The 57,779-nt window shown below is 38.8% G+C and overlaps 4 protein-coding genes across 4 annotated transcripts; 2 read left to right on the top strand and 2 right to left on the bottom strand.

Moving 5' to 3' along the window:
- The first annotated feature begins 3,732 nt into the window (after nt 1-3,732).
- On the top strand, nt 3,733-8,464 carry LOC148083408 (fibroblast growth factor 4B-like). The gene is made up of 3 exons (XM_087786621.1): nt 3,733-4,359; nt 4,678-4,781; nt 7,665-8,464. Exons 1-3 carry the CDS (start codon nt 4,023-4,025, stop codon nt 7,839-7,841), a joined length of 618 nt encoding a protein of 205 aa, XP_087642747.1. The 5' UTR covers nt 3,733-4,022; the 3' UTR covers nt 7,842-8,464.
- A 5,493-nt stretch (nt 8,465-13,957) lies between these two features.
- On the top strand, nt 13,958-16,211 carry fgf23 (fibroblast growth factor 23). Its single transcript, XM_087785744.1, has 3 exons — nt 13,958-14,171; nt 14,232-14,335; nt 15,765-16,211. The coding sequence occupies exons 1-3, from the start codon at nt 13,958-13,960 to the stop codon at nt 16,209-16,211; spliced, it is 765 nt and encodes a 254-aa protein (XP_087641870.1).
- Nucleotides 16,212-19,079: 2,868 nt separating this feature from the next.
- On the bottom strand, nt 19,080-22,042 carry tigarb (TP53 induced glycolysis regulatory phosphatase b). The gene is made up of 6 exons (XM_087785743.1): nt 21,979-22,042; nt 21,730-21,767; nt 21,476-21,597; nt 20,033-20,110; nt 19,836-19,946; nt 19,080-19,758 (listed from the first exon to the last, which is right to left on the bottom strand). The coding sequence occupies exons 1-6, from the start codon at nt 22,008-22,010 to the stop codon at nt 19,354-19,356; spliced, it is 786 nt and encodes a 261-aa protein (XP_087641869.1). The 5' UTR covers nt 22,011-22,042; the 3' UTR covers nt 19,080-19,353.
- Nucleotides 22,043-23,884: 1,842 nt separating this feature from the next.
- On the bottom strand, nt 23,885-35,253 carry LOC148083405 (G1/S-specific cyclin-D2-like). Its single transcript, XM_087786619.1, has 5 exons — nt 34,884-35,253; nt 34,152-34,367; nt 31,486-31,645; nt 28,157-28,305; nt 23,885-25,766 (listed from the first exon to the last, which is right to left on the bottom strand). The coding sequence occupies exons 1-5, from the start codon at nt 35,076-35,078 to the stop codon at nt 25,602-25,604; spliced, it is 885 nt and encodes a 294-aa protein (XP_087642745.1). The 5' UTR covers nt 35,079-35,253; the 3' UTR covers nt 23,885-25,601.
- Between the last annotated feature and the right edge of the window lie 22,526 nt (nt 35,254-57,779).

Here is a 57,779-nt window from a genome sequence, read left to right as displayed (position 1 = left end):
GTTACAATTATATATAGTTATAATTGTTGTATTTGACTAAGACATGTCTCTAGTTCAACACGACAGAAAACTGACCAGAAACTGTTTCCTTAAACTGAGAAAAATCTCTAAATTTAGGAAAATGTTGTCACAACATGATCTGGAGCTTGTAATCCATGTGTTTGTGTCTTCTTGTTTAGACTATTGTAACAGTTTATTTTCATGTCTTAACAATAGGATATGTCTCGCCTGCAGTTGATTCAGAACTCTGCCACAAGAATTCTGACCAGCTCTAGTAGAAGAACTCACATTTCTCCGATCCTTAAAACTCTTCACTGGCTTCCAGTTTCTTTCAGGATCAACTTTAAAATTGTGGTTCTTACTTTCAGATCTATTCATGGTCAGACTCCTCCTTACATCAGTGATCAGTGAAATCCTTCCAGGCTGTTGCTCCTAAGCTTTGGAACGATCTTCCTCTGTGTTTGAACTTGAAGGATCTACTGACTCCTTTAAGAAACATCTTATGACATTTCTATTTGTTCAGGCTTTTCCTTGATTTTCTGGAACTCCTGTTGTGTTATCAGTTTTATCTTGACCTTTAAAGTATATACTTTATTGAATATTGTTTTGATTGTTTAAGCGCTTTGTGACCCTGGTCTGGAAAAGAGCTATACAAATAAAAATTACTTACTTACTTACTTACATGATTACTAGTTTCTATTTTGACATTCAAATTAATTGATTATAGTATAGAAGAAAATTAATTAAATTATATAATAATTAATGTTTTAATTGATTAATGAAACACTTAAATAAAACAAATATACAGTGTATAAAGTGAGTATGTGCAAATTAATAATTTAATTAAATGTATTAAATAAAATAAATGAAATATTTGACTTTTAATCCTTTTACAAAATAAATATTGCCTGAATAAATAATTCCAAATCATACTTTTTTCAAAAAAAATGTTGAGGATAAAAAAGAAATGTTTTGTTTAAAAAAAAGTTCTCATATAAAAATATTTTATAAACATCCAGCACTTTTACATGCCACCCTGTATTACAAAGACACTGTTTCTTTAAGTGACCCCATATGTAGTAAAAATCGCTCAAATTGTTAGTGGCAGTGGAAGTTTGCACAACGAAGGTTCGCTTTTCAGTTAAAGTGAAATGTGTGTTACTTATATGAATTTTTTTTTAATTCATAGTGAGATTTATTAAGATTAATTCAAAATAATTCAAAGATTAATAACTGTCAACACTGTCAAACTATTTATAGTGTTATAAGTATTTCAGTCAACGCCGTCGTCACGAATACTATTTTGTTAATTTGTTTACGTTACTTTCCACAAATGTGTTCGATCGAGTTTGAGGCTGGTGTTGTTTTTCAGCTGTGGTGTTGTCAAGTCATTGGTGTTGATCAGCAACAAGGTCTCTCCAGTTGCTAAGGTGGGTCCAGGCAGCTCTTCGCAGCCCCCCGGGCCTGCTGCTCGGTGACGTTCTGGGAATTCCCCCAGGCCTGCGTCGCCAACCATCGCGACTACAAGCGGATGCGATGTAAAGCGTGACCCCGGCGACCTTTACGTTCACCAAAAAACATGTGAATAATGAGACTTTAAAGTGTAATATAATTATTCATGATTAATCTTGGGTTCATTTGAAAAGGCAACATCTATCTAAGCATGACAGACAAAAGTGTCTTGGTCTACTTCTGGTCAAGAGTTTCGGCGAGCGACACCGTGATAAGACGCAATACGACCGGGCGGAATATTTGGTTGTGTAAACTTCCTGAACTAACAGCAAAGGAAGTGTCAGACGGTCGTGCCACTTGCTCTCCTGTGACTGACTGGGACTGTTTTTACACCTTCCCTCTAAATAAGGCCGCAGGCTGCCAGGACATATGACCGGCGTCCCGATTTGGTTCCTGGACACAGTATCCATCTATCCATCCCATGATTGCTCAACGCCAATGAAAGTCAAACTCACACGCACTCCCTCCCCTCGCTCAGGTCTCCCATGTGAGCGAGAGCAGCAGCAGGGCCGTGACGGCCAGCGAGACTTGAAGCATCTCTTCAAAGTAAGAGCCCTTTTTTAAAAAGCTGTATCAACGCATTTTATAATGACATCGCCTGTCAATCAATCAAACATTCAGCTGGCAAAACAGTGGTTAAGATTTGATGCTTTTGATCCACTGTAGAGAAATAACGATAACATTTTTATAAACATAAATATATATATATACATCTTTATATATATATATATATATGTTATGGGTTTATTATTATAAAAAAAAGTGTCACTATAATTCGTTTTGTTGCTGAATTGATTTTTGTTAATGTGGTTGTTATGTATTTTGATTATTACGTTAATAAAATGTTATGGAATTTTTCTTACATTTTCTTTTATTTAATTACTTTTTTGAGTATTTGAAATATAATTGACAGCAATGATCTCTAATGTTAAGCAGGTGGCGATAGTGTTTGGGAACTCGTTGCACAACACACACACAGTAGGAACCAGCAGGAACCAAAAGCTCAAACAACAGCAGCTCCTTCTACGCCACAGAGAGTGACAAACAAGGGGTCGGTAGTAACATTTCTTCATGGCTCACAATATACCATCATGCTGTAATTATTTTAGTACGATAAAGGCTTGTTTTTTCAAAACATTCAATTTACTTCAAAATTCTATGGATGATTTTGATTATAAAGTTATATACTAGAAAGGACAAAGAAAATGAAATTAAATAAATAAATGAAAATCAAGTTGTTCATTAGCTTTCAGACGCTTGACTGGTTAGATGTTCTGAACTTTAACTTCATGAGGGCCACATAAATGCAGTCGCTCGGCCGCATGTGGCCCCCGGGCCGCACTTTTCTCAGGTCTGCTCCAGATAAATGATTGTCTCACAAGAATCATCTCACTGTTATACTAGAGAAACCAAACATGCTTGATAAAAATGTGTTACACTTATGACGGAATATGCGGAATTTTGACTGTATTTATTTGGCCCTGAAGAGGTGAGAGTAAAACATGAAGAAAATGTTTCTGACAGCTAAAAACTTGATTTTGTAATTATTATTGTATAGGCGCGTAAAATTGGCTGCTTAGTTCTGTTTTTCTTTTGCTTGTTTTGTGTTATCTTATATCATTTTTTTATTCTGTACTGCCACCACAAAAACTATGATGTGTTTACGACACTGGAAATACACGTTTCTGATTCAGATTCTGAATTAACTCTCAATAATAAAAATAAATATTAAGCACGTTTTTGACTTTTTCCTTTTTTTATGTTTTACCTCAAAATAATTACAGTGAATATTGAAAAAATAGTTAATTTTCTATTACTTTCTTTTGTACGAAACTATTACACATATTTTATTGCCACATTTTGCCTCATTTTATATGATCTTTTTTATTCCTGCTTGCTCTGCTTTCCTATAATATTGTATCTATTGTATCGCTCCTCTCTTTTGGTGTGAAGGCCCCTCATGACGAGTATAAACTGTGGCCCCTGAGGAACCTCCTTGTCCATCCCCCTTATCTATGACATCATTGAAAGACTTTGAAACTTCCCTGGACTCTATTTTTATTTTGAAAGGCTTCACAGGAAGCGCCCCTGCCGGCGAGTATCTTTCCAGTCTCTGGTGGTGAAGGTGCAGTAAACCCCCCCATCACTCTTCCCCCAGACCCGCCGCCGCCGCTGCTGCCGGACTCCCCTCGCGGAACCCTCTCTCCTCTCCTCCTCCTCCCTCCTTTCCTCGCACCCCACTCCCGATGGGGGGTGTCGTCGTCACAGTGATGTCACGCTAGGATGGGAGCGCGCGGGCCCAGGTGAGCTTGCCGTAGAAGTGTCCCGAGCGCGAGGCGAAAGATGGTCATCGCCACCGGACCCACTTCCAGCTCGCTCCGTCCCTCTCCTCCTCCTGCGCCGTCCCCGGGCCGCGGGGCCTCCTCGACCCTCCTGCTGCCCCCCCACCATCATGCCAGAGGACTGAAGCCCACAAGAGTTCTCGGGGCAGGTGACTCTGCGCTTCTTGGATGGCCGTGGCGCAAACTATGTTCAGGACGCGCCGGACACTGACGCTGCTGCTGGTCCTGATCCTGTGGACGTGTCTGCTCGGGGTGGTCTCGTCCCGCCCGGTGCCCCCCGGCGGCGGCAGGACTAACGTGACTCTGTTGGAGAAGAAATGGGAGACTCTGTTCACGCGCTCCTATCTGGGTATATCTGGCGGCAGGTCGGAGCTCAACTGGGAGAGCGACTATTTGCAGGGTATCAAGCGTGTGCGGCGGCTCTACTGCAATGTGGGCATTGGGTTTCACCTGCAGGTGGTCCCGGGCGGCAGGATCAGCGGGTCGCACAATGAGAACCCTTACAGTGAGTCCCTGAAGTTTGGAGCGGCTCACTTTTCATGATATTTAATCGGACGCGCGGTTGAAAGTTTTTCAAGAGCAAAAAAAAAAAAAACACTGCTAAGATCCACGCGGTGCCAAAGACATGTCACGAATGCTTGGAGCCAGTTTGGTCCAGCACTTTATTTTTACCCCCCCCCCCCCTACCCTCCCCACCACACACACATATATATAAACCACACACACACTTCGATAGGTGAAGTCGCAGTGCACCTGCAACGGTTCCACCCATCAGTGGTGCAGAGGCCGCGCGCGTGGATCTCAACTCTGTGTCTGTGTGTAGGTCTGATCGAGATCTCCACCGTGGAGCGAGGAGTCATCAGTCTGTTCGGCGTCAGGAGCGAGATGTTTGTCGCAATGAACCGCAGGGGGAGGTTGTACGGGACGGTACGTTCATGCCTGCAGAGAGAGAGTGATGATGATGAGAGCACGTTCTTGACATTTGTGTCTTTTCTCTGCATGAACCACTCGAGGGTCTTTTTATATATATAAAATAGGGGTCGAAAAGTCAACTTAATTGTTGTGAATCATGTGATGCAATTTTTTAATTATACATTGTATGTCATTGTCTTAATAAAAAGCTTCACTTTTAGTCATTTTAACCTAAGAAACTGATATTTCTCTCACTTAAAAGTACTGTCTGACTTAATTATTATAAATGAGGGAACACAATATAAGCATTAACCCATTAGCCTGTTAAAATAAAAAATAAAAATCATATTATCCTATTATTATGCTTGATGTCTCTTGACTGGTAATTATTAAATAATCAATACGATGTGTTACAAAGGATATTGTTTATCATCGACAATAATTTATTTTCAGGTTCATTCATAAGTGTGTAACAAACTAATGGTAACACTTTAAGGGTCAAACTTGCCTTTTAAGCGGCTCACAGTTGCAAAAAGGTTTGGTTCTATTTCCTTTTAACCAAAATTCCATTATCAAAATAAATCCATTGATATCTTTCTTTTTTATTTTATTTTATTTTTTTTAAAGGGATAGTAGAACAATAATGACGTGTGGCTGCCCAGCAATTATATATGCCATATGTTCTGGCTATTACAGAGACACTGTTTCTTTAAGTGACACCACTAACAATAAACACTGTCAACCCCTATTGTAAGCAGGCAGGCTCCTCCAAAAATGCTTACAAGTAGTTTTTCTTTTTGTTAAACTTGCTAGCTTAGCTTCTCAATAAATGTGCTACCTAAAGTGTACCACCCTGTTATACTTTGTATATTTTAAAGATTAAAATCTCAATTCTGCAAATCTTGAATAAAAAAATCTAACTTTCTAATATTAAACTAAAGGCAGTTTTATTGCTAGGAAAAGTGGAATAATTTAAAACAAATGACACCTGGTTCACAGTAGAATAATCTAATATCAATGATTTTTGCCTGCTGAAAAATGACCCCCCTGACTGAGGTCGACCCACAGCGTTGGTTGAATAAATATGTTACATGTAGTCCGACTTCATCTATCACAGTAGAGGTGAAGATCAATCAACGATACACTTTTCAACCTAAATGTGTTGATTTGAAACAACAAACATCTTGCTCATTGTTTCATTTTAAAAGTCTTAGTTGTGAAACTGGAAATGTGTGTTCATTCACTCAATATAATGTGCCTGAATGTGTGTTAAAGTATTTTGGTTTTATGTAGTTTATGTAGTTTAAGGATGCAAAGTAAAAACAAGATATTAACAAACATTATTTTTTAATTATTAGGACATTGCCACTGTATTCATGTGATATACTCAGGAGTAGACAAGAGTCAAAAGAGTTAATTCTTTCAGTTGTCAGCAGGTCGGCTTAGACTATCGCAGCTGTCAATTAAATAATACTTGTCTTTCTCATCTAATTCTTAAAATGCTTTTTTGAATCATCTCTTTTTAATTGTTTTTTCTACCACAAAACATCTCCTTCGTTTGATGTGCTCTATGGTGTTATACCTTACTTAGAGGACATGGATCTACTGGTATGTTTCGCCCATTCACGAAAAGAACCTTGTGTTCTTACACCTCATAATTGTTATGGGTTTCTTAATCTTTTTTTTATTCGTTCCTCCAGGAAGTCGTAAAAATGAGATCTTAAAAATGGACTGTGCTGCTAGGGAGGTTATGAAGACATCATTGAGAAACACTTACAATCATACTGGGTCGTGGGGGCAGCAGTCAAAGAGGCCTTGACTTCCCTCTGCATAAGAACCTTCAGAATCTCTTTAAGAAAAGCGCTCATGACCAGAGAGGCATCATCACTAAATAAAAAACAATCTTGTCCAAAGCGTTTGGCCAAAGTTTAGGGTAGGAATGTAGATCTAGTTCATCAAGAGCTCTGCCCCTCAGCTCAGCTCTTATTCAGCAGAATATAACAAGGCTTTTCACAAGACTTACAGTAGCTAATTGTAGCTACGTCACTCTCCATCTTAAACTTGATTTGAAGTCAGGCTCTTCAACAGCCAACAAATACGAGGATGTGTTTGAGTCGTTATCGAACCAAACTCATCCACGTAACAGGCCAAAATATAAAATAAAAAAAGTTTATTGGGATTGACCACAAGGTTTTGCTATCGTTCGTATGTGCAACAAGATGCTGCTAATGAAACATTTTCAGTGCCTTCTTTCCCACGAGAATCCACTTGAAAACTAAATTGCTTTACAATATATAGTATTTATATATGTAAATAACTATAACCTGACACTGACACAATAAGAGCATTTATATATTTTAATTCGCACAAACGAAGGAGTTAGGACATTACACTTACACTGTTCTGACACACGGGGTAACCAGAGACAACATTTTTTAAACGATCGTATTTGCAGGAACGTGTCACGATACAGGGGCCACAATATTGCGATATAGTTCGATACTGTAGGAACAAGGAGATATTCGTTGTATTCCCCAAGTACTTGACTGCGTGACTCGTGACCATAACTATTTTCATTTCTATTGAAAAAAGAAAAAGTCCAAACATCAGCTTTAAAAGCCATTGGAGTCGACTGTATCCTCACGTACCCAGTCTGCCCCGTGATCTCACAGGTTTTCATTGTTCCTTTAGCGGCCAGAAGTTTAATTGAAACACAAACATTTATTCTTTAATTTTATAGACACTTTAATAGACCATACAAGAACTATTTTAAAAAATGAAACTTGAATCGTTGTTAAATATCGAAACAAAATGGTGGAAAAAATATTGTAATATTCAAGTGTATCGATGTTTCCTTACACTTTGAAATTTGACAGAAGTGTCGTCTGCTTCTTCCAGAGGGCCTTCAACGACGAGTGCAAGTTCAAGGAGAAGCTGCTGCCCAACAACTACAACGCCTACGAGTCTTTTGTTTACAACGGCTCCTACATCGCCCTGAGCAAGCACGGCCGCACGAAGAGAGGCAACCGGGCCTCGCCCGCCATGACGGTCACACATTTCCTCCCGAGACTTTGACGCGAAAATCATCGGCAATAAATCCTCATTTGCACACGTGAATGATCTTCCAGGTAACACGACAGACACACACACACACACACCGACGGAGCGGGCGGAGAAAAATATTTATTCTGTTTATATAATATATGTGTATATTTGGAGAGCTATCTTTGTATATGTATGCCATCCTGTGCTGCTTTTCATTTTTATGGTCTGACTGGCTGTAACTGAGAATGTGTCTAAGATAAGAGGACGAGCTTGATTCTCAGCTTTAAAAAGTGAAACCAATACTTTTTATTACCTCAAACCACTTGTACTCGATGACGGGATGATGCATGGACTTGTCGCTGCTGTTTCCTCCTTTCTTGAAAAGAACTCGTAACCCGCTCCGTGTTGGACAGAAGAAGAAGAAAAAAAAAAAGAAAAAACTTAAAATGCACTACCTTTGCTGCACGATTTTTTTAAAGGTGCCTTCCCACTTGTGGCCCCCCTTTAACTTGCATGTAAGAGACACCCGGCGGAGTCAGAAATAGGGCTGACACTTACAGAGGGCCTCAGAGAGAGAGAGGGGTGTGTGGGGGGGAATATCTGGTTTATTTTCTTTACTTTAATTAGATCGATTAAGTCATTTACAATCTGCGGTCGAGACCAGAGAGGAGTCGGCCATGTTTTTGCAAGTCGAGGTTCATCTCCGATGATCAGTGAATGTATTGACCTCGGCGTGTCGTGCTGCAGCGCTGCAGTGGACGCCGCGAGGCCGGAGATTTAGACGCAATTACGAGCTGGTCATGTGACCCCGGAGGAGTGAAGGACAGTGCAGTTTGGGACGGACGCCAAAAGGATTTCTGGTCTCCCTGCGTCACCGTGCGACTGTGGTGCTGATGCTGTCACTGTGGGTTAATGGGGATGAAGCTGAGAGTTGGCAGCAGGACTCGCTCACTCCCATGGTGCACTTGGTGGACTCTCGGACGTCTTCCGGTGACGTCGTGTCTTTTTGTCTCTCGCTGTTGCCTGAGTCAGTCTCAGTCTCATGGCTAATAGACTTTTAGCCGAGGCTTCGTTTCCACTTCCAGAATCTTCAGGAGACAGTGTGATGGAGCTTGTTGACTATACCACTGATTTATTTTGAAGAAAATTGAGCTGTCAATCAAATCAATTGCTTCTTATAAATCATTTGCTTCTACTAATAACATATTTGTCAATTGTACGAAGGTCGAAGAAGAAATATAATATGTTTTTTTTGTCCGAAAAGCAGCTCTTAAAAGTACTTTTTTGGATAAAATATTCAATACCCTAGTGTTTGCATTGATACAACAGCTGAGATTTTGTTTTTACGCATTGAATTGTTTATTTATCGTCAGTTTTAGTTAATGTACTGTATGTGTTTTGTACAACCATTTTTATCTTAATTTAAACCATTTTTACCTTCATTTAAACCATTTTTATGCTCATTCAAACCATTTTCAGCTTCATTCAAACCATTTTAACTTCATTTAACCATTTTAACTTCATTTGAACCATTTTAACTTCATTTGAACCATTTTAATCTTTATTTAAGCCCATTTTATCTTTATTTAAACCCATTTTATCTTCATTCAAACCAGTTTCATCTTCATTTAAACCATTTTTATTTTCATTTAAAGATTTTTTATCTTCATATAAACCATTTCCATCTTCATTCAAACAATTCTCAACTAATAACCAACTATTTTCACCAAAATTTAAACCATTGTCATCTTCATTTAGACCATTTTATCTTCATTCGAACCATTTTTATCTTCATTTAAACCATTTCCATCTTCATTCAAACCATTTTCAGCTTCATTCAAACCATTTTAACTTAATTTAACCATTTTAACTTCATTTGAACCATTTTAACTTCATTTGAACCATTTTAATCTTTATTTAAACCCATTTTATCTTTATTTAAACCCATTTTATCTTCATATAAACCATTTCCATCTTCATTCAAACAATTCTCAACTAATAACCAACTATTTTCACCAAAATTTAAACCATTGTCATCTTCATTTAAACCATTTTATCTTCATTCGAACCATTTTTATCTTCATTTAAACCATTTCCATCTTCATTCAAACAATTCTCAACTAATAACCAACTATTTTCACCATAATTTAAACCATTGTCAGCTTCATTTAAACCATTTTAACTTCATTTAAACCATTTTAACTTCATTTGAACCATTTTTATCTTTATTTAAACCCATTTTATCTTTATTTAAACCCATTTTATCTTAATTTAAACCCACTTTATCTTCATTCAAACCAGTTTCATCTTCATTTAAACCATTTTCATCTTCATTTAAACCATTTTTATTTTCATTTAAAGATGTTTTTATCTTCATTTAAACCATTTCCATCTTCATTCAAACAATTCTCAACTAATAACCAACTATTTTCACCATAATTTAAACCATTGTCATCTTCATTTAAACCATTTTATCTTCATTCGAACCATTTTTATCTTCATTTAAACCATTTCCATCGTCATTCAAACAGTTTTCAACTAATAACCAACTATTTTCACCATAATTTAAACAATATTCTGCTGTAACTTTTTTTCCAACTAAATCCAACAATAATTGTCACAAAACTCAAGCTGTAAGTGATGATGCTCTTGACATTAGATTTGATCTTGAAGCTTTCGTTCTCAATGAGATCAGGATCGATTCGTAGCAGAATCTTTAAATCTTCAAAAAACTTCTGAATCATTATTTGAGGCATGTCAATGTTTTAATGGGTCATATTCGATGCCGAGTAAGAAAAGAAAAGGAGTCATAATATATTGTGAAACTAAATAAGCTACATTTGTTTCATTTTGATTGTAAATTATTTTTAATGTATAGTAATGTAGTATATTTTATATAGTTTCAGATCGTATTAATCATAAAATTGACAAAATCATATTAAGAAATATGATGTAAAGTCACTTTAAATGTATTTATATACTTGCAAAATCAGACAAACGAAAAGAAGGAACTGAAAGAAAGGAGTGCTATATTGGACTATTTATAAATAATTAAAACATTTCTACACAATCAGTTTTATAGTTTTGATCTCTCCAGGGCCAGACGTGACCCTCAAGCCTGACTTTACCCAAGTCTGGTTTAGAGTAATAACATTTTTATTTGAATTTATTGAACATAAATCAATGATTCAAGGAATGATGGACAGATGAATGTCTGCTAGACTTTATGTTTGAGTTTAAATTGGATTTATGTCTCAATTTATAAACTTCAGCAACTGTCAATCATGTTTGGTTGATGATCTGATCTTTTATTCATTAAAAGTGTTAATGAAGTTCGTCAACGTCAGACATGACTTGACGAGATTAAATCTCATTTATTTATATTTAATGTTTCACTTCTTCAGTCTACATTTCTGTCCATTTTATTTGCATCAACACTAAAGTTTTGTTGGTGTGTTTTACTCAACTTTAAATAGAACCTTTCCATTGTTTAATTATGTTTATCCTCAATTTCATCAAGTATTGAGAAAGCTAGTTTGATTGTATTATTTTATTATTATTATTATGTACAAGACTCTGTCTAGCATAGAAACATGAAAAAGAGTTTGACTTGTAATAAATAATGAAAGTTTATATACAAAATAATATATTTTCTCCGTCATAAATATGCTTTAATAAGCTTCACAGCTGAACTCTGACCTCTAAATAAACTCAATGGATCTGTTTTATGTAGTATCGTGGAGAGACGGCTCTCTCTGCAAAAATGATTTAAAATCCAAGTTGTGTTGCAACAGCTGTCGCTCGACTATTTCAGTTGCATGATGAAGCTCCTGTCTTTTGTAGTTTGTTGGGAGGAATGTGGATCTGTCAGGATGACAAGCATCCTTCCACATACCTGAGCTGCATCCCGGCCCACCAGCCTCAGCGCTCGCGCTCTTGGGTTTCCTCTGTAACCCGGGAGGTCCTCGCTCTCGAGGTCAGAGTCGCCGTCGTGTCCGGCGAGATGAAAGGCTTGTCACGTCAACAACAACAACAACTTGAAGCCTCTTTTTTAAGTGTAATATTGACTTGATTCATATCAGCTTCATATAAAACCAAGCTCCGCCTCACTGTCACCTCTGTCGTCAAGATTCTGCTGAGTCATCATTAGAAGCTCTACTACGGATGATGAGTCAGCACATTTTTAGTGGGAAATTAAACAAGTGGTCGCAGCAGAAAGACAGAAGCAATAGATGATGTTTTGACGTTGGTTTTGTTCCACGTCTTCCTGTAGTTGCATCAGCTGGATCTAGTTTTCTGTTTGTTTGTGACTCAAACATTGACTTTGAGGGACAGACTCTCGCTCTGCAAGGCTCTCCCGGGCGTCACGAGTGGGATGAAGAGAAGGATGTGGAGTCACTATGGGATGTCGCCTCTTTTCTTCCATTTTCACCAAAAAAATATGTGGTTAATTTGGCAGCTATGTGACGACGTTCTCTTGTGTTGCCACTGCTACCGCAACAGCAGAGACTTCTTTTTAAAAAAAACTGCTTAGATCAGCAACAGGCGTCCATCACTATATCGTCGTATCCCAGATGTGTCGTGTCAGAAGTAGCACCTTAAGGTTCCTGAAGTGGAGCCCCTCGAAAAAAAAAAAGTGAAGGAAAAAAAAAAAAATCAACATCTCTTTGACCAAAACTGTTCGCACGTTTCTTTCCAGATCAGATGGAATTCTTACTGGAGGTGAGCAAAAGGGTTTTTATATATTTACTTACGACGACGATTGATCAGCATGAACGGGTCCCAAGGTTCTGGTTCTTTTTGGGAGAGCTTCCTCTCGTCTCTGTCCTCATATACCTCACCTGCTGCCTTAGACTTTCATTTGCTGTAGAAGAAACACTCGTCTCAGACAGGAAATGCTATTTTTTTCCTTTTATTTTTGTACGTATGTGCTGTGCACAGCAGACGACTGTATTCATGAGATGATAATAAAAAGTGTTTTTTTAACATGCCACTGAGTCATTCTTCTTATTATTATGGGTTGGATAACTAATGTTTTTGTTTGGCTCATGCGTGTGTTCTTGTTTTTCATGTGAGAGAAAATGGGTCCGAATGGAATGCATTATTACCTCTGCCAAGGAGATCACGTTGTTGTCAGGGTTTGTCTGTCTCTGCCCTGCTGGAAAACTACCTTTAAAACATGTTTAGATGAACACAAAATACTAGTAAATATTGACTGTGTCGTGCAAGTGGGTTCTGTGGTATTACTGCCACCTGCTGTCCAATGAGGTGATTGCGATCAATATTTCAAACACTAACAGAAATAATTATTTTTGATAAAATACATGGGGGAAAAATATAGGGTAAAGTAAGTCTATGTTTTGAGTTATTATTTAATTAAGTGTTAATTGAATAGTATCATTTCCCTCCCTCATATTAAGTAAAAATTAAAGAATATATACAGTATGTATATATGTATTGTTCTATAGATTTTCACCTTTAATTCACATTTATTGCGACTTGCCTGTTTCTTTTTCATGTCATTTTCCTTAATTGACCAACTAACTTCTATACTTGTCCACATGCACCATTCAACTATTATCAATCTAAAAACTGTATTTTAACTCATTTAAATGTGGGAAGGTTTGATTTGTTTTGCGTGTTACATTGTTTTTTTTATTCTGTGCTGCCACCACTCAAAAAGCATATATTGTGTTTACAATACTGGCAATAAAAGTGTCTGGTTCTGATGATGATGACGAACAGGTCGGAGTTTTGTATGAATTAAAAAAAACAAAAAACTCGGCGGTTGGCTCCCTCTGGTGGCTGTTAGCGGGTGTTGCAGCTGGACAGGTGTAAACCAGAGCTTTATTTACAATTCAAAACGTGACCTTCATTTGTAGTTTTTTAACTCATTAATGAACTTAATTGTGTCTCAACTCGTCTGAGATGTTGTTGACGTCATTGAGGTGGAGTGTAAACATCCAGATGTGGCTCTTCCGCTGCCGCACACCCGCACATCTGCTAGGGGGCGTAGAGGACGCGAGCAGGGCTGGCACTGGGGTCCTTAAATAGGACCTGGATCTCAACTTCTGGGACAAGAAGCGTCCAGAATCCTCCTCGGCAGCAGCAGCGGTGAAGACAGACAAAAAAAAACAGAACCAAGGATGTTTCGGGACTTTGTTCTGACCACTCTGCTCGCTGTCGTCCACGGGTACCCTCTGGGGGGCTCGGTCTCGAACCCATCACCTCTGGTCGGGTCCAACTGGGGGAACCCGAGAAGGTACATCCACCTGCAGACGTCCACGGAGCTTCACAACTTCTACCTGGAGATCCGGCTGGATGGGAGTGTGCGCAGAGGAACCAGCAGGAGCTCCTACAGTAGGTCCATCTGCGCCGGTTCTGACCGCAGCCGGTTCTGATCAAATGTTGTCCCGGCAGGTGTGATCGTTCTGAAGGCGGAGACCCGGGACCGCATCGCTATATATGGCGTGAAGAGCAGTCGGTTCCTGTGTCTGGACCTGGAGGGGAACCCGTTCACATCTGTAAGAACCGAACCTACATTTATTTTAATACATTTTTATTTTTGCTCTTTTATGTTTTTTATATTTTATGAAATATGACTTAAAACATTTCAAATAATAGATGTTTTTAACATTTGTTTTTAAGACATACATAAAGTCGTTGTTGTCTATTTTAAGACGTTTATATATCAATACGTTTAAATGCAAAAAAAAAGTTTATGGAATTGATGCTGCGGGTTAAATTACATGTTCTTTAGTTAATTTATCATGTTTTTCTACTTTTGTGTAATGTTTTATTTTTATAATCTGGGTTCCTTTATGCTTAAAAAAAGGACTTATATGCGTTTAAAATATTTTCATCAATAAAAGAGATTTTTGAAAATTAGTTTTGCAGACGAAAAATAGAGCTAAATGTCAATACAATTCCTTTTTTGAAAGCGACTTAAAGCGAATAATAATAACTTTATTCTTAGTTGTTATTAGGAAATCTATTTTAATACGTTCTTCTTTTTTTTTTTACATATCAAGTTTGAAGTTGAAACTTTATGAAAATAAAAGCTGTGTGTTAAATGTTGTATTATTTTGTTGATGTATCATTTATTGCTATTTTTATGCGATACTTAATTTTTTTAAAGCAATAAAACGCTATATTTTGACACGTCTTGATCTGGGGTTGAGGGATTTAAAAAAACAAAACAACAACATTATTTGCAAAGAAATGGCAAAATAAATACATTTTTAAGCGATTTAAAGCAACAATAATACAAAAATGTTTTAATTGTTTTTTAACACATCGTAAATTAAACATTAAAATGCACAAAGAAACGCACATTTTCCCCCGTTTTCTGTTTTAAGAATTCACTTTTAAAACGTTGAATGATGTGAATGAATGTGTTACATTCTTCAGTTAATTTATCATTCATAAAACGCTGTATAATGTAGTTTATTAAAGTTACTGTAGATACATGATGAGAATTATGTGCATATATTAAAGTAACTTTTAACAAAGAATAAATGAAGAACACAAATACAAATAGTAACACTATATTGGAATCACTTGTTGTTTCTGAGTCTCTAAAACCCATTCGTTTTTTAAAATAAACTATCAAACGAATGAAACATTTAAATCAAACCCCAGGCTGTGTAAATGTAACAATTACAGCATGTATTTATTTACATTATGTTGATTTAAATGTTTTATTCAAATGATCAATATTATGACCACTTTGAAAATGTCATGGATTTCAAATATTATATTTGAGAGTTCAATTTATTAAACCAGGAAAAACAAGTGAATACAATTTAGTGTTTAGTATTTTTATTTTTATTGATATTAGTTACTGTAATATGATTGTAGATACATTGTATTTCTTTTTCAACCGTTACAGACTATTGTGTGAATGTTCAATAGAAATAAAATGACCTTAAATGAACATCTGTTCCTCCTCAGCACACCTGCCTGAGAGACGACTGCCTCTTCAACCACAAGCTCCTGGAGAACAACAAGGACGTCTTCTACTCCAGCAGGACCGGCATCCTCTTCAACCTGGAGGGGTCTCGTCAGGTCTTCCTGGCGGGTCAGAACCTGCCCCTGACCTCCCTGTTCCTCCCCAAGAAGAACACGGTGCCGCTGGAGCGCCTGGTGCTGCACCGGGAGAAGAGGAACCAGCTGGTCGACCCCTCCGACCCCCACAGGGTGTACCTGGGTCAGACCGAGGAGGGCTCCGACTCGCAGGCCATGCCGGAGGACGACGCCGACCTGGACCTGGAGGTGGAGCCGGGGGACGTCGAGCGGAACGTGTCCCGGGAGACTGTGCCGGATCCGGACCCTCAGGATCCGTGGAGCGCCCACTCGTCCAACATGGCGAGTCCTCGGGTCTCTGGAACCATCGGCTGAACTTTTGAACCCAGACAACTTCAAGAACTGTTCCAATATTTGGTCAATTTCGGTCAAGAACTTTTTTTGTGTGTGTTTGTGATAAAACCAGAATTCAAACTTGTACAATCACAACCCTTGTTAGCTTGTTAGCTCCTAGTTGCAAATGCTAAGTAATCAAACACTTAAGTAGCTACCTTATTAGAATTAGCTTTTGTATATATATATATATATATATATATATATATATAAATTAATCTAACATCAGTAATATTGATCTTAAGCTTTATCCATCAATTATTCTTAACTTCCTGATTTGAGGACTAGCATTCATATTAGCAGTAGCAGCTACGTTTGAGTTTTGTCAACGGTTCGCATTTTTGACAAAGTACCAGATATTTACAATTCTACTTTGTTAGTCGCTACTTTGTTTAGGATTTAGGGCATTAGAGGAACCTTTTAAAACACATTTTATAAATATTTGCGCTTGTAGGTAATTAGCTTTACTAGTAAGTTCTTTTTAGCGCCACAGGAACTTTTTTGTTCTTCGGCGGCTAGTTAGCATTGGCTAATGAAAAGTAAAGAGTAAGCAGAAAATATTAATAATAGGTTATAGCTGTTGATATGTATTTTTTTAATTGTAAAGCAAATATATTTAGTTTATGTTACGTGAATTGTTTTATGCTTAATTTTCTTTAATATATCTTTTTTTCTAAATTGGTTTGTACATGCTAGTTGTTTACTGATACATTTAAAATGTTACAAATAATTTCTATAATGGTTTCTCTTGAGCTTTTCTTAAAATATAAATCATTCTCTTCACACATTCCAGTTTCCCAGCCGGTCTGAGGAATCAAATTTGATGCTGATGTCTGAGGCGAGAAAGAGTTGTGATGTAAAATGTTTCAAATGTATCATGTTTCAAATCATTCAACTTCCATATTCCGAGCAGTAATGGTCCAGGTGCTGGTCATCCTTCCGTCCAGACCATTATTTATTTATTTAAATCCGATCAAGAATTTTTATTTATGCTATTTATGTAAAGAAAATGTTCACGGAAGATGAAATGATTGTTTGAAATAAATGTGATGCTAAACCGAAACATTATTATTACCATTTTTCTTCATCAAAATGAATCGTTTGGAGAAGATGTTACAATAAAACCCCAACATGTGACGTGCGAGCAGTGTCATTACTTTCAGAGTCCTCTAGATGGCAGTCTCTGCACTATTTTCATTTGTTTTGAACAACTGTTCTAATGAAACATCACACCATTTTTAAACTGTTGGCGCCACCTACTGACCTCTAAACAACATGACACTGTTTCATGAAGCTTCATCAGACCATCACTAGAAACCGCAGTTTGAAAATGAAGTGGGTCAGTGATGACATGAGACTGTTGTGAGAGAACTAAGATGTTAAAAATCAAGAGTTGTAAAATGAATAACAATGCTTGGCTACAGTCTTCTGTTGTTGACAATCCTGCTATAATCTGTTGTGTGATTTCATCCAACATGGTTGCAGCAGAATACCAGACCATGATGAGATAAACGTGATGATTTCAGTTTTCAGTCATTCCACTGCTGATGAATCTAATATCCTATTAAAAGACCAACATCTTGTTAAAATTAAGAGCGCCACCTACTGACTGTTCATGCTGCTTCATCAACTTCATCACCTTTGTTCCATAGTTTTTGAGTGAGATTGACAAAAAAATACAGCTTTCTTTTTGTTCATTAAAATACTTTTAGACAATTAATTGTAGTATTATGGCCACTCAAAACTAATTTTTACTATGAGATTAAAGAAGTAGGAAAATACTTAATTACGAGATTTAAATTGTAGGAGAATACCTTATTATGGATGAAATACGTAGGAAAATACTTTATTACGAGATTAAACTAGTAGGAAAATACTTTATTACTAGATTAAAGTCAAAGGAAATAACTTTATTACAAGATTAGTTTTAGGAAAATACTTTATTACAATATTTAAATCGTAGGAAAATACTTTATGGATTAAATACGTAGGAAAATACTTTATTTCGGGATTAAAGTAGTATTAAAATTCTTCATTATGAGATTAAAGTCATGGGAAAAGTCTTTATTACGAGATTAAATACGTAGGAAAATACTTTATTACGAGATTAAAGTAGTAGGAAAATTCTCTATTACAAGATTAAAGTCATAGGAAAAAACTATATTACGAGATTTAAGTTGTAGGTAAATACTTTATACAAGATTAAAGTCGTGGGAAAATACTTAATTACAAGATTAAAGTCGTAGAAAAATACCTTATTATGTGATTAAACTAGTAGGAAAATACTTTATTACAAGATTAAAGTCTTGGGAAAATACTTTATTACGAGATTAAAGTCATAGGTAAATACTTTATAACAAGATTAAACTCATAGGAAAATACCACATTAAGAGATTAAAGTCGTAGGAAAAATGATTTATAACGAGACTAAATACATAGGAAAATACGTCATTAAAAGATTGAAGTTGTATTAAAATAGAGCACCTTTGTCAAAAATGAGCAACGTTAAGCATCTTGAGGTTTATTTTGGGATCAGATTTACAAAAAAGGAAGTCCTCGATCTTTTGGCACATCAGCATCAAATTATCGTCAGTATAAGAACTATTAAAAGAATATGCAAGAGACTGTTTATTCTGCAGAAAGAACCTCACTACTACTCCGTCGTAGTTTTTGAGCTTTTATTGCTCATGAAAAGTGTATTTTATTTTACAGTATTTTTCAAAAATCTTGTTGTACATATGATGGAAAGAGAATGTTTCATTTATCCTCCATCCATTTGTATTATTTGCTATTAATGATTACATTTGTGTAGATATTTCTATTGATAAACTGCAGTTTAATGTTGAAATTATTAATAAAAAATAAAAAAAAGATAACATGGCATTAATAATAACAACACTCGATATAATCTTTAGTCAAAAACGTGAGTTTATTTCAGTGACAAACGTTTAAATAAGAGCTGTTGCTGATATTGCACATTCCATAATATAAACTGAAAAGTTCTAACAAAAAAAAAACATTCTTGTGTTTTCAGACTGGAGGACAGCACGTCAATAAAAATAACAAATGTTCACACATAGATTACTGACCCTGTAAACAAGTGTTGATATGTCCCTGGTGCCCTTCACTCGGCAGCAGACAGCTGGTCCAGGTGACCCTTCCTGCTCACGAAAACACAGCGAGCCGCGTCCAGGACGGGCTTGGACTCCGATTGGCCGACGCTGAGAACGAAGCGACTGATTCCCGTGTTTGGACACGGCGACAGCAGCTGCGACATTCTGGCCCCGGAGGGCAGCGAACAGTTCAGGTCCTCGATCAGGTGTTTGACGGCCACCCGGATGTAGGCGCCGTGACTCACCAGCAGCACGTGGACCGGGACGCCCCGGAGGCCGTCGTCAGGGAAACCGGCGGGATCTTCTTCCGGGTCGACCGAGGCCGAGTCTCCTGAAGCGTCCGACGCCGTCTGGCCGTGAACGTCCAACAGTTGTCTGAACAGACTTTTGAGGAATTTTTTAAATCGCATTAAAACCTGGAACATAAAGAGGGTTTTTAAAGCAAGTGTCTTTAAAATGATGTTTTATATAAAATACAACTGTTGTGACTCACCTGGTCCAGGGTCTCGCCCCCTGGTGGAGTGTATTGTCGAACCGACTGACCCGAGGCGTTCGCCATGTTCTTCATGTCCTCCTTCGGACGCCCCTCAGCGACACCGAAGCTCTGTCCGGATGAAAAGTCAGAAGCTTTTATGACGAAAGTTATTATTATTATTATTATTATTTATTTTTAATTGTCGTCGGTCTCACCCTCTCTCTCAGCAGCGGCTCCAGAACCATCTCAGCGCCGGAGCAGACGTTGTTGTTCCTCAGGAGGAGTTCCGCGGTCTGAGGAGTCCATTTACAAGTTGATAAAAGTGTCAAAAAACGTTCCTTCCTGTAATGTTGTTGATGACACGCACACAACTGAACCCTTAGAAGTGAGACTTAACTTCTTGTCACTTTAATGAACCTCAGGTGACACTAAAGGTAAAAGAGATTTTAATTAGTTTAAGATAATATCAAGATATTTCCTCACGGTACTCAGCACTGTATAAATATTTACAAAAATATTCATGCCGTTTGTTCATTTCTGTGTAGCAATTAAATATCCGCCCACTAGATGGCAGCAGTCACTATGTCCTGCGCAGCTTAAGGAAGAAAGATTGGAAGATATTTTTTTGCAAAGAGTTAAAATGCATCAAAATATTTTATAAAATTGAAACGGCAACAAATTAAGTTTGATCTTAATGTTTGAAACACATCAACAGTAACAACTAGTGTTGCGTTGATATTTTTGAATGAAAGTCTTTTTGAATGAATGGCTGATTCAAGATGTGTCGACGAGGCTTCATGAAACAGTTGATGAGGTATCATGATACAGTGCCTTCATTTAGAAAGGCCACTAGATGTCACTCTCAGTTTCGAAAATGATGCCAGGATTTATTGCTTAAGTAGATCAGAGCCAGATGTTATAAAGCAGAGAGTGAAATACACTGATTTAAAAAAAAGATGACCTTTAAACTACACCTTCAAAAAGACGAATGATGAACCTTGTTTAGGGGAAAAATGGATATTTTCCGCTCTGTACATTCAGGAAACAAATAGATTTTATGTATGACTGTATCCACATGACTATTTGTTTATCACGCTGTGATTCACTCATTGTTACTGGAATCGGTTTTTCTTTTCTCTGATATAGTCTCACTTTAACTGTTAGGTGTCTTGAGATAAATTTACTGTCAGTTTCTGTGTTCTTAATGTTTTACACATTAAAAAAAATTAATCAGGAAACTTGAAACATCGTTGCAGGAGTTAGCTTTAAAACCTTATTAATATTATTATTATATTATTATTATATTCAGGGGTTACTGAACTAGCATCCCTGCTCATAACACAACATTAAACAATAAATAACTGTGTTAAAATGTATAAATCAAGGGCTAATGAAACTTCATCAAGGGCTACTTATATAGCTTACGCACATGTCTACAGATTCACCCTTTTAACAAATCTTTGTGTGCGTCGGGTTGATTGTTAAAGCAGTAGTTTTGTCTTCAATACATCTCTTGTCATACGCAGAGAAGTATCTTAGACCCGCCGCTGTAAAGAAACAACTTCAGCCCAGAGACGAGTCTAAACTTGATCCACGACACACACGAGCCGTGAATCTACAAATTTGACTCGAAAAAAAAAGGTGTGGGAGTCGTTTACCTGGACCGTCCTCTGCAGGTCACTGACGTAGACGTGCTGGAAGTTGAGCTCAGACAGATACTGACCTACGGCCTCACCCTGCTGAACCCCGACCTCTGACAGAGTCGTGTCCACGCCCTGACCTGAGACACACACACACACACACACACACACACCATCATAAAAGTGTGAATCACCAACATGACAGTGTTACAAAGACATGATAACAAGAATCCAATGGTGTATTAGTTCTGAAGAGATTCAAACACACGCACCTTGCAGCAGCTTGTCCCTGTTATACTGCGTCTCTCCACTGTGAACACACACACACACACACACACACACACACACACACACACACACACACACACACACACACACACACACGTTATTAACAGGAACAACAGTGAAGTGTGTTTGACGGACAAGCTTCTTGACTCACAACAACCACAACATGTCCTGGATCTACACACGTGTATGTTTACATAAATAAAAACACAGTATTTATTATTATAAGGACTTACTGTCTCACGAGCGTCAGGCTGAACGTCAACATGTTCAATGACGACTGACTGTCGGCGAAGTAACACAACGAGCGGCAGCAGTTTGGTCACGTGATCACCGGTGAGGTGACGTCACGCGTCAACGTCAACGTGGTATTTACGCTCGTCTCTTCAAATCTGCCTCACTCGTAAAAATAATTAATTAAAAAACATTTGGATCTTTGGGGAATTTATAAAACTGAAAATATACGCGATTTTCGTTGACGCTAAATATTATTTTCACTTTTGTCAGCAGTGCCTACAACGCCACTAGATGTCAGTATTGTATCACTTTTGCAGTGAGTCTCATGGCGGATAACACAACTTTTAATGTTTATTAATCATAATAATAATAATTATAATAATCTCTATTTATATAGCGCCTTTCTAGACCAGGGTCACAAGGCGCTTTGACAGCCATTCACACACATATATATATATATAATTCATTCTCAAGTTCCGCATTATTTAATTAGTGTGTTTAGTCAGTTTTATTGTATGCCATATTCAGCATCTTTATGTACAGACAACGTTTTCACAAGTGACATCACTGAAACAAAAATAAGGTCGTATTTATACCCCGACGAAATGTAAACGTAGAAGGGAAGGTTTTAAACTGCGCTGTTGTGAAAGTGTGTTTCCCCTCTGGGGATGAATAAAGCTTTTCTATTCTTTTCTATTCTTTTGCGAAAATATAATAAACATTAAACGTTTTTTTAACGTTGAATACTATTTATTTTTACAAAACATAAAAACACATTTATTGCGACACACTTCAAGCTTCATGACACACAATGATGTTTGAAAACGCTCCAGATATATTCCATCATTGTATTTACATTTGGATTTTTCGTGGCATTATTTCAACAATGATTACATTTTCTTGGTTTGACCGCTAGATGGCGCCATTTCATCAACTGGTTGTCGTTACCCTAGGTAGGATCATGATGATACGCTTATCATTTGAACCGATTGTTGTCATTTACAGTAGAATTGTCGTTTAAGTCAGTAAGATGTGCAGTTTAAACTTCTTTCACAATTTTTAAAATGTTTATATTTAATTAAGTCTCACAAATAAATGAAAATGTATTTAACTGTTCCGTTGCTGAATGAGAACTGGTTGATATTGTTAAATCATGTTCCACAGGATTGTATCCAAAGATAGTTAAAAATCAGCAACGCAGACTGATAAATATGGGAAACTCCAGCTCCCGTTTGAAGGGACTTTCTCACTGCCACATGATGCATGTTTCAGAGACAGTAGCTCTGATAACAAAGACCGGAAGCAGACTTGGAAGAATCAAAGATGGCTCCGGTTTTCAATGGCAGTGATCAGGAAGGACAGGATTAGAAAGAAGAGCAGTTCATGGAAAAATTCAGAGACAATTTAGGGACACGTGGAGAAGAGACTTCAATGTCAGGCACTGTGCTGCAAACAATCGACAAGATACAAGCCAGTCATGGGTGTTTTTTTTAGCCAATTTATTGAGAAATTGATGAGGTACACTGTGGTTGCTCACGGGGCAGAGTGAAGTTTGGAATAACAACCACACTGAAAAACAACATTTTGATGGTTTCACCGAAAATGGTACCTCACACCAGTGTTTGTTTTTTTTGTTTTATTTTCCAACATGTTTAAATAAACAATTAATGCAACCAGGTGTGGATTTTTCAGACAGCTCAAAAGGAATCTTGCTGGCAGACTTTTTGCATTTAAAGAGAAAAAGCACCGAGCTCCAACCCTCTCTCCATAGAAAGAATAAAATAAACCCGTCCAAAAAAATGTTAGAGTGAAGGTGAGTGTGATGAGGTAATGCGAGGCGGGATCCCGCTCTTTTTTTATCCAATTAACCTGAGGTACACAAACATGACGAAAGAAGCAGCAAGAAAATGTTGAGATATATATATATACATATATATACGATTACACATGAAGAGAATAAGAAGGATGACAAGAACTTCCAGTCCTGCACCAAACTGTCCACTCCAGAACACACATGCAGAAAAAAAAAAAAAAAAAAAAAAAGCAATGACTTGTTACATTTACAAAATTTATATCATAGCAGCACACGAGTGGATCACAATAAGGCATCTTTGTGTAAGACTAGAAAAGTAAATAACGCTTCATAGCAGCAAGAAAATGATGTGTCCAATCGATTTGGATTTCTGTTACACAAAAAAAACATTTACATTTTTTAAAGCACTTAAAGACTTTTTTTTTTTGGTTTCTGCACAACTAAACAAATCCAGACACAGCTTAGGCACAAAGTTCAAACAGATTTCTGTTCATGCGCAAACGTGGTTTATACATTTTATCATTACATAAACCCCCTAACCATGTGTATAATCGAAGTCTTCTGGTCAGAGAGCAATTTTACAAACAAATGAGAGAGAGTGAGAGACAGGGAGAAAGAAAAAAAAACCCAACACAAAACAAGTAATTGAAGGAACTATTTGGAAGGTTCGGGAATGGATTAACAAAAATTCAAGTATGATTAAATATAGACACGGAATTTTAAACAAATTCTAAGTCTGACTTGGCTTTTCTTGATGAACATACCAAGAGAAAATGAAATATTCTAAGATCACCTGTCGGGCAGCAGCTTTCAAGGTGTCATGTATAAACCCCCCCACGGGAATCCAGCCCTCAAATAAAAAAAAAGAAAAAAGAAATAAAATAATTTAAACAAAAAAAAAGGAAAAAAAAAAAAAAACACCCTAAAAACCCACTGAATTCTCCCCGACAACAACAATCCCCTTTCCATTGTGAAGGAGTGTGTTTTAAAAGTGCATCAACATTGTTCCTATCAACTCCTGCCTGCAATTCCGATGGATCGAACAGGCGAGAAGGCGGGAAGCCGTTCACATCCCCCCCCCCCCCAACCCCTGTGTCGTCTCACACAGAAGCCAAATGTTACGTAGCTTAAAAAGATCCTCCTCCGAGTTCAGACCCTCACACTGTCCATCTTGCACTTGCTTTACCTTTACAACTGGTTCCAGTCCAACGCTGGAGCGAACATCCACCACACAAACGACTCGACGCTCGTGGAGCCAACACACACTCGTGTTGCGTTCTAACACCTACAAACAGAACCTTCTCAAACCTTCTGCCCCGTGTGAGCGGGCCCAGCCCACTCCTGGGCATAAAACAGTAGCAGGGCTTCACGTGCACAGCGTGACGGCTGGAGGCCGCAGCCTAGTCTGCTTTGAATCTCGGTTCAAACGCCATGTAATGTGGAATCAACATCACAAGACGACGATGAACGACAACCGAGGGGGGGAAACGCCCCAAAATCTGAACTTCTTAAGATGGAAAAATAACTACATACAGCTAAATATACCTTAAATCAATGCGATTCTACTAGGTGGTATCAAAAGAAATATATATATTTAATATAATAATGCTATTTCTCTTCAAGTATGAAAATATATTCAGGTTTGGGAAACCTAAAGGCACTATCAAGTTTCAACAGCAATCATCTTAAATACCTTTGTCTGATTACATATAAACGTGTATGTCTGGGGGTGTCAGGCGGGTCTCGGTCCGAGAACTTTTACATATATGGTCCGTCAGTTCCTGGGCGAGACGTCCGGGTCACCCGCGCTCACAAGTCGACGTCGCGTACGTCCGTCGGGGTGCTGGACTGGTCCTGCTGCTCCCGGGCCTTGTTGCCGGCGCCGACCCCAGACTCCTGCCCGAAGTTCTGACCCTGCTGCAGACTGGCGGTCAGCACGCGCTCGATCTGCTCCTGGCACGCCCTCAAACAGTCCTGCCAGAGAGAGGAAAACACGAGTCAGCCTTTTGTGAGTCCCGGCAGATCCGCGAGCACCTGAGCAACAGACGGTCGGGAACAGAACTCGCACTATGACGAGTGGCTTTGCTTCGCATGCACAAAATACCGATAGGGACTTCAAAGTGAAGTCTTAAAAGTCTTGAGGTAGGTGGTCCCGTCTGCATCGGGACCGGGAACAATGAGTACCAGTGCACGCTAATACCAACACTGTGCCGGGGTTGTTGTGGGCCCGGCACAGGGGACTACAGAGAACCTTTGAGGTTCGATGGAAGATATGAAGAGTGGCCACTGATGGGAACAGAAATCTCTTGACTGTCTTTTCCTCTGGGGTTTACAGTGTGGTCAAGTCACAAGGGAAGTCAAGAGGACACGACTCTGACCGGCTGCCCTCCGGCTCGCCGCGCCGAGGTGAAGAAGAACAACTTTGGGACCCGAGGACCGGATGTTTAGGCACAAGTCTTTTCACAGATGACGCAGGAGTTGCGATGGGAGATGTGGGAGGTCTGCCGCAGCCAGTTGGCTGCGCGGCGCTGAAAGAATGCTCTGCGGCTCGCGGAGGGGCCGGCGCGTCTTTGAAAACGTATGGATAATTGGAACCCGATGAGCTGCAGTCGCAGCGCCTGTTGTGACGGCTGCCTTTTGTGGGGCCCGCGTTCCCCCAGCAACACCACCACAAGGCTCAGAGGCAACCGTGTTGCCCCTCTGAATTATTGGCTGCAGCCTTTGGAGGATTTGCAGGCTCACGGACTGATCGTCTGGTGTCACAAGATACAGTGACAGTGAGCACACACAGAGTGCATGTGGTTTACAGAAAGGCTTTAATTACTTTGTAAGCTTCACTTTTTTACCAAGCCTTGGCGATACGGCACAAAATTCATATCACAATACATCGCCGTCTAGAACAGTATTGAATCCACTTCCTGTACATAAAACAACATTAAACCAAGTATAACATAATGATGAATATTTCTGGATGCCTCTTAAAAAAAGGGTACCCAAATTCACATCATTTAACAGCTAATACATTTTGCAACAGCAAAGATGTTGACACGTTGAAGTACATCTTAACTCAGTCAAATTTGAATGCATGTACATTTATTTGTTTCAAAAACAAGTACAATTTTTCATTTGGGAGTCGGAGAATAGATTATTGTATGTCCAAAATTAAAGTTTGGTTATAATTTCTCCTGACCACGTAGGCAATTCAGATGATTCTCTTTATTAAGCATAAGTGAAAATTAAAAACAAAATCTTTATTTGAAGTCTAACCTACAACAACCATGAATAGTTAAATCAGTGTTAAACTATATCTGTCTCTTAACCGACCATCTTGGGTGTCAACTCACCCACAGTGTATAAGTTTAGTATTCATAGTTTGGATTTTATTTACAGTAAACACTCATTAATGAGCCTTTAAGAAACTATGTGTTGACAAGACCTCATAAAATGTCTGTTGAGGTATCACGATACAGTGTCTTCATTTTGAAAGACCACTAGATGGCACTCTCTGCTTTGTAATCTTTGTCTCTGACTGACCAATTCAATGAAACCCAACATAATTTTCAAAGTTTTTAGTGTTGTAATCAAACTTCCGTCTGCTAGATGGCATTACGTCCTCTACATACAATCAAGTAATTTAAGGAACATTGCAATCCTGCCAGATCCCAGGGAACGACTTAGGATGAGAGGATACAGTTTGCACCAGCAGCGTTTTAAAGTGGATATTTGGACGTGAAAGCAGGACAGAAAGGACAAATGAAATCAGTTAAGAATTCACCAAGAGTCTGTAAATTCTGCAACACCAGAGTCAAGTACTCTGAAAATACTGCAAATATACCCTTGTTAATAATACATCTCAATACATTGTGTTTCCCATGTATCATGAAATGCAACTCATCACCAGATTCTTGCCAACATACAAGGCTCATCATGACTAACCAAGACATCACGAGTCAGCAGATTGACCATGTGCATTCATGTCATGTTACTGTGGCCTGTTGACAAGAACATCTTAAAACCCATCTCGACTGTGAAGGGAGCAGGTTTAAAAAGTGTAGCAGATTCCTCAAAAACAACCTTCATCTTCAGGGACCCTTTAGCTCATGCTGAACATCAACCAGGAGGGGCCCATTGCTAAAGAGGCGGCCATGTGAAGAAATTGCATGTGTACAACCACAAAAATGTGAGCTCCGAGTTTCAAGAAGATATTCCATCTGCCACTGCCCTTTATAGCAGCAGTCTGGCTCCCCAAGCAAAAAGCCAAGCGCTTCCTCTTGCTCTCCATCAAAGTAAATCGCTTCAATGTGCCACCAGTCAGCCCTTGTTTACTGAGCACTCTTATGTTAACCTGATGTCTAAATACGTACCACCTCCGTGTTGGTGATCTTCGCCAGCAGGACAGTCAGGTTGTCTCTACTCAGTCTTTGGTCGGCGTGGTCCAGCTGCAGACCGCAGATGGCGGCCCCCATGCTGCCGCTGGCGATCATGGAAGGAGGGTTCATAGCCAGACGGTCATCTGAAAGACATCGAGTACAAGTATGGTTATGGAGACTGATAGAAGAGAGAGGTGAAAACATCTAAGGCACGTCAAAAGGTCCAGAGCTGAACGTTTTCCCACAGTCTGTAAAGGAGGCTCGGTGGAAGTTGGAGCTCTGATTAGAAAAGCAGAGTCCTCCCACTCGCACAGTAGAGCTCCAAGTATGACTCGGTACAGTCTTAAGTGACTGCAGACATGCGGAGTGGGAGGCGGAAGAGGAGACAGAGATGGAGAAGACAACATTTAACACCTCCACAGAGACTAAATTGCTTTCATATGCCCATTTGTGCATGATCCCAGACCCCTCATTTTAGCTCACAGAAAAACTTTGATTTAGACCCTCTTATTTTGTCAAAGAGTTGCATAATTTCTTTCTACGGTTTGTCCAGAGTGCTCTTATTTCTTTGGGTGGTATCTGCAAAGTCAGTATACAGTAGACCCATGTTGCCCAAAGTTGTTTTATGAAACCTGTTGAAGCAGAGCTGCAACAAGCATCTCCCATATAGTCAGTTTCACTTCAGAGATCGTTTTTAAAATGCATACATTTTACCAGAAATTAACAAGGAAGGAATGTCGAATGTCAACTAGTCACCGATGACACGTCAGACATTTTTTACTTGAGCTTTCTAGGAATTTTGTCATGACCATTATCTACGATCTCATTGTGTGTGGGGAGTTGGCAAATGTGTGCCCTCGTTCGAGAAGAAGCACAGAAGCTGTCCGACACTGATAACAGCATCAGAAAAAACAGCTGCACATCTCATTATAAAGCATTGAACCAACACTTCTAGACTCTTGAGAGGCAGCACAAAGAGTCTTGTGAAACAATAGTGACATCCAACTGCCATCAAAAGCATCTGCTGCGTCACCATCTTTGACTGAGCTCATTCATCTGTTGGCGACAGCAGCTCAGCCTCCTGATCCAGCAGAACATTTAGTGGCTCTGAGAAACCTATGGAAGATTGACTACTAACTTGTGGTGCACAGTTATTGTAACTTTTGAATGAAATTATTTTCTGGGGAACCGTGTCAATGAGCTGTACAATTTAAATGAGTTAAAAAAAATTAACCCCTTGAATATGAATCAGTTGCTTAAAGAATAAAAGAAATTCATTGAAAATAAATTATGAGCCCATGATGGTTCTGAACATACGATTCCTAGTTCTGTCCAGGATATGAAAATATTAGCAGGATCCCATGGATAGGCCTGAGGAATGCCGTGGAAAGAAGAGGCCAGAGGGGAGATCTGAGTTTGTCATTCTCCAGAACCTCTGAAGTTTATTTTGGACATGAGGCTAAGATGGGAGGGAGGAAGGAAGGTCGTTGGATCAGTGTCCTGACTTTTCAAACCAGGAAGTTTCTCTGTCACCAAACAATACCGGGAAAGAACCAGAGCAGTCTGGAAAACGACGTCTTTGCAAAAAGGCTATTGTGATCAAAATAAAGATGATTCACAATGAGAGTTTAAGCGCGTTTGTTCATATATTTGTCATGCAAAGTTGTTAGCAGCAACTTCTGCTGTACCTTTTGATGTAAAAACCACCACTTTAAAAGCCATTTTCTTTCATTTTTAAATACAAGTTAGGTATGCAACAGGAACAACAGTCACGTGAATAATAATATGAAGTGATCCACCATAACTTGTATTCTTTCTGAGAAAGCAGAACAATTTCCATCTGCCTAACATGATATATTGACCATGTCGGTTTCATATCCGCTGCTGATATTGTGGCTTAAACAAGACGAAAATCACCACAACATCTACAACACAGCAGGCATGAGATGATGAGGTCATAGATGCAGTAACAAGCCTCTTTCATTGAGAAAGTTTAGCCACACAGGGAACTGGGGAAGTCATGTGACATATGGGAACAGTATTGAATCTGTGAATGGAAGCCTCACTTCACACAGCATTATTTCAGAGCCTGTAGTCTTTGCAGAAAACGCTGCAAACTACAATAAAAAAAGTGTACAGACGTATAAAATCAATTGAGTGAGACCATTAATGGACAGCAATAGCCCTATTTGGTTGAGGTAAATGCCCTGCATTACCATTACACTACTGCTGGAAGTGACGTTCTGTGACACTTGGGGATAATGGCTGCTTTGGGACTTACTGAAATGTCATGAAGGCGCCTAAAGTAAGAGGAGTTACACTTTAAAACCACGCAAAAATGCATCTCCCACAGTTCCAGGCGACCAGGGTAGAGAGAAGTTGAATCAGTAAAGACCTACTTCAGGTAAAAAGGATAACCGTGAAAGGGGGCAGCCGGCAGGAGATGAGGAATAGGTCAAATGACTCATGACGGGAGCGCCAAGCTAGATAAGATGACATACAAATTTCCACCAGTGTTGGTTATAGTGGTTTGGTGACTCATGGACTACACCTTGCAACAACACAAAACAATCTGAATAGACAAAAGGTCATTTTATCTGACATGAGGAAGAGTATTATAGATTCTGTTGCAGCCCAGTCTCTGGTCATTGTGGATATCAAGACCAAATTTTCCTTTAGTCACTGAGAGAGCCCCTTGATACGCATTGAATAGATTGTCATTTTTGTGTTTCAATTTCATCTTTATGAAGTGTAACAGAAACGGCAAGCCATCAGTTTAAACATGCATCTTTTCTCTGCTCTTTCTACGCGATATTGCACTACTCAATGTCATACAACCTTAGAGATACAGTACCAGTTGTGCCCTTGGCTAGCATGATGTCAATGCTATGAGGGATTCAACATCAACTTCCTACTCAAATTATTATTTTTAATCATAATAATTTGCACTTCAAACTTTGCACACAGAATTGTTGTAATCTGTTGATCTCAGAATTGTCGTAGACTGGAGACCGAGTTCATTCATCAAGTGTTCAGCTGAGAACTAGAAAAGCTAATCTTGCATCAAAGAAGAAATCTGAAGAATGAAATCTTTTTTTAAAAAAAACACATTTTTGAATCCGTACAAGAACTACAAGCTTAAGAAAGTGGATGAAAAGTGGAGTCAGAGACTGTTGTGACAAGAAGTGGGTCAGACTCACAGATGACTCACAACGGGAGCATATTTGTGTGTGTGGGAAGAATCTGGTGGATGTGGGAAGAAAAGCAGCAACGCCTGGAGGTTTTACGAGCTGAAAAAAAGGAAAAAAAAAGGTTTGCATTACCTGTGGCACAGAGGGCGATGAATGTCTGCGTGTGCTTGCGGACGAGGGCCAGCTTGTCTTGAGGAAGGGGCAGGCTGAGAATAATGTGCTCGATAAAATCATTGGGGATGACTGAAGCCATGTTCCACTTCAACTTGCCAAGCACGACCAGTTCCCAGTCCTGAAAGACAGACAGAAACTATTAAATATAGTTAAGGTTTAAAAAAAAAAATATTGGAAGAAAAAAACCTCTCTGTCAGAGGGTGTGACCACAAAATGCCATGGTGGCAAAGGCCATGAACACAGATAAGGACATCGTTGTCAACCCAGCAACATGTTCCCTCTTAATAACTATCCTCACTGTATCTTATTATGTGCATGCCTTTCTCATTCCTAGCATCCTTTGTGTTTTAATCATCACGCCATGTGACAAAGCTCGCTGCTCATAGGTCCTGCTGATGAGACGAGTCACTACTTCCTTCCGGTCACAAGCCTCATGCAGCTTTAGTGCCTCGTCAACTCTTCCAACTCACCACAAGTCAGAACACAAGACACTCTTTATGAAGTTGTTATTTTATAGCACGTCTGGTATTTCATACATACGGCCATGGAGCTGTCACAAGCATGACAGGCCAGACAAATAAAATAATACAATAATTTGATATGGGCAAGATTTATGAGTCACAATTGTAACCGTCTTCATAAGATAATAACTACTTTCTTTGCAACATTTAATTAAATGTAAATCCCAACTAAACATGTTTTTCTACACACTTTTCATACACTAAATACAGCTTCTTTAGAGAAATTCCTTGAAAGTCAGCCATAAATCAATGGAGAGAGTCATCTTAGGAATATGGTGGACTTCGAAAGTATGTAGCAAATGTAAACGTCTGTCCTTAGAAGTGTAACAGTGAAATAGGCAGGTCCAATATTTGGCTGAAAACCCCCACACAAAAACGCGTGACAATAATGGTGCAGTTGCTATGGTGGTAAACACAGAAATCCATGATTTCTACTTTCATATGCCTCCATTCATACAATGAAATGGATTTATTTGAGAGACATGATCCCTTACAGATAAACTTTCACATTTGTTACTACAGTAACCGTTGGATGTTCAAAGAATTCTGCCATCACTAGTAAAACACGCAACAACTTTTTAGTTAGATAACCATATCAAGCAAGCATGCAAACGACGATATGCATTGAAGATCTCTGATATGAGTTTGAACAGCAGAGCATCAGGTTTAACAACTACTGTGGTTAAATATTTTAAGTGCGTGTGTGTGGTTAAATTAAGTGCAAGTTTTGCACTTAGAGTGCCACCTATTTTAAACAGATTTTGAGGTAATGGACAGCGAATATATACTATTAAACGTTTCATTGGATTATACTTTTAATCAAATCTCCTGACCTTTGACAGTCAAGGTAGACTTATATCCCAGTTAATCATGGGAAAAATGGCCCACTTTTGTCAGTACCTTACTTGCCACACACATGCTTGTATTTAAACTTTTCTCGCCTATGGGGACGCTGCTTAGCAGGGTGGAGGTTGTGTGCTCACTTCCTGGACAGCTGCTAGAGCATATTACTTCTCTCCTCCAGCTGAGGAACCAGCAGTGGTGCACTCAAAATATATTTGCCTGACTCTTGCTGCCTTCCCTGTATATCCTGTGAGGATATCCAGGAATCTGGAGGCCTGAGACAATATAGAGGATCAAATGCAATATCCCTAAACAGCTACGGGCTAAAAACAATGGGATGTGAAGAGAGCAGATGGAGACAATTGGTTGTTACCAAGAGTGTTAGCGGTTTAGGCACATTAATTACTGCTATTAAAGAATCACTTAACAAACATTCTTTTACTCCAACAAGTATTTCCAACAGTGATTATATACAGCAGCTAAACAAGTAAAAATAACTCAAAGATTTTCCATGACATTTTTGTCATCTTTGGGGAACAACAATTGTATAAGGACTTGAGTATATACACTCGCTTAATCGAATTACACTAACAAAGAAGCATGCAAGTGTTGATATATATATACATACTTCAAGATTGGAATGGAGTGCCACACTCCTTTTAAAGCCCTTTGAACTACATCAGACTAAATAACATCCAATAGTTAAACTTATTTTATGGTTATTGGGTTGTATGAGAAATTATCCCCATACAACACAGTAAAAGTGCAAACTTCTTTGTGGAGTCTTCATTTCCTCTCTATGCAGGCCTGCATATGTGGCTTCCTCTGTTTCATTGTGAGTCTACACATTAAAACAACTACCTCAAAAATGTACATTTCACAGCTATAAGAATGAAAATGTGTTTTTTATTATTGTCAAATTATAAGTTGGATTTCTGTTGCAACCAAATTCCCTATAATTTCATTTTAAGAAAACCTTCGTTGAAGATCTTCTTAAATACTTGGAATTGTTTATCAGAAGTCTTGCTCAAAAGGTTTTTAGTTGCGAGCCTCGTTGTATGGCACTAGGTGGCATCACACCCCTCTCTGCCATGAATCCCAAATAAAAGATGATGTGGTTGCATTATGAAAGCAAAGGGATAATGGGATACTTCCTGTAAAACAAAACTTAGTTATTGAGCTACAATATGATCCCAATAATTAGATATCACATGCCTCCATCTCTGGAAAAAAAATAACCATTCTGTTTATTGTTCTTACCAGCAGTTCCCGTGGTGTGATGGAGTTGTCTGTGTACATGCAGAGTTTCTCTGCTAATATAGGCCTGCTGTCCTTTAGTTTGGAGGCCAAAAACATACAAACAGCCGCAAGCAGCTGCAGGTAACTCTTTCTGGTGGGCATCACTGCTAAAAACCGGTCCATATAGTTAATGGCTAATGGGAAGACATCCTCGTTACACTTGGCCTCTTCACACACCTGGAAACAAAAACAAAAAAAAGGTTGTTTAACCTAAAATAATGCAACTATACTAGCATGGATTGCGGTTTTATAACTAAAAAAAACAACAACTATGAATTAGGATTATAAATTATAATAAAATGGGGAGAAACGAATTCATGTCCTTGCAGCAAAATGAAACGAATCAAGCTTTTTTTTAATTTTTAATAGTTTGACGCATAAAGATGACATCAAGGAAAGGTTTATGTCTAAGTGGAAAAGGGTCACGTGTCCTTTTGTGAATCTGGCTGACTAATTAGCAAGGCTAACTTTTAAGCTAAAGCTAATTCCACTTTTCTCGGTGCAGGAAATATCTCCCACGCCTTTGTTGAGTCATTCCTCTCTCGCTGCAAAGTAAAAAGACTTCAACTCGAACTCCTTCTATGTTGTTGTGCTAGTTTAAAATGATCATTTTGGTTTTTTTTAAACAATGAATGTGCAGAAAGAAAGTTAGCTTAAATGTTAGCCGGTTTATAAAAAAAAATAGCCACCAACCTCATGCATCCAGCCTGCGACCATCCGTCTCATGTAGGGCTGGATGTCTTTCTGGACCCGAGCGAAGTACGAACACTGAGGTAAGAACTGGTCCTCGATGGTTAGCAGACCCTGCAGGACTCTTCTGTCGCACAAGATGTTGGGGTCAGCCGGGGCTTTCAGCACTGTGTCCGACTCGCAGCAGTAAAGCTCCATGACGCTCCTTCTCCTCCCTCCTTATGTTTTGTCTCGCGTGTAGAGAAAAAAAAAAGTAGAAAAACAATAAATATGAAGACTACAAAGGAGAGTACGGAGGAGAGGAGGAGAAGCGGCGGCCGGGACGAAGCATGAGGCGGCGAGTTCTACAAACTGGTACTGGTTCTGCTGCCTTCGCCTGGCCGCAGCGTCTCTACTTCTGGATGTTCGCAGGCATGTTAGCTCTTTCCACATCCGGTTACGCACTTCGAAGTAAAAGACTGGAATGAAAGGAACGCGCTTCCTCAACACTGACTTCCGGTTTTTTCCCCTTCCAAATCAGAACAAAAAAAATGTCCAAGACTTAAACCGTTATAAATTAATTCGCTGGAATGATTGGTTTCACGAAGAGTCACAGAAATAAAAATGACTTCAATTCCTCGAGGCGTGTTAGTTAGAAATAGTAAGTAAGTAAGTAAGTAATTTTTATTTGTATAGCGCTTTTCCAGACCAGGGTCACAAGGCGCTTAAACAATCAAAACAATATTCAATAAAGTATATACTTTAAAGGTCAAGATAAAACTGATAACACAAAAGGAGTTCCAGAAAATCAAAGAAAAGCCTCAACAAATAAAAACGTCTTAAGATGTTTCTTAAATAGCAAGTATGTTGGAAATAAAATACTTCTTTGAGCAGCCTCAACAAACTTTGACAAGAAAATAATATTAATAATCAGCAAATACATAAATTGCCAACACTATTTATCCTACTTATAGTAACAGTTGTTTTTTTTTAATTTGAACACGTTTTTTTTATATTACGTTTGCGCTTGATGGATCTACTGACTCCTTCAAGAAACATCTTAGGACATTTTTATTTGTGCAGGCTTTTACTTGGTTTACTGGAATTCCTGTGTTTGTCTCGGTGTTATCTTGACCTTTTTATTATATATTTTTGGGTTTTATTTTGATTGCTTAAGCGCTTTGTGACCCTGGTCTGGAAAAGCGCTCAAAAAAATAAAAATTACTTACTTACTTATATATTCAGTTCAACCAGCAACTCTTCGTCTGGTTCTGCTTGAGGTTTCTGCCTTCTAAAAGGAAGTTTTTCCTCCTCGTTGTACACTCATTGTTGATTGGCTAGGATCTGTTTTTCTTTTCTCCAATATAGTCTTACTTAAACTGTAAATTGTGTTCTGATAACTTTGTTATGATATGACAATTTAAATAAGTAAAGTAAGTAAGTCATTTGTATTTATATATCGCTTTTCCAGACCAGGGTCACAAAGCGCTTAAACGAGTAAAACAATACTCAATAAAGTATATACTTAAAGGTCAAGATAATACTGAGAACAACACAGGAGTTCCAGAAAATTAAGTCATTTTCCAGTAGGGATCAAATACCAAAATAATAATTTTAATTAATCGAAATAGAATCAGAAAAAAAGGCTAAACAAAGGAAGTATTTAACTTGATGATTATTGATATTGATCCACATTAATTGGAGGGACACACATTCTGGAAAACCTTGTGGTGAGCAAGCAGATACTGAATTCCTGTCATTGTGGGAATACATTTAAAAACAGGATCAAAACCTGCTGGTAAATAGCAATGCTGCAGTTTCCTTGCAGGTTTAAAATAAAATAGTAGAGCGCAGGATTAGATCGGATACAGTGTTACACTCCAGATATCCTTTTAGAGCCGAGTGTCGATGACATGTTTGTCCATTTTCCCTTAAAAAAAAAAAACTTCCTGAAAAGGAAGTCCTTTTCGGATTCGTCATGCAAATCAGCAGAGAGTGCTTGTGCCGGATGTCTAAAAGTAATTGTTATTTTGTCCTTCAAAAACAGGATTTGTTATAACGGTGCACTTGAGTGCATAAGAGAGACAGTTTCAAAGGCCACTTGAGTTTTTCTTGCTAAACCAAAAGCGTGCAAGGAAATCTACACTGCAATGATTTCATTTATAAGAAAAAAAGCATGATGATCTTACGTAAAAAGGATTCTTTGTTCGTTTCAACAAATGTTTGTCTCGGTGGTTTCTGGTTCTTGTTGACTTTTCTATCCTTCTCTCCTCTTTTTAAGCACCACAGAAAATATATCACTGAATTGAACACTTGAAATTGACTACAGAAATTAATTTGATTTGCCATAATGATTAACGATCAAGTATATTTGGAAGTGCAGACTGTATCGAATCTGGTTCTTGGCGTAGGAATGAAAGAACTTACCGCATTCACCTCGGGCTGTTTATGCTTTTGTTTCTTTTTTATTTTCACAAAGACAAAGTTGAATAGTTAAGATGCCACAAAGATAGACTGTCCTATTATTTATTATTCCAAGGAAATATAATAGATTGGACCTGCTGAACAGGAAACAAATACCTGCCGTTGGTCTTGAAATTTTACCCAGAGTTATCGGCTGTGTGAAGATTTTGCCGTTTGCTCTATGTGACACAATGAGAGAGAAAGTTCGCAAAATGATAGTGAACGTGTGATGAATTCTCCTGCTATTTTTGTGATCTTCAAGCTGAATGAGTGAACTAAACCTCTCCTAACTGGAGCAACTGCCTGACCTCCTGCCCCTCCTCTATTTGCCTCTGAGGACCTGAATGAGATATGGAGTTTCATTGAGAAAAAAAAAGAGGCAGCACAGTGGCACTACTGAGACCCGAGAGCAGATCATGAAGTGGGAATGGGTCCAGTCTCGCAGCCGATGTCTAGGATGGCAAGATTAGTTCTACATCCTGAGAAGGAATCTCACGTTTGATAGAAATCTTTTAATTCAGTAGGCAAAGGTATCATGTAGCCCAGGCACGATCAAAGTCTTCCCTTGGAGGCATTTGCAGCTGAATTAAATGCATCCCACTAGCTCTATCATAGACCGACAACGAGAGATAGTCACCATAACTTTATTATTATTATGTCACATTAAAAATTATAAAACAAAAATGATATGTATTATATCAATAAAATAAGAATATTGACCGGATTCATTTTTCTTTTCAAGGTTTTTGAACATTTCAAATGTTAAAAATATCTTATTTAAATCAATTTTTTTTTAATAGAATTCAATTTTGTTTTGTTTTTTAAAATATATTTTGTAATGATCATTTTTAATTTAAAAAGTTTGAATATTTACAAAATCCATTAAAATGTTTTTACACATAGAGATTGATATTCTGTTTCCAATTATTCAAAATTCAATTTTCAATCATTTTCAATATCATATTGCCAAGAGTACCGAGCTACTTGATCAGATCTTGAGCAGACTTCAATGGGGAGCTAAGAAATAAATTAAGATAAAAACGTATATCTTAATATTTTTGAAGTTCTCTTTTTATATTATACATATCTAAAGTAGAGTTTGTCAAGCACTGTTTTAGGTTAGTTTGGGGGGAAAACATTTAGACACCTCTGCCCTCGTCTACGAAGGAAGACACCGACGAGTCTCTTGTCATTTTTTTTATCCATGGGAAGTCACTCCCAAGAGTCCAAAGAAGCCGACCATACCAGGCAGTCAAAGCCTAACACTTGAGGGAAACAGAGGCGTTAGGCAGATAAAGCAGCCTCACCCTGTCACTGTTTGTGCATGTGTCCAATGATAACACATGTCAGCCACTATCACACACTGCGGGCTGCACAGAGGTAACAGAGAGCGCCAGAAGCCCTGGGAAAACGTGGAGGAGCGTGAAATCACCTTGATCCAAAGATTCCTGCTGCATACCAGTCCACTGAACCCACCAGAGCGGTGGGGCCGGGGATGGGCAGGCTGCCACAGATCAGGAGAGTCAGACAAAGAAAGAGAGGTAAAGGTTGGTAGTCAAGAGCTTTAATCAGGGAGATCGTCGGGAGGCTTAACATCATCTCATGCATTTCCTGTTTCGAGATCAAGTGAGCGGCTCCTCGAGGGAGGCCCTCCTCGGATACAAACACCAGACTTACTTTTACGTGGAGGAAGGAAACTGATTACAGGGTGGCCATGGAAATCCAAGCCTAGATGTTTGGGTTTACAATGGTGTGACTCAGATGCCAGAGTCAAAAAGTGAGATGTTGTAGAAAATAAAATGAACTTCCGTAACAAGCTCACATGCTTTTCCTTTTTCAGGTTAACTGATTCCACCCTTCCAAATGCTCCTTCCCCAACATAGAATTAGAACGTTCATGGTTAGTTGCATGGTCTAGCTCTTTCACATGCACTGGTCATGCTATGAGGAGTCCAAGTGTTTCACATCTCCTGTCGTCGAGGAGGGAAAAAAAAGCAAAGAGGGGGTGCTTTCCAAAACCTCAGCAACTCAAAACAAGCTGAAAAACAAAGGTCTTCTTTGGCTTTCTCATGCAAGCGCGTAACAATGGTATTTTTTTGATCTGTGAATTCATCATTGTATCTGAAGTAACATCCACTCTTAGATAAAGACGTGTGGGGGCGACAAGTTAATTTGTTTAAATGCAACATTGTCAATTCACAGCAGGAACAAGAGGGCGTCTCCCACTCTCTCTATTAGGGATGTTTTGGCTAAACTAAAAAACCAGCATTCAAATCAAAATGCCAACAATTGAGTGGACAATGACCGAGAAGATAGCAACATCCGGGCTGACCCAGAATACAAAGGGGTTTTCTTTTTCCACAAGCATGTGCCGGGGTCAAGGTTGGATCCGCCATTAAGTCTGTGTGCGAGTCTGACGTCCGGCAGCTTGCATCAGTCACTTCGAAAAACTGGAACAGAATCAGTGAGAACATTGGCCCATTCTCCTGCCTGCAGAGTAATAGCAGACGGAGGAGGGGTGTGGAAGAGGGTAACTACCAAACAAAAGCAGTTCTATGAGGTACCAGAACAAGAGGCTGGTTTCAGAGACAATGTTATGAGGATAATTCTATTCTTGCATGAGAGGCAAAGGAGGTTAGCCGTGAAAGAAAAACGTTGTGAGGTACAACGAGCCGTCTGAGCTACATTCCTGATGCATGAGGTCACATCCTCTTTCTTTAATTGTTAACTAACTCTATGTCCAAAGATAATGACTGATCAATAGTTTGAGCTAATACCCGGATGGTAAATAGCCAGTCCAAGCAAATAAGAAGCAGCCTATCCGTTTTTTTCGTAAGAGCGAGTTGGCCATGTGAGTGTCAGATTTTTTTTGTTATATAACTCTTCTGTGGGGGCCCCCTTGTTCTGTCTCAGTGTTCTACTCCGAAGTTCCCCTTCCGTGCTCGACACGCAGATGTCTCAAGGATGTACAGAAGACCGGGGAGGAGGTGTGGGTTCAGCCGCTGGGCTGAGGCCAAGTGGCGGCGGCTGTCGCAAGAGAAAAAGTGTGTCTGGTCAGTGATTCTTGAAGGAAGGGCACCGACAAAAAAAAAAACAGTAGTAGACCTTCAATAGGGGTTTTTTAGAACAGGGAAGGATGCCGGGCCAATTTGATCACTGGCACGGTGGCTGGGTGTGGTGTGTGTGTGTGGGCTGAGTTCCTTTGTCAAAAGACACTTTGTAAGGGACAGGATGTCCAGCTCACGAGACCTTGAGCTTCACCCAAGGTCTTGAATCACACTGTTTACCTATTACATCTATAGAATCCCGTCCGTGCCAAAGAAAAACAAGCCTTTATTCAGCAGGCAGTGGCCCGCAGTTTCCAGTAAGTCATTTTGCGCAGGTTTATTTTAAGGCACCAGGCCTCCCTGCTCCACAAATAACACCGCTTTCTTCATCCATTCACATCTCCCAGACTTGGCAACACTTCCACTCCTGCACACTTACATTTCCCTCCAGAGAGCGAGGAGGAAATGGAGGGGCCTCGCAATGAGGACGTTAACTCTTTGAACGTCGCCCTGGTTGGGGACTATGAGCTTTATAAACAGCATGCATGGAGGGGTACAGAAGCGAACTGCTGGCCCCTGAACTGTCTGCGAGCTACATGGCTTTTTCCTGTGAGTGATGCATACTAACCCTGGGCTGTGGAATAAAGGGGCCTCTGTAAGGCTGAGTCAGCGCCAGGCCTAATTCACCTCGTTGGGCTGGTTGCTTGATTGAATTCAGGACTGAGCCTGGGAGGGCCCCATGATCTCGAAAAAGCGTCTGATGTATTTAAACCAATGCGATAAATCACCCTGTAACGCTAACATGAGCTGACGTCGACGGCATTGTCAGCCAGGACGATGTCCTCCATCAGACCAGGGCGGAGCGTGGCCTCACGTCTGCATTTCTTCGGGCCCCTCAGAGTTAAGGTATGAAAATTGATCTATAGAAATGTGAATGAGTTTCAGCAGTTTTTAAATGCTGTTTTGACGGCTTGTATTTATGTTCATGATAACCAATTTAAAATGACCATTTGTCATTTACTGCTTTTGATAATATTACTATATGTTGGTCTTAAGACATTAATACCCATTTATGAGAGTTAATCCTGCATTTCATGCATTCCTGTTTATTTTTGTCTCAAAGGGGGTTGTTTTTTTCTATATTTATCATCTCTGGTTATTTGTGGGGGGGGTAGGGGGGTTCTGGAATGTTGACAAGCGGACCATAAACGATATTTTTTTGCATCTGGATCCATTAACCTTTTGAAGAATTTTTCACTTTTTTTGCTTCTAGTGTTTGTTGTGCAAACAAGTTCTGTAATGTTACAGCCACTTGATGTCATATTGAGATCTTTGGCATCAAAAATGTTTAAATGCTAAAAAGTTAGAAAATAGTTAAGATACAATACATTTCAAATGATAACATTGGCTTAAAATGAGCGACCAGGCAGATGGTTTTGTTCAAGAAATGTTGTATCACTTACTCCGTTGACATTTACCATTTTATCCCTTTCATTTATTCTACTTGGTTTCCAAACATTTGTAGGAAAAGTATAAATAGAGTCAGACAACAGAAGAGTCATTATAGTGGTTCTTTCATTTCATAGCGACTTATAATTGTGAATATCTCGTGGATATAAAAAAAAATGGATCTATGTATCTATCTTTCCATCTATCTTTTTGAAGAAACACATCATTTATTGCAATAGATTCATTTCTGTCATTTACTATGAGTCAAAATTATATTTTCTTTCAACCCAATTCGACCCAACAGACCAGGTGTTGGGAAGTACCTTGAGCTCTTGAAAATAACTAAACTTCATTTGCATTAAAAAAAAAAAAGAAACCAACAAAGCGTGAATCGTCAAACAGATCATCAGCTATTTTATTTTCCACCAGTACTGAACCTTGTAACTCATGCTGGTGAAGAAATTGTCTCGAGCATTCCAGAGAAGACGAATCAGCACGAACATTCCACGTCTATCTGCAGGAAGGGCTGTGATGTAAAATAAGTTAGAGTCATGATGGCGGGGCCACGGCGACTCCAGCCCCGGCATTGATCTCATTACGGCTGCTGGAGAAAAGAAGGAAGGAGGGGTGAAACCCACAGGGGCCTTTTTCTTTCGTCAGACGGCGCTAAGTGATTTAACACACCAGCAGATGTAACAAACAGCAGCCCAGTGAGGCCAAATGATCCTGTCTATCACCCATTGACACTTTAAATAATGAAGCTTTTCTATTTGCTTTGTGAAACTAAAACAAGTCAAGTAAAGCTCTAAAAATGTGTTTAAAACCTCATCAAAAACCGGGTCCAAAACAGTAAACTGACAATGATTGTTTTTACATTTTTAGGTGATTTACCATTAAGATTTTATATTTAGTGTCGTGATTTGAAAGTAAAAACAACTGTTTCTTTACCTTTACTCTTTCATGTTTGTACATGAAGGTCAGTATGACATTTGACCGGTCCGCGGTGCAAAAAAAGGTTGGCGGACCCCTGATAAAAAAGGACTTTACCTTGTTTTTGACTGAATAAAGCGTGTTTGTGTGATGACTGTCTGTTTATTGATCGACTGAAACGAAGGATAAATACTGTTTAAACAGGAGAGAGAAAGAGATTTGTTTCACCTCAATTCATTTCCTGCAGAACCAGATATGGTAGCTTTCATAGACCTAAGAGCTCTGAGAGCCGGATCAGACCGATCATGACACAACATGCTAGTCACAGGAAAAAAAAAAAAAAAATCATTCCACACTCGTTAAAACGTGTCATTCGATCAGACCGAAATCTTCCCACAAGGCCTCCCTGCGTATATATCTGGCCTGTTGAGAATAGTTACCGCCCAGAAACACATCTGTCTTTTTTTTTGCCTTAAGTCAACTCACCCGGTCTTCCCACTGAACGTTTTTGGAGACTACATGAGTATTTCTGATATCTGCTGGGAAAAAAAGGAGGCCGATGGCTGTAGAGGGCCACGGAAGCTCTGTAGGGTCAAAGACCACAACTTTCCAGGACCAGAGTCCCATCCCATGTGAACGCTACCGCACTTCCGGCTGGAAATCGACTCACGAGAGTCGTGTCGTTGTGACCTACATGCAGATAATCGCACACTAAGTCTTCAATAGCGACATCTCTCTGAGGAAAGTCCCGAGTATCACCAGGTTGTTTCAATCAACATTAAACCAAGGGGTTGCCCGAGTCATCCTTATGTAATCACTGATAACAGGAAGTAAAAGAGCAAAAATGTTTTGGTCAGCGCAGCAGTCGTGTCTCCGGCCTAAAGTCAGGATTCCCAGTGTCAGTAAGGAAATGAAAGCACGGGGAGGTTTTCTCATGGTTGAGGACATAAATATTGTGGAAGAAGAAAAGAGAAAAACTGATGAGTGAGCAGTAAAGAAGGTTGCACAAGATGTAAGGAGGCAACACTCCAGCGGTGAGACGCACAACACAGCATTGAAGTCATTCTCCTGACCTGGTAAAAAAAAAAAGCAAACACTCGGGAGGAATGTGTGAAATGCGAGGCGTGGGAGTAGAGGTTTGACGCATGTGGCTGTTTCGCGAGACATGAGAAAGTGCCAGGACTTTAAAGGAGCGGCTCCTCTCCACCCTTTCAAAGTCGCGGCTGTCAAATTGATAGGTAATGCTAGATGTGAAAAGGACAGTTTTGATCATGCGGGCAAAACCCCAGAAGCTCTTTTGAAAAAAAAAACACATCATGGAGAGGACTTAGCAGAGAGGAGTGTAGCAGCTCCACAGAGTCTTTTGTGATTCCCTCACTGTGTTTACACTGGGAACTATCATTTGATCCGACGAAATCCAACAACAATGCAACTCAAGCAACTTCCTGTGTAATAAAAAAAACCTTCCTCCTCTTAACACGCTAGCTGCCTCCTTAAACATAAAGCTTCTTTACTTAAGAAGAAATCTACTCGAGCCTTCTTGATTTATGTTTTAGCAACTCTGGTCGCTACTTTTTATTAAAAATAAACATTTTTATTCCAACTCGGACAACATTAATGAAAAGGAGGATTAGCCTAATGCTATGCTAGTTTCTGTCTTCTGTTTTATTGAATATTCCTGTCTTAAAGATGTTTCATCAAGATTTTCTTCAAAGTCATATTAGCCTGTGACTCTTGACATTTGAAGATACTATTTCGGTAAAATTTACTTAAAAAATATAGCAATGAAAAAAGATTGTCAGCTGTTGCTGACTCAGCATTATGGTAAGATGTATTTTTTTTATGCACTAAAAGGTTTTTGCAAGTCGTGCCTTTTTTATTTTTGTTTCATCTGTAGGTGAAAATAATGCCAACGTTAAACCGGTTTGCATTGCGCTCACGTTTAGGCATATATGTGTAGAGTACTGTGCTGAAATAAAGTACTGTTTTTTTTAGAATTAGTACTTTAGTCAAGGGAATCATTTGGTTTTTGCTTTAAATGTATACTCCACTTGATAATAACCCTTTATTCTGCTACATTTCTCCACACTGTGCCATACATAAAGACAGCGATTCATTGATAATCTTTTGGATAAATAGAGGCACATTTAGGCGTTGGAAATAGTAGATGCGCGTGTCATTTATCAGTTTCAGGGATTTTTACATTAAATGCATTAAACCTGTTCATGAAAGACGCTTCTATGGGTCTATTAGACTGGAGGCTTAAAACCAACTGACCCAGAGCTCAAGACGGTTGGTTGTTAACCTGCGTCCTTCTCTGTTGGGAGTATGTCCTGTATATGCTTGCGGGGGTTTACTCCGGGCTCTCCGATTTCCTCCAACAGTCCCAAAAACATAATGGTTGATGACATACTACGTCTCTTCTTCTGACCAAAGTTCACACCATTTTTTTTGGAGTGAACTGGTCATGTGACTAGGTATCCAGATTGATAAAAGGGTGCTTTATTGTGGGTTTTTCGGTCATATTGTGATCACAAAAATGTCTCCAACGGTCTCCTTGAAATGCATATATCTTTAAAATTTCTTGTACGATATAACCTGACCAGACCTGGGATATCAATTCTATCGTATCGCTGTTGTTTTTTTTTGTTTTTTTTATGTTATTTTCTATCATTTCCATCCATGGGGTCGCTACACAGCTGGTCGGGCCAGGCTTATAGATAATTAGCTCTTATCTTATTTCACGCCCACCAAATCCGTTGGGACATCAGATTACATGTAGCTTAGCTTTGTCTTTAGCGCCAACACAAAACCATCTGCATCAGAAATGCGTCCGTCATCATTGTTATGCAAGTATTAGCCAGCAAGCTATCAATTATTATCATCCAGCTTTCCAAGCGAGCCAGGGTTGTGGACTACTGAAGCATCCAAAGATGTGGGACAAAAGGAGGTCGAAAAACCTTTTGTGACTCAGGGACTCTTGCATAACAATTGAGTAGGACTACCAGGACCACTTTGGAAATAATTATATTATAATATAGTAACATTTACTTGTAGATTAAGTTTATCAGCTCCAAAATGTGAAAGAAATGTATCTTTTTACATTATTAAAAAAAATCATATTTTGGCATGAAACTAGATTTGAAAGGTTTTTTATTAGACAGAGCTCCATTGTGCCCGTTTCCATTTTTAGAACAAAAGTCGTCAGCGGCTGCCCATGTGCCCACGGGCACAGCATTGGTGACCCCTGATCTCAACAAAAGAAACACTCACTGTAAAACAAAATTAATGCATTGGAAGGACCTGTTAGCTTTAAGAAAAGGTTTCAAACCTTCTCATTACAGAGAACAGTCGTGTCAGTCAAACATTTCATAGGAGAAACCCGTCGAAACTGCGAGGCGTAATTGGTTCTGTCGAAGAAAAGAATGAGGAAGGAAGTCGTCCTCGAGATAGACGTCAAGACACAGCAGCTGAAGGTTTAACACGTCTCCAGAAGTGGGACGACGAGAGATATCGATGGTGGACGACAGCTGGGCGTGCTTCCTCCAGACAGCGCAGTTCGCTGGCCGCCTATCTGACCACAGTGACATTGGATACACTTCAGCTTGAACTCATCAACTTGACACGACAAACAAAAGTGGCCCAGTTTGCTCAGGACACGTGTCGTTCTCGTACAGGTTTTGATGTGTTCGACTATCTCTCGCGCGAGAGAGAGGGAGAAAGTGATAACACATTCCCTAATGCTATCATCATTTCCTCCCTCCGGCGCAGTTTCTGCTCCGACGCCGAGCTGGAAGAAGTTTGAGTTTCAAGCCTGAGAAAAAAAGATACGTCACAGAAGCTTCTTAGAGACGACGAGTTAAAGAAAAGACGAGACGGCTGGAGGATCTGGAGAATTACGAGGCCATTTAAAATAGAATTGAAACAACACTTTAATGAGAAATCATTAAATGGAATTAAAATATATTAACATTTAATAATAGCAACAATAACATTTTAAACATAAAGGTTACACGTTCTGTGACAAATGTTATTATGTTGCTACGCTAAGAAACTGATGTCAGACCTCTATGGATGCATATCAGGGCCATCAGAACGTATCTATCTGACCATTTTAATTTAATTTAATTCATTTTATATAAAAATGTTTTTATTGAATAATTGAATTCAATCATTTGACCATTTTTCACACAAAGACTTTGATATGTTCATTCCTATTACAAAAAAATAATGTCTTAAATTCAATATAAAGCTGTTGGTATAAAAGTCATGTAAAGGTGTAAATCGAAAATAGCTCATTCAAAAAATATTCTATTTTTAAAGTTCAATTCTTAAAAACAAAAAAAATTCAAGCTTTTTTAAATAAAATATTGAATCAAATTATTTAATTATAAAAATGTCAGCCTTTTAAAACAGAAATTATTGAATTCATTAAAAAATGAAAATCTTTTTTAAATCTAATTTTCAACATTATTCAAATGAAATTTCCATAAACCAACTCTATCACCACAATTGTTGCCAGACTTGGTGTGTTAAAATGCCTGAATAAAAAATAAAATAATAAAAGTTCTATCCGTCCAGTCGCTAAGATAGGTCTTTCTTTAATACATGCAAAAAATAAAATTGAAAACAGCATTATTAATGCAAAAATCGAACATATATTTGTGCATATAATTGTTATATATAACAATAGCAAAGCATATTAATTTCAGTTAAGGACTGAAAATGATGTTGTAGTTCTGGATAAATTTCATTTCATGGGCAATATTTGATCAGGAAGTGTTGCTGAGACTGGCGTGGCAATGTTGTTCTGCTCTGAGCGTGAAGTACTACTAGCCAGTTAGCCGTCCTACGAGTGGAAGTTCATGACTACGTTTGCTGATTCACATTGCAATACATCACCAATAAATCACATCAAGTTTGTTTGAGCGTCAAAAAAGTTGTCACAGCTCTTCCAAGGAATACAGGAGTTGGTTCTGGGATCAGGTTCTAACGCGTGTTGGGTTCATGTCAGAGCAGCTGCAGAGTTAATAAGGTTTTTCTCAACATCAGATAAAACTGATCGGACGTAAGACACGGTCCAAGTTTCATCACCAACGGCAGAAAAACAACATGAGAGTATTCTGGAAAATGATGACCCTATTGGCATTTTTTTTGCAAAGATGAATCGCACAATTATAATGTGGAAGAGTGATCGTTTGCTCGGCTTGTTGCTGCACGTTGCAGAAAACATCGTTTGGATCTTATAACATGCAGACACTAAATAACACATGGAACAATTCAAGAGGTTATTTTCTTACCCGAAATCTCCATAAACCAATGAAACTTTGACCACATTATCATCTAATGCTTCTTTCTCAGACTTGATCTGGGCAACAATTAGCATAGCAACAGACCTTCTCTGTGGGAGCACGTCTTTCAAATGTTAATCCTTATAAAGTGTCAGATTATGGGCGACATTATGAACGACTTCACAAGTAATGAACTCCGGTAGCTTTCAAGGATATCGTCTGGTGCAGTCAACACATTTGAAAAAGCAAAAAACACAGCATTTAGAACTCAGGTTTCAAAGTCAACACATCATGGAGAGGACTTGTAGTGTAGCAGCTCCACAGAGTCTTTTGTGATTCCCTCACTGTGTTTACACTGGAAACTATCATTTGATCCGTTCGAAATCCAACAACAATGCACTCAAGCAACTTCCTGTGTAATAAAAAAAAAAACATCCTCCTCTTAACACGCTAGCTGCTTCCTTAAACATAAAGCTTCTTTACTTTACAAGATCTCTACCCAAGTCTTCTTGATTTATGTTTTAGCAAGTCAAGTCACAGTCTTTCGCGTTTACTATCAGAATATTGTTAACAATATGAGCTACTAGACTTTAATAAAAAGGATAAAGGAAAAAATAACAAAAAGTGGTGTTTTAAAGCACCATAAATTCACCACTCATTTCCTGGTTCATTACTAAAGTGTCAAAGCACTTCAAAAGGTTCTTAACCTTTATTTTATCTTAGTGACCCGGAGGCCCCAAAAACAAATGGGTTTGTGGTATCCCTTGTGCTGCCTCTGGGTCAAGGTGAACGACCTCCACCACTACATATGTATTTCTGGAATTCAGGGAGGTCGGTCACCTGAAATACTGAGTTCATTGAATGCACCACCACTTCCACATAGAACAACGCCTAGAACAAATACACTTTTTTCTCCTTAGAGAACATCTCATCTTCCAATCTTGAACCCTGTCATCTCTGTGGGACAGTTTTTCAAAAAATAAGATTTGTAAATCCCATATTCGCTACTCAGGGTCAAGTAATGCACTATTATTATTATTACTCTGATCTACTGTAGATACAGCGTTTGAATTAAAAAATAAAAATAAAAACCTTTTTTACCATACATAAACAAATACATTTAGGCTAAATTTGCAATAGAAACAAATTAAACATTTCTATATCCAAGAGAAATGATTTCATTTTTGAAAGGTGAATCTCTTATCATTGTTTCTTTTTACGGTAACATACAGTGATGAAGGACATAAATATTGGACGTATATTTTTGATTTGTTATTCAACTATGGCGTTTCATTTCATGGCCATAAGATTATTTAGGTTGTATTGTTACTTTACTATATTGAATGGCTCAATTGGTAGTTCATGTCTATTGAATCTCCTTCATCACTGCAATAGTTGAACAAATCAAGTTACAAAATAGAACTACATAAATAGAATAAATGAATAGTATTAAGTCATCCTGTGGATTAAAATAATCACACCCATCTTGTTTTGTTGTGATTTTTAATTACTAATAATACATTGAAATCTTTTGCACACTTCATTAGGTGAGTTGTGGCCTTGGGTTTGACACAAGGTCTCAGTAAACATTGATATTTGAGACCAAAACTGGACCGACATTAGCGTGCCTGTTATTTTTTGTTGTAGTGCAAACTCACACTGCAATGTCACAGACAGAAAAAGCAAACCGAAAGTACAAAGGGGAAGGATGTGGCTGTAAATGATGTATTTAATGCTGCTAACGGCCTTTTGTTTACGTCGCCATGGAAACAAATATCTCATACCAAAAGACGGCGGACTACTTCACAGTACAGTGCAGTACCTGACAGAGTTCTGAGAGCCAAAGAATCGGACCGGGCAGGACGGAGCATTTTTGGCTGGCTCAGCACTTTTCACCCGCAGACGCTGACTTGCGTCTCAGGTCCCTGGACGTTCCCGCCACCTACCAGTTCCTCGCTGACCTTTTCCATTCACACAGCTATTTATCGGCGGCAACAATGGACACCAGCCGAAGACATGGGCGGCCGGGCACGTGCCAACAAGTCGAGCACTGCACCCTCTTTCGACACGGCGGGATCGCATGTTTTCCCACACAGGCTCGAGACTTCAAACGTGTTCTCACAACTGTTCGCTCAGATAATAACAGAGAGGTTTACATAATCCTGTGCCAGTGTAATCAGATAATAAGCAAAATCTCCTCCTCTTTTTGTTCGTCCACATTGCAGGAATCTGAATGGCATGACTGAGCAGCCTCTATGAGGGATAAAGAATTTTTATTAGAGATCTTCAACAGCACAGCTCGGCTGTGATTGGCCACAGGGCAGAGGCAGGTCTCATTCAGGATTTGTGGTGTTGCCACATTAGCTGCTAAACAAGACGGTCGTTGTTGCTTTTCGGGTTGTTTTAATCTATGACTTTATGTTTGACTTACATGCTTTTGACTTTATTTATGCAGCCCTTATAAGATCTTATTAGAACATGTAGAACATTATTACTGAGTTATCGTTTTCTATTTATTATTGTATCAACTCTTTATTCAACTTTGTTATTTACTTTTTTTTAAAAGTTTTAACGTCATATTTTGTCTCTTGCTCCTATCTTTGGGCCCGACGGCCCCTCACAACAGTCTCTTTCTTAGACAAAACTAAACCATTTCAGTCACCTGAGGAACATACAGTACTTAAAAACCCGCCTTTTCCCTCCAGCTTGCTCTGTGAGAAGAAGTTAGCTTTGTAGGAGTGGTTTTGTGCAACAGAGGGGGTATGTTTTCATTTTAATTTCAGTTACCTGACAACGCTTTGACAAACATCTAGCCTCCCTTTAAAACCCCAAGTGAGGAGGGGATGGTGTAATTCAGGGGTGAATTTCGTTCAAACGTAAAGCAACAATATTTAAAACCAGTTTACACAAAGTTGAGAACTTTTTAAGGACAGGTGATTTCAATTTTTATTATGTGTTATTATTTGTCATATAAAGCTTGTGTGACATTCTTAGATTGATAGAAAGATAAAAATGATTTAAAAAATGTGTTTTTGCATTTTCTACAGATAATGAATAAGCTGTGAATTATACCCCATGGAGATCTCCCTTTGCTCAGTATCCATGAGTATACATCTGACATACAAGTATTTGTTTTTTAACTTTAATTTGAGGTTTAATGCTCCCCATGTTCTGTTCTGAATTTTTATTTGGATTTTTAAAGTTTTTTTTAGTTTTGTCAGTCGTATGGCTACGACTAACCCTTTAGTAAAAAAAACAAAAACAGAAAACTTCTACATGTTTATATCCACTTCATATTGCGTGTTTAGAATATGAAGACAAATGCAGAGTCTATAGGCCACTGAGGTGCCACATCTGGATGAACTTACTGACGGAATGGTTACCGTGCAGATCAGGGGTCTGAAAATCAATTGCCCCGGGGGGCCCACCAGAGGTGAATTCTTGTCGAAAGAAGGCTGTAGAGTGGGGGGTCTGTAACTTATAACTTGCAATGTAGCTTGTCGAGGAGTTAAATCAAATTGTCTTTCGACTTGTCTTGAGGTTTTTTTTGCACATCATTGGTAAAATATACTATTGGATACACTGTCAATTAATTTATGTTTATTATGTGTCAGTAATGCTTGCAATAAAGTGTTTTATTTAAATGTAAACAATTTTAAGTCACATCTGAAGTAGATAATCTGTAATACATAAATAGTTGTGATCTTTATTCCTTAATCTTTAGACATCGTATAAAGATTGAAGTCATTGCTATGACTTAAGCTGGAATATCATATTACAGCTACTACTAGCTATGCTATTAGTTTGTATTAAAAAAAAAATCTCTAGTCCAAACTATTAGTTGTAACCCTATTTATTTTGCATTAAAACACAGGTTTACTAAATCTGCTAGTATATCCACATGTATAATCTCTGTTACACGGACAGTAAAACAGTGGAAACACCTGAATAACCAAAGTAAAGTTTCACTTAAATAGTCCCATGACTCGCCTATTACCCTCTGAGACCCAAAACCTAGTACAGCATTAGTATTTACGAGGCACCACTCATGTCAAATTTTATTTTTATCCAGCGGCAAAACCCAATCTAGTGTCACAATGACACAAAAAAATGTGCTTCTTCATGGTCTTTTATTTTTTCAAGCTTATCCAGAGTCATGTTTGTCATCAAGTGGCAGCTAATCCACATTTGTCGGCAGTTGAAGGACGTCCATGTCTCCGCCGTCTTATCAACCGTTAGCCCAGCAGACGTCTAAACTCAAGACGTTGTTTGTTCTCGTGTCCTGCTCCAACACGAGTCCTGACAAAGAGCCTCATCCTGGTCTTCACGTGAGTGAAGCGTCAACGAGAGCGACAGGCTTCAGGCTTTTGACGGCTGGAGCAGTAAAAGCCGGACGGACACGTTCATTGTTCTCGCAGAGGTGCGAGGGTTCAAATACTCAGCAGCGGTTTTCGGCGAAAACGTTAACTGTGCAGCAGGCGTCATGTGGAAGAGAATGGCGGCAGTTATCCAGCTGTCTACAGCCGCGGATTGTGCTGCACATCAAACAGACGGGCCTGGGGCGAATTATATCAGATTTCATTTGAGTTGAGACCTTTCATTCATTTCTGACATTTACAGTTGGACCGTTCCAACCCCCCCTTAGGTCCCCCCTCTTCCAGGCCTCTCTGCTCTCAGACGGCGCTGAGGCCCCACCAGCCGCTCTGGAAAAACCCATCGCATCTGACTTGCATTGCTTGGCTCTACTTGTGTGTTCCGCTTGGCCCGTGCCGCTGGAGAAGTAGAACGGGCCAATTACCAGCCCCTGCTTCGAGACCAGTATGATGTCATCCACCCCCCCACCATCGCCAACCCCGAACCCCCCCCCCCTCCGCCGCCGCCCCCGCCTCGCCATAACAGGCTGCAGATGAGGAGGTTTGGACTCCCAGACTTAACAGAAAACGGGATTAAATATTCAACCATTCTTTTATGTGAGCTGGTTTTACGATCCATTAAAGTGTATCTGAAGACTGTGAGAGGTCGAGCTCAGATGACGTGATCCACCAGAGAGATAGCAACTTGTTTGAATAAGATAACAGTTCGTGAGAAAACACAAAAAAAAAGGAATGTCTTTTGCTTTCTCTTTTTCCAGCTTTTCCAACATTTTAGAGCCAGAATCAAAGCTTGAGATGACCCAGATCTTTTTGTTTTAATCGCAAAGACAAAAGAATCGCTTTTGTTCCCAAACATTAAGTTGAGGGTATGTCTGGATTTTAACAAGAGATTTCGAAACCATAAACACAGCAATGAAAGAATAAAAATGTTTTTCTAACTCTTAACACAGTTGAGAAAATATTCCATTTATCTTAATTGGAAATGTCTATTGCTTCAGTCTAAACATTTTATTCGCCTTTCGACTCAAACAACATTAGTGTGGATTGAATAATACATCGAAAACGATATATTATACAGACCGGTCAGAAACTACAGTACTAGCCAACATAAAATTCTAAGTCAAGAACACATGTATAGAGTATGACGTGTAATAGAACACACTCCTATTGTTATCTTCATTAAAAGATTGTTGACAAATGTATTTGAAAGTCACACTAGCAATGGAAATGGCAGCAGAGCTACAATAGCTAACTAGCTTCGAAGCTAGCAGCTAGCTACATCGCTAGCTTAACGGCACAAGCTAAACAACTACAATCTACTCGTCCAAGTTTAAAGTTTATGTCTTCAAAGCTCCTCCTCCAACCAGCTGTAATCACACCCGCTTTGTTTATACAATGAGTCCCTCGGTAAATGATCTGTGAGTAGTATTTGAGTTGTTGTTATTTTGGAAAGTTGGAATGTTGAAATTATTTTTTGAGGAATACACTTAATAAATATACTCTGGGCTGAGTTACATCTGCATAAGGGCGGCAGAAAAATAAAAAACTTAATTAAAAAAAAGTGAAGTTAAGAGAGATCTGGTCTCAATGTGTTTGTCTATAACACGATAATAACAAGTAGAGGCTCATGACAAACTTCCTATTAAAGGTCATAGTTCTGGATAGTTTATCCCAAAAATGCATGAATTCTTCATTTAAAACATTAAGTTAAAAGTCACTGACACACACACGCAAAAACAAAGGAGAGTTCCAGCAGCGGACTGAACACTAACAAAGGTCTGCTGGAGCTCCCAGCACATGCTTGAACGTTAAGCTATCCCAGGAGTCGTGCATTTCCTAGAATGTTTGTAAGCCACATCACAGAGTCAGAAAGGGGTTGTGGGCTGCAAGAGATCTCCTATCATTTCCTCATGCACTCCATCTCCCAACGCCCCACAACCACACTCTGCATATAGCCCGTGAGGCCGGTGAGCTGATGGCAGGCTGCAGCTACAGTATAAACAAATGACAGCTTGAACTTTTTCAGTGTGAAGGGCTGCGAGTTTTATCTCCATGAGAAAACTGTCGGTTTACTCTCAACCTGCAGCCGCCACCGTTCCGTTAGCTCTGTTGTTTACATGTAAACACCGAGAGGATGATGTGAGACATGTGGAAGTTGTTGGGAGTTTTGACCAGATGTTAATACAATGGGTAAGATGGGTGAAGTTCCACAACGCCCCCGCTTTCAATTTCAGTCTGTTTATGCCTCTGCAGGAAAAAAGATTTAATGTAAGAGGAAAAAAAAAAGTAGTGTGGGAGAAACAGGGGAGAGATTGAACAAGGAAAATGACTTTTACCCTCTTAAATCGTTGTATCTGTGCATGGTTAAGACATCAGGGTTTTTATCACATGTATGAATTAATATCTAAATGATAACTCAGCTTTGAATAGAAAAAGTATTGTTTTATTAGTGTGGTGACTCATGCGCCCTCTAGAGGAAAGATGCCACTAGTGCTTTTACATTTTTACTCGTTTCCAGCCTATGCCACTATGTTTTCAGATAATGGACACCAAATTAAACAAAAATAGATTTATTTGTGAATGTATTTCACATTTTCACATGTGTTAGAAATGTTGAAATTAAAAAAAAGCAATGCAGCTCTAGAGTACGGTTTAACCAGCTACATAAAGTAGATACCATAAAGCAAGGGTACCTAGAAAGCCCGGCAAACAATGAAGTAACAAATGTTTGTGTTGAAAACTAAGAGACATACAACCATAGGCTGTGTATTGGCAAGAATCTGGCGATACGATAAATATTTAGGCAACGATACAATATATTGCGATACTTTAGGAACAACTATATAATAGTAGTATTGGCAGAGTACTTTCCTCTGGTGTTACAGAATTAACTGCTTTCATTTGTTTTGTCCAAACATCAGCTTTAAAAGCTGCTGGAGTCGACTTTATCCTCTCGTCCTCAGTCATCGCCAGAAAACCATATGACTGTTGATGTTTATTTAGCTGTGGAGCACATAATGACTGCTGCCATCTAGCTGCTGTAAGTTTAATTGCAACAAAAAAATAAATAAACGGAGTGAATATTTATATTATAACTGTAAAAAATGCAATTATTTTATTTTACACGTAGATTGTTGAACTATAAACCACAAACCAACTACAGTATACTAATATGACTTGAAAGACAAAACTTAAAAAGAAAGAAAATACTTTTTTTTTTAAATAAAATATTGCTGAAAGGATATCGCGACATAATCCCATATCAATATTTTCAAACACCCCAATACAACAAAAACACACCACAGATAGGAAACAAATGATAATCCATCCATAAAGTTCCATATTTTAAAGCAGCACTGTGTAGTTTTGTGTACCTTAATATTTTTGTACCAAAATAACTTGTCACATCAACTTAAAACTAGTTGAATGACTCATATACTGGGACTTGAAGTGTTTTGTGTGATTTTTATTTTCACTGTTAAAAGTTCTTGGGGATGGTGTTAACATGCTACATATCGCGTGAATTACGGCACAAAAACAAAGTTAAAGTTATGTTATTTACAAAGCTGTCATATCATATTTAATTATCCGCGATTTGATTCATTACCTCATCGGTATCCATCCATCATTCAGTCAATGGAAGTCTCGAAACAGAAAATTCGTCCAACTGCTGCAAACAGACATGGCAACTTTTGCGACGTTTAGCGAGTGCTCATGGGAAATGTGGTTTCCCGTCGGGCTAAACACTACCACTTTAGTCCACTGGCATCGCTCGAAATCGCATAGAGCTGCTTTAAGGCAGTGGTCCCAAAACTTTGTTGCACTGCGGACCAATTTAATGTTATCATTATTATCACAGAACAACCAATAGATAAAAAAAACTAAAAATAAAATGGCACAGCCTGCAAAAAAAACATAACTTAAGTTCATAATAATCTCACCATAACGCTGAATCAGCAGGAGCAACAATATAGAATTTTAATTTCAGCTACTTTACTTATTTTAAATTAATTATAGTAAATTTAATATTTGAGGAGCTTAATCTCTTTTTCGGAACATCTTTCAGACAGTACAATACAACCAATTTTAAATCTCTCTTTGCGCAGTTATAAGATGCCTTGTGACCAATTTCGTTTTTAAAGGCTTTTATTTCTGCCGTAGTTAGCGTGCTATGCTAAACGTAGCAAAACGTTTTTTTTTCTTTCTGTGCTCTTTTTTTCCCTAAAACAGTCACCCCTGACTTCCACCACTCACCAGACCCTGCCTAAGGCAGTGATCTTCAATGGATCCAGGACAGGGTCGGTGGGTGCAGGTTAATCTAACTAAAACAAGGGAGCTCAGCTCCACCAATCAGGTGTCTGGCTGACAATTGTGATAAACTGAAGAAGGCAGGCCTAAGGCCTTCTACTGAAAAAGACTCCCAGAATGGTCTGAAATCGGTTTGTAGCAGCAACATTGACCCCCTCCCCCAAGAGATGTCTGATGGTGATAATGCTCCATGTCAACAAAAGGAATCGTAACTGCTGTTTACGCTGAAGTGACACATCATTTGTCGTCAATCTCCCTAAAGGTTCCTCAACCCCTAATAGTGAAAGGGCAACTAATGTGTTGATTTAAGTGTGGCTTAAATAGATGTTGGACTCTATTGTATCATCAGTATGTCTCTGTTTGTACAAAACTCTATTTTAATAAAGATATTTAGATTAAAAAAATGTGCTTAAGCCCCGCCCACTGAAAACACTTCGCTTTTCTTGAAATTAAATCTTGTTAGCCTCTGCTGTGATTTGTCAAGCATTGAGGTTTGTTACTGCGTGTCATTAATCTCGGAAGTCTCCTAGGGACTCATTGTATAAACAAAGCGAGGCGTAATTACAGCTGGTTGGAGGAGGAGGTTTGACGACATTATTATGTCATAATGGACTCCACTTTCGTAACCTCTCGTTCGCAGAGATTTCAGATGTTGTCGAACTTTATAAAGTAATACGTTCAGAAAATGGTCATGATGAGGAACTTACTGCATCTTGGAGAGGAAGACTTTAACCTTTGAAACATGTAAGTGACCTCCAGGTGGTCTAGAAACACAACTGGAGGACACAGGGTTGTATACGGACCCCTTTGGGAACCACTTTGCGACCTTCAGGATGTAAAGCGTAAAGTGGCACTGGTGGTTTTTCAAAAGGTATCTCTTGTATTAGTTTACAACTGGCTCACCGAACATGCAATGACACTGAAGTTCACGTAATAATGGTTAATCAGAACAACATTTACAATCTAAATACCTCCATTTTTATTTACATGACTTTAATTAAATGCTTCACATTTCTAGGTCTCTTGCAGACCAGTCTTACGAAAACTGCACCTCTGGTGG

This window comes from Callionymus lyra, chromosome 3 (assembly GCF_982586985.1).
Source record: "Callionymus lyra chromosome 3, fCalLyr1.hap1.1, whole genome shotgun sequence".
NCBI lineage: Eukaryota > Metazoa > Chordata > Actinopteri > Syngnathiformes > Callionymidae > Callionymus > Callionymus lyra.
Note: the sequence above shows the minus strand (reverse complement) of the source record. Positions and strands in the feature narration are given on the sequence as shown.

Coding starts and splice junctions, on each gene's coding strand:
- LOC148083408 (XM_087786621.1), top strand. CDS start 4,023: ATGGCCGTGGCGCAAACTATGTTCAGGACGCGCCGGACACTGACGCTG. Junction 4,360..4,677: donor GCACAATGAGAACCCTTACA/GTGAGTCCCTGA, acceptor GTCTGTGTGTAG/GTCTGATCGAGATCTCCACC. Junction 4,782..7,664: donor GGGGGAGGTTGTACGGGACG/GTACGTTCATGC, acceptor TGCTTCTTCCAG/AGGGCCTTCAACGACGAGTG.
- fgf23 (XM_087785744.1), top strand. CDS start 13,958: ATGTTTCGGGACTTTGTTCTGACCACTCTGCTCGCTGTCGTCCACGGG. Junction 14,172..14,231: donor AACCAGCAGGAGCTCCTACA/GTAGGTCCATCT, acceptor TTGTCCCGGCAG/GTGTGATCGTTCTGAAGGCG. Junction 14,336..15,764: donor AGGGGAACCCGTTCACATCT/GTAAGAACCGAA, acceptor GTTCCTCCTCAG/CACACCTGCCTGAGAGACGA.
- tigarb (XM_087785743.1), bottom strand. CDS start 22,010: ATGTTGACGTTCAGCCTGACGCTCGTGAGACA. Junction 20,111..21,475: donor ACCTGCAGAGGACGGTCCAG/GTAAACGACTCC, acceptor TGGACTCCTCAG/ACCGCGGAACTCCTCCTGAG. Junction 19,759..19,835: donor GGGGCGAGACCCTGGACCAG/GTGAGTCACAAC, acceptor TTTATGTTCCAG/GTTTTAATGCGATTTAAAAA.
- LOC148083405 (XM_087786619.1), bottom strand. CDS start 35,078: ATGGAGCTTTACTGCTGCGAGTCGGACACAGTGCTGAAAGCCCCGGCT. Junction 28,306..31,485: donor CATCGCCCTCTGTGCCACAG/GTAATGCAAACC, acceptor GATGTCTTTCAG/ATGACCGTCTGGCTATGAAC. Junction 25,767..28,156: donor AGATCACCAACACGGAGGTG/GTACGTATTTAG, acceptor TCTCTCTGGCAG/GACTGTTTGAGGGCGTGCCA.